Below are 66078 nucleotides of genomic sequence, written 5' to 3' on the forward strand. Positions count from 1 at the left end.
TTTTCTTCAGGCAGCTCAGGCAGGAACTGCTTGTATTTTGAAAATGAAACTGAAACAGTATTTCTTCCCTGCAAGTTCCTCCCATTAACCACATGACTCTGTACACCTCGTCTGCAATTCCAAGAGAACCTCAATAAACAGAAGGTCCATTAACTCTACAAAGTAAGATATTCCTAGCTAAAATCAATTATTATCCTGCATTCTAAGCATCTGCTGCATGTTTACCAGACAAATTGACTCTTGTAACAACACACTGCCTCTTAAAGCAACCCCACCTTAAGCATAAAATAGCACAGTATCATCACAGCTAGCAATTCCAGACCAGTTAAGAGGAAAAAGAATAGCAATGGTGAAATAACGACATATAGTTACAGGTAGACAGAAATTAGCCAGAAGGAGATAAGTCTATTGGTTGCCTTATCCACACAGCAGAATTTTTACAGGTGTAGGTCAACATACCTGTATCTCTATGAGGAACACTGCTCCTGCGGGCTGCACATCTATAGAGAGGCTGGTCACTGAGCTGTGTTAATCTCCCAAAACACGGCATAAAATCACTGTGGCTGTGTTTTGGTTGGGAGCATTCTCTCACATCTGAGTCAGAAGGTTGCGGGTTCAAGTCCCACTCCAGAGTTGAACATCAATCTAAGCTAACACTCCGGTGCAGCACTGAGGCAAGTGCTGCACTGTCAGGGGTGCCGTCCTATGAATGAGAATTGAAACCTTCGTGAGTGGACGTGAAATTATCATGGGCCTATCATTAAAACGCAGCAGGGATTATCTCCCCAGTCTCCTGCGTAATCTTTACCTTGCAATCCAGATCACTGCTTGTGGGATATGAGCCCTGATTTGTTGTCACATTTCCCGTGACATTACAGTGATAACGAGACTTTAAGAAGTCTTTAGTGTGCTGTAAAATGCTTTGTGATGTCCTGAGGTGCTGCTAAGAGGAATGATAGAGATAAAAGGCTTCATTTCTTTGTCTCCTGCTCTCTCCTGATAAAGGGGGTTATCAGGGGCATCAGTCAGTCTGTCGTTCATGCTTAATCTGCATCTGGCTAATGCTACATTTGCCAGAACACTTACGTCATGCTCTCACATAGCAGGATATAGACCTGGGGTTTGCATAGATGGAGGTCTCCACAAGTGGCAGGGGTCATTGACCACATCCGTATTGCCCTCAAGCTGTTTGTGTCGAGCCTGGAGCTCCTCACAAAACACGAGGGCTTTATCTCTATCACCCCGAAACCAATGTGACCACCAGCAATGTACCATGCAGGTCTCTACCCAGTTTTCTGGCAGCTGCCATAAGCCATTTTTATTGCAGCAATCCTTCACTTGCTCAGTCTTTGCCCCTTCCCATGAACCAGCTTGGGGACAATGCCCCACCCACTCAGGAACCCATGTGCAGAAACTGAACTGCGATAAACTCACATTCATGGTTTCACTCGATCTCTATCGAGATCACTGGAGCTCACAAGCAGGAATTTCACTGTCATAGAATCCAAACAGTGCAAAAGGAGGCTATTTGGCCCATCGAGTCTGCACCGACCCTCTGAAAGGGGCACTCTACCTCGGCCAACTCCCCGCCCTATCCCCGTAACCCCGTGCATTGATCATGGTCAACCCATCTAACCTGAATATCTTTGGACACTAAGGGGCAATTTAGCATGGCCAATCCACCTAACCGACACATCTTTGGACACTAAGGGGCAATTTAGCATGGCCAATCCACCTAACTGACACATCTTTGGACACTAAGGGGCAATTTAGCATGGCCAATCCACCTAACCGACACATCTTTGGACACTAAGGGGCAATTTAGCATGGCCAATCCACTTAACCTGCACATCTTTGGACACTAAGGGGATAATTTAGCATGGCCAATCCACTTAACCTGCACATCTTTGGACACTAAGAGGCAATTTAGCACGGCCAACCCACCGAACCTGAACATCTTTGGACACTAAGGGGCAATTTACCATGGCTAATCCACTTAACCGGTACATCGCTTGGACTGTGGGGGGAAACCCATGCAGACATGGGAAGAACGTGCAAACTCCACACAGACCAAGACCTATCTGGTGGCTTCCCCTTGTCGAGTCCAGAAGTTGAATCCCATGTGATAGCGGTTAGCTGTGCACTGCATAACCTTGCTCTGGAGATTATCAAACCTTTACCAAGATGCCAAGAGGAAGGCAAAGATAGAGGAGGTGAGTCAAACCCTTTGGCTTACAGGAATGCTCGGATTGCAACTCACTGAATACTTCAAGCTGATCGTATCCAATACTAGTCTCAATCTTTCTAAACTCCCCCATCGCCCCCGATCACGAAACCTTGTTTGCCCAACTTTAATATGAATATTAAAGGCAAGTTAATTGTGATCTCCTCTGCAATCTCCCAAATGTCACAGAAGTTCTCTAGAACAACACAAAACATTCAGCACTTGCTGCGCTGCAGAAGGTAATTTTTTTCCCTGACATTGATAAAGTCTGCAGACAGCGTTTTGGGATCTGAACCCTGCATGTTTCTTTTTCTGTTGGATTGGTCAGTTAGCAGCCAGAGGGCACACGGGTCATCCAATGATGGAGACAGGCAAGCTCCCGATGGCTGGAGGATCCACTGGAAGCCCTCCACTGAATCATAGAATCATAAACCTACAGCACAGAAGGAGGCCATTCGGCCCATCGCGTCTGCACTGACCACAAGCACACCCAGGCCCTATTCCCAAATCCCATGCATTTACCCCAGCTAGTCCCCTGACACTAAGGGGCAATTTAGCACGGCCAATCCACCTAACCAGCACATCTTTGGACTATAGGAGGAAACCAGAGCACCCGGAGGAAACCCACGCAGACACGGGGAAAATGTGCAAACTCCACACAGACAGTGACCCAAGCTGGGAATCAAAGCCGGGTCCCTGGCGCTGTGAGGCAGCAGTGCTAACCACTGTGCCACCGTGCCGCCACTGTAAGAAAGCTGCAACCTTCTGATAAAGGCCAGGGAGTGAGAGGAGGCTTCAAGACAGAGGCATGCTTTCAGAACTTTAAAAACGTTTAACAGGAATCCATAGAATCCCTACAGTGCAGAAGGAGGCCATTTGGCCATAGAATCTGCACTGACCACAATCCCACCCAGGCCCTATTCCCATAACCCCACATATTTACCCAACTAACCCCCTGACACTAAGGGGCAATTTAGCATGGTCAATCAACCTAACCCACACATCTTTGGACTGTGGGAGGAAACCTGAGGACCCGGAGGAAACCCACGCAGACACGGGGAAAACGGGCAAAGTCCACACAGACAGTGAACCAGCGCAGGACTTACTCAGTTAATGGTAGGGCGTTGGGGAGAGTTACAGAGCAAAGAGATATAGGGGTACATGTTCATAGCTCCTTGAAAGTGGAGTCACAGGTGGACAGAATGGTGAAGAAGGCATTTGGCATGCTTGGTTTCATTGGCCAGAACATTGAATACAGGAGTTGGGACGTCTTGTTGAAGTTGCACAAGACATTGGTAAGGCCACACTTGGAATACTGTGTACAATTCTGGTCACCCCATTGTAGAAAGGATATTATTAAACTAGAAAGAGTGCAGAAAAGATTTACTAGGATGCTACCGGGACTTGATGGTTTGAGTTATAAGGAGAGGCTGGATAGACTGGGACTTTTTTCCCTGGAGCGTAGGAGGCTGAGGGGTGATCTTATAGAGGTCTATAAAATAATGAGGGGCATAGATCAGCTAGATAGTCAATATCTTTTCCCAAGGGTAGGGGAGTCTAAAACTAGAGGGCATAGGTTTAAGGTGAGAGGGGAGACATACAAAAGTGTCCAGAGGGGCAATTTTTTCACACAGAGGGTGGTGAGTGTCTGGATCTAGCTGCCCGAGGTGGTAGTAGAGGCGGGTACAATTTTGTCTTTTGCAAAGCATTTAGACATTTACACGGATAAGATGGGTATAGAGGGATATGGGCCAAATGCGGGCAATTGGGATTAATTTAGAGGTTTAAAAAAAAATGGCGCATGGACAAGTTGGGCCGAAGGACCTGTTTCCATGCTGTAATCCTCTGTGAATCTGTGACCCAATTGAACCTGGGTCCCTGGTGCTGTGAGGCAGCAGTGCTAACCATTGTGCCACCGTGCCACCCCAAAAGAAAACTAGCCTTAGCTGCTGGACTGTTATGGGGGAAGTGGAAGCCTTCGCAGGCTCGAGTCCGCCTGCAGCTCTGGCCATTTATCTGCATCGGCAGTTGGGTGGGATTTAGATTAGTCAGGAACATTTCCCAACGCCACCCCCACTTCCCCCATACCCCCACCTCGCTCCTCCCATTCTGCTGCCACCTCCTTCCACTTACCATGTTTTGGTGATCACTGACCCACTGGAAAAGTCTGGACTAGTAATCCAAAGGCTCTGGGTAATGTTCTGGGGACCCGGGTTCGAATCCCACCACGGCAGATGGTGAAATTTTAATTCAATAAAAAATATCTGGAATTACAAATCTACTGATGACCATGAAACTATTGTCGATTGTCGGAAAAGCCCATCTGGTTCATTAATGTCCTTTAGGGAAGGAAATCTGCCGTCCTTACCTGGTCTGGCCTACATGTGACTCCAGAACCACAACAATGTCGTTGACTCTGAAATGGGCAGCAAATGCATGGCCCAGCCAGTAACCCATCACATCCCATGAACAAATGAAAAAAATACTCCACTGTCCTTCCGATAGATGCAAATGCTGTGACCTCTATTTTCACATTGTAATGTTCTAAAGTAGTTGCCAAATTAGATTCGGGCCTAAAAGGAAATGAGAACAGGTTACAGTGAAATATTTTGAGCGTTACACGGGGTAGATTCAGAAAGAATGTTCCCATTGGTGAAGCAGTCCAGAACTAGGAGTCATTGTTTGATAGGGGGCAAACCTTTTAGGATTGAGGTGAGGAGAAATTTCTTCACCCAAAGAGTGGTGAATGTGTGGAATTCACTACCACAGAAAATGGTTGAGGCAAAAACATTGTCTGATTTCAAGAAGGAATTAGATATAGCTTTACAGCACGGAAATAGGCCCTTCGCCCAACTTTTAGCTCTTGGGGCTAAAGGGATCAAGGGATATGGGAGGAAGGGGGGATCAGGATATTGAATTCAATGATCAGCCATGATCAAAAGGAATGGCAGAGGTGGCTCGATGGGCCTAATGGCCTACTCCTGCTTCTAGTTTCTATGAATGCCACCAAACAGTTATCTAATTATCGTTTGATTGTTTGTCTATATCCACAAGAGACAGAATCATGAACACGAGGTTAAAGATGTAAGACACTCTTTGGATTTTGATGGCATGGGGTGGGGTGGCACGGTGGCACAGTGGTTAGCACTACTGCCTCACAGCGCCAGGGACCTGGGTTCAATCCCCGGCTTGGGTCACTGTCTATGTGGAATTTGCATGTTCTCGCTGTGTCTGCATGGGTTTCCTCCGGGTGCTCCCGTTTCCTCCCACAGTCCAAAGATGTGCGGGTTAGGTTGATTGGCCATGCTAAATTGCTCCTTAGTGTCAGGGGGTTAGTAGGGTAAAAAAGTAGAGTGATGGGGATAGGGTCTGGGTGGGATTGTGGTCAGTGCAGACTCGATGGGCCGAATGGCCTCCTTCTGCACTATAGGGATCCTATGATTCTATGATATTTGAGGAGTATGTGAACACCCAGGAATGCAAAGAGGAAATATCAACTCCTGTTATGCAGCTAGGACACCGGGCCAATTTGTACAGCTTACTGGGTCCACTTTTTTCTGTGGAGCCTCCACTAGTAAGTCCCCAGAGTTGGGAGAGAAAAGTTATTATTGTGGGGCCAGGGACTAGGAGCTGGCTCCCATAAAGAGTAACCTGCGCCCCTGCTGTCTGAGAGCTCTGCACCCCCATCCCCCACTGCCTCCCTCCCAACTGTCCGCCCTCTCCTCCCATCCCACTCGTACCCTGCAATCATACAGCCCATCCCAACCCAAAAGCTTACCTTGCTCCTGACTGGCTCTTCTTTGATTCTAGTTGACGTAATGGCCGGTGAGAACCTGGTGTGCTTCATGGGGCTGCCAGCTTGGGGCCGGGAGCTCAACCCATCTGTTGAAATGAGACCCTGACCCAGACCTGGGTTTGGTACTGCATATCCTGGTCGATCAGCCTGCGTGCTCTGTCAGTAAATGGTTAAAAAATATATACTTCTCAAGGTTGGGAGATCTTTTGAGTGCAGTCCAGCTATTTTAAGATCTGTGACAAAGACAGTCTGTAAATGAGCGCTTGTCTTGCCATTTTGTCTCTGAAAGTATAAGCCCTCTTCCAGAAAAGAGGGATTAACAGCGACTCCTGTTTGTGCCTTCCTGACAGCTGTTGTTACAACCCTTCTCGTGAAGGCCCCTTTCACTGTGACACAGCACTTACATCACAAAGACTCTACCTGCTGTCACCACCACTGTGACTGACCCCAGGGACTCGAAAGAAAACATTCAGAATAGAAATGAAATTGTAAAACTTACCAGCAAGCGATCAGTTTAAGTTTATTTATTAGTGTCACAAGTAGGCTTACAGTAACACCGCAATGAAGTTACTGTGAGAATCCCCTAGTCGCCACATTCCGGCGTTCGAGTACACTGAGGGAGAATTTAGCATGGCCAATGCACCCTGACCAGTACGTCTTTTGGACAGTGGGACGAAACTGGAGCACCTGGAGGAAACCCACGCAGACACGGGGAGAACGTGCAGACTCCACACAGACAGTGACCCAAGCCGGGAATCGAACCTGGGTCCCTGGCGCCATGAAGATCACCAGTCACCTGACCAGTCCAATGGCTTTAGTTTCATGCTTTTTGACATCTTTTGAATTCCTTGATGAAATATTTTTATTATCCACTCCGCCACCTACACCGCCTCCTTCCACCTCCCGAATAGCACTCGGCTCCAGCTTTCCCTCGGCCTAGCTGCTGATGAAACAGTCAGCCAGGCTCTCATTAACTTCACACACCCTGGGCTTGGAGTTTTCCAGCTCTCCCCCGCCCCATTCCCATAACAGGATCTTCCAGTCCCATCAAAGTTGATGGCGATTTACAATCCTCGTCCATGCCACCATTGGGAAACCTGCGGCGAGGGCTGACTTCACCGGGGCCAGGGGATCCAGTCGGCGGGAAGGGTTGGAGAATTCCGCCCTCTAATTCTAACACCCGCTTGCCTGGCCAGCTACCTCCCACCATCCATTAACTTGAGTACAACCAAAGCTCTGATATTTGTCTCCTAACTCATGCCAAGTCCTGTGCCCGTTGGCCTACACTGGCTCTCAAGCCAATACAACGCCCCGAATTTAAAATTCCCATTCTCATTTTCAAAGTCATCTGTGCCTTCCAAAGTTTAAATTTTAGTTATTAGTATCACAAGTAGGCTTACATTAACACTGCAATGAAATTACTGTGAAAATCCCCCAGTCGCCACACTCCGGCGCCTGTTCGGTTACACTGAGGAAGAATTTAGCACGGCCAATGCACCTAACCAGCGCGTCTTTCGGACTGTGGGAGGAAACCGGAGCACCCGGAGGAAACCCACGCAGACACGGGGAGAATATGCAGACTCAGCACAGACAGTGACCCAAGCCGGGAATTGAACCCAGGTCCCTGGCGCTGTGAGGCAGCAGTGCTAACCACTGTGCTACCGTGCCGCCCTTCTCTTCTCTCTGTCTCTGTAACCTCGTCAAAACCTACAAAGTTCCAAAACTGTGTGTTCCTCCAATTCTGACCTCTTTCGACTCCTTGGTTTATTTAACCACATCATTGATTGCGACTGAAGTTCTAGAATTTCCACCCCAAACTTTCCATTGAAGGAAAGGAAATGAATTGTTGGACAGTATGGGATGTACAACTGGAGGACAGTACAATTCAGCTCATTTTAAAAAATTCATCTGTGGGACATGGGCGTCGCTGGCAGGCCAGCATTTATCGCCCATCCCTGGTTGCCCGAGGACAGTTGAGAGACGACCACATTGTTGTGGTTCTGGAGTCACATGTAGGCCAGGCCAGGTAAGAACAGCAGATTTCCTTCTTCAAAGGACACGAGTGAACCAGATGGATTTTTTTCAATAATCATTCGATGGTCATCGGTAGATTCTTAATTCCAGATTTTTTTTATTGAATTCAAATTCCACCATCTGCTGTGGTGGGATTCGAACCCGGGTCCCCAGAATATTCGCTGAGTTTCTGGATTAACAGTCGAGCGATGATACCACTCGGTAATCACCTCCCCAATTTGCCCTACAGGCTGAGATGAATTTCCAAACTTAGATTTCTTTTTAAAGTTCCTCTGTTATAGTCTTTTTCTTGTAAGTGCAGTGATACCATGATTGGACAGTCTTCAAGATAATAACCAGGTTAGAGGAGGACTTTTTCAGCCTAAATACTGGAACCTAGGAACAGGAGTAGGTCTAACCCCTCACTTAGTGTGGCTGATCTATGATGTAACTCCATATACCCACTTTTGCCCCACAATCCTGAGTAACATTGATTAATAGGAATCCATGAATATCAGATTTAAAATAGTCAATTGACCCAGCATCAATTGCCATTTACAATAGGGAATTTCAAACTTCTACTTCCCTTTTTGGTCAGAACTGTTTCCTAACAGGTTTAGTTCTAATCTTTAGGGTGTGTCCCCAGTCCTAGAACCAGCAGGAATGTGCAGAAACCTTCGACATGGTCCGCGGCTGGGATTCGCCAACATTGGCGCGGTGAATGGAGTTTTGGTTGAGCGCCAAATTCTCACTGGCAGTGGGGGAGGGGAGAACGAAATCGGAGAATTCCGCCCATAGGGCAGGATTTTACAACCTTGCCCACCCTGAAACCATAAGACCCCACCTGAGGTCAACAGACCTTCTCACTGTCCGCCCCTCGCCCGCTCCGATTCCCGTGGCGGGCAGGGCGGTCGAATTCAATTGTTTCTCTTTATCCACCACACCAGTTCCCCCGAATATCTTTAAAACTTCGAAATTCTAAAGAACACAACGCAAGTTTGTGATGACCGGAATTCTCCGGCCGTTCATGCCCCGCTGCCAACGAGATCTGAGAATTTGGCACTCAGCCAAATCTCTGTTCACTGCAGTGGGACTGGAGAATCTCAGCCGCGAGCGAGGTCGGATAATCCAGCCTGTCATCTCTTCTTGTAATCTAACCCAGGGAGGTGTCATTCTACCCCGTCCAAGGTTTAACGATCATTCCTAAGAGATACTGTTCAGAACTTAACTCAATATTCCATGTGTGGTCTAAGCAGGGAGATCATGGCTTTTATCCCTTATATCATCGTCCTCTGGAATTAAAGGACAGCATTCTGTTAGACATTTTGATGACTTTTTTGCACCTGCTTAAGTTACATTTTATTTATCTTTGTTTTTGAACATCTGAGAATCAGTGACCACAATGCTTCTAGTTTTTCACCATTTCAAAAATACCTGTTAATATCATTCTTGGATTCCAAGTGAATGATATCACATTTGTCTCCATTGAAATCCATTTGGCATAGTTTTCCAATGTGTTAAAATCTTTTTGTAAGCTTAAGCTTCCATCCATTTTGTTTACAGTGTTAAATTAGTTAAAGTTATTAGTCACAAGTAGACTAACATTCACACTGCAACGAAGTTACTGTGAAAATCCCCTAGTCGCCACACTCCGCTGCCTGTTCGGGTACACTGAGGGAGAATTTAGCACGGTCAATGCACCCTAACCAGCACATCTTTCGGACTGTGGGAGGAAACCGGAGCACCGGAGGAAACCCATGCAGACACGGGGAGAATGTGCAAACTCCACACAGACAGTGACCCGAGGCTGGAAATTGAACCCAGGTCCCTGGCGCTGTGAGGCAGCAGTGCTAACCACTGTGCCACCGTGTCGCCCCATTGAAATCCATTTGGCACAGTTGTCCAATGTGTTAAAATCTCTTTGTAAGCTTAAGCTTCCATCCATTTTGTTTACAGTGTCTGTATCTCTTAAATTGTCCATTGCTGTTGCTGTTGACAAATGGAGGTCGTACTCTGTCGAGGCACATATCAGTGTCACAAATGCTTTTCTGAACATCACTCACTGATGTTCTGTCAGTTTACCCATTGCCCCAGTTTACTGTGGACAAACTTGGGGTGGAATTTAATGCTTGCAGAGATGGGCACATCCATCAGCTCGAGAACCAGCAGAACCCAGTCATTCATGAAGCTGCCCCCTGCCCTGCCCTGCCCTGCCCCGCCCCTTTCCCTTCCCTCTCCTCCCCTCTCCTCCCATCCCTCAACCTGTTTTACTGCCAATCAGGCAATTACCTTGTCAGAGTCAGGTTCCTTAATGTGTTCTGAAAGCTGCCAGGCAATCAAAGAATGGCAACTCTCCAGTAGCTGCAGTGCCACTGGGAGTGGTGGCCACTGCCGGTACTGCAGTAGACCCAGGCTGCCGGGTCATCAATGGGGTTCGGAGTGAAGGGAGGTAAGGTGGTCTCACCAGGACCAGTTGGGGAGGCCCCGGTGAAGGTGTGGAGGAAGGGAATTAGTATGTAGGACAGAGAGGGGTCTTCAGCCGTGAGTGGTCATGCCTCCGATGGGTCTCTCTCCATTTGGCATGGGCTGCCCAAGTCAAATGGTACCCCTCCCACAAGGCAGAAGGCATGCCACCTGGGGTTTAATTGGTAGTTTGTCAACATCGTGACATCCTTGATAGCTGAATACCAGCAGTGGTGGGTTGAGGCCCTTACGCGACCCCTGTTTTTTTCCCATTGACATCAGCCTGACTTAAATCTATAATCTCCATAGCTGTTTCACATTTTTCCCAGTTAAAGACAAGATTGAATTCAATTATATTTTAGTTGCTATTGAATTAATGTTAATTTAACATTCAACCGTTAACTGAATCTGGCTCAATGCTCATTATTAAATTTAATATTGCCTGCGTCCTCATTTATTCTGGGACAAATTGTTGCAGGAAGCTATCCTAAACATCGCGAGTAATTTTTGAATATTCTGTCATGAACTCATCTGCTGGTCTACATAGAGTTTAAAATTTCCATTAAAACTACTTTGCCTTTGCCACACACTTGTCTAATCCCTGCATTAATACATTCTGCCACGTCATGGCTGTTAGCAGGGAGCCTATACACGACTCCCACCACAATCCTAAATCATTTTCTATTTCTTAATTCAGTGACACAGTGGTTAGCACTGCCGCCTCACAATGACAGGGACCCGGGTTCGATTCCAGGCTTGGGTCACTGTCTGTGCGAAGTCTGCACGTTCTCCCCGTGTCTGCGTGGGTTTCTTCGGGTGCTCCGGTTTCCTCCCACAGTCCAAAGATGTGCTGGTGAGATGCATTGGCCATGCTAAATTCTCTCTCAGTGTACCCGAACAGGCGCCGGAGTGTGGCGACATGGGAATTTTCACAGTAACTTCATTGCAGTGTTAATGTAAGCCCACTTGTGACCTCTAATAAATAAACTTTAATTCTACCCATAAAAACCACTTCCTGCTTACCTCTAATTATATCATCTCTTTTAACACAGGAATAATTTCATCCAAATCACATTAACCACTCCTCCCCATGTATGGGGGGATTGTTCCTATAGACCTAATAACTTGGTTAATTCAATTCCTAATCCTGCTTTGCAGATGTGTCTCGGTAATGCCAACCATGTTGAACACTTTAACTTGAATTAGCTGAGCCACACAGACTAGCCTCTCCTTCTGGAAGATCTTACTTTTCTCCCACATTTCCTATTTCTCTCTCCTGACTTCTTTCTCATTTGGTTTGGAGTTTGGAGTTATGAATCACATGACTTTTTCCACCCCTCTTAACCGTATCTTCCCCCCATCCCATCCCACCCCCCCTCCCAACTCCTCCCCAACCCACCACCCCTTCAAAACTGCAGCCCATTTACTAGTTTGAAGTTCCTATCATCCCTCTACTTATCCTTTCCAGTTGGATCCTGGTCTCAGTGTTGATTCAGTTCCTTTCTCTCCCAATACAGGTGCCTGCTTCCCATGAAAGAGAGTCTCTCTCTCTCTCCCACGTCACGCCTCTAGCCATGTGTTCACCTCCCTTAACCTTCTTATCCCCAGGGCAATTTGCATGTGGTTTGGGTAATAATCCAATGATTATGACCCTTAATGTCCTGGTTTTTAATTTAGCTCCTAGCTCCTGGTACTCTCTGAACAGGACGTCTCAGCTACTCTCACATTTGCTGTTAGCCCTCACATGATGGGACCCTATTCCTCCAGCTCTGGCAATCTTTGAACCTGGTTAGAGGTGTCCCGGACCCTGATTCCAGGCAGGTAACATACTATGTTAGACTCTTGATTATGCTTACAAAGGTGTTATCTGTCCCCTATTTGTCGAACCCCTTACAATTAACACATTATACATCCCCTTTTCCACCCTTTGGGTAGCTTGCTTCTTCAATGTGCCACGGTTTATGTCCTGGCTGTCTTTGCTTCAGACTCTGCATCCTTATCCTCATAGATAGCGAGTATAATGTTTTTTTTTATTTGTGGGACATGGGCGTCGCTGGCTGGCCCGCACTTATTGCCCATCCCTAGTTGCGCTTGGAGGGCAGTTGAGAGTCAACCACATTGTTGTGGATCTGGAGTCACATGTAGGTCAGACCAGGTAAGGCCAGCAGATTTCCTTCCCTAAAGGACATTCGTAAACCAGGTGGGTTTTTCCGACAATTGACAAAGGTTATCAGTATTTTTTAAATTCCAGATTTTTAAAATTGAATTCAAATTCCACCATCTGCCGTGGCGGGATTTGAACCCAGGGTCACAGAACATTAGCTGAGTTTCTGGATTGATAGTCTAGCGATAATACCACTAGGCCATTGCCTCCCTCCCGTTGCACAGGATTGTTTCTGTAGATCCTTGGCCTCTACCTTTTCCTGTTTCCCCTTACTCTGTGCTCTATCAGTCACACTAAACCCATTCTGATCTTGCATTTCCAGAGAGGGCGAAACGAAGGCTAATGTCACTAGACCAGTAATCCAGATTAATGCTCTGGAGGCATGGATTCAAATCCCACCACGGCAGCTGGTGGAACTTAAATTCATTTAATAAAACCTGGAATTGAGAGCTAGTCTCAGAAATGCTGACCTTGAAACTATCATCAAATTTTGTATAAACCTAACTGGTTCACTAATGTCCTTTAGGGAAGCAAATTTGCCATCCTTATCTGGCTTGGCCTACAAGTGACTTCAGATCCACAGCAATGGGTCTTAAATGCCTTCTGAAATGGCTGAACAAGCCACTCTGTTCCAGGACAATTAGGGATAGGCAATGAATATTGGCCTTGACAGCGATGGTCATCTCTCATGAAATAATTTATTTAAAAGTCCCTATAAAGTGTGAGAAAGGCCTGAGGCAAACTGTTCAGGTATTCTCTTCAGTGTTGGAGTGGTGTTCGTGAGTCTGAACTTGCAGACAGAGACAATCAGAAACAGGGTATCACAGTGGGAGCTCAATGGACATTTAGAGGGATTGGTATGGAGCGCGGTCAGTTCCTGGGAAAGTTTGGCTAACATTTCTGTTTTGCTCTTGTCTCCCTCTGAATCGCTGCCTCTCATCTTGCCGCTCACAAAGCTTATCTTACTGGAGCCACTGAGAATGCAAAGGTATCTACCAGCGCCATGAACCAGAAGACAATCGACAACATGAGCCCCAGGCCCAGCAAGCACAGGAAATCCGACGATCTGAGGGATTATGGGCCTTTCTATTACGTTGGAGGCACAAATGGAAGTGACCTGTAGGTATAAGAGTAGAGTTTCATTGCACGCCTTGCAACTTGATGCCTCCTTAACTGATAGGTGGTCCGACTATGATATCCTCTTTAATGAATGCGCTGGTTCATGTTATTCCAACTTTCAACACGTTCTTCAAAAGATGTAAGTTAAGAATATTCAATAAACAGCTGGTGGCTGCTGAACATTAACCTGATGCTGTTTTATTCTCACACATTAAGATGTCATGATGGATTGAATGACCTCCTCTGTTTCAAAGTCTATGATTTTGAAGATGTCTTCAGCTCAGGCATCAGGGTCTCTCCTTAATCATTATCAAAGGCACCAATCTCAGTGTCTATCTGTATCTGTTTCTTTCTCTCTACTCTTTCCACTGTTTCTTTCTCACTCCTTTTATTTTTCTATCCCTTTCTCTCTTTCCTTTCTCTCTCTCCATTTCTGTGCCTCTCCCTTTCTCTCTTTCTCTCTCCTACTCTTTCTCTCTCTCCTCTTTCTTTCTCTCTATTTCTGCATCTCTTGCTTTCTCTCTCCCTCTCCTTCTCTTTCTCTCCCTCCTCTTTCTCTCTGGCCCCTTCTGCATATACCACAGAGGTGAAGAAGCATGGCAGGATTGCTGTTGTGCGTTTCTTGACCTGAATATCCGCATCTTCCAGACATAGAATCATAGAACCATAAAATCCCTACAGTGCAAAGGAAGGCCATTCGGCCCATCATGTCCGCACCAACTCACCAACAGAGCATCTTACCCAGGCCCCCCTGCCCTATCCCCATAACCCCACACATTTAATCCCCCTAACCTACACATCTTGGGACACTAAGGGGCAATTTAGTGTGGCCAATCAACCTACCCTGCACATCTTTGGACTGTGGGAGGAAACCCACGCAGACACTGGGATAATATGCGAACTCCATACAGGCAGTCACCCAAGTAATAAAAGCAAATTATTGCGGATGCTGGAATCTGAAACCAAAAGAGAAATCATAGAAACCCTACAGTACAGAAAGAGGCCATTCGACCCATCGAGTCTGCACTGACCACAATCCCACCCAGGCCCTACCCCCATATCCCTACATATTTTACCCACTAACCCTTCTAATCAACGCATCCCAGGACACTAAGGGGCAATTTTAGCATGGCCAATCAACCTAACCCGCACATCTTTGGACTGTGGGAGGAAACCAGAGCACCCGGAGGAAACCCACGCAGACACGAGGAGAATGTGCAAACTCCACAGACAGTGACCCAAGACGAGAATCGAACCCAGGTCCCTGGAGCTGTGAAGCAGCAGTGCTAACCACTGTGCTACCATGCCACCCGCTACAATTGCTGTGTTGGGCAGGACAGGAAAATGCTGGAAAATCTCAGCAAGTCTGGCAGCGTCTGTAAGGAGAGAAAGGAGCTGACGTTTCGAGTCCAGATGACCCCAAAGGGCTTGGATCTCAGACCTGCTGAGATCTTCCAGCATTTTCTCTTTTGGTTTCACTCATTCAAGTGCTCTCTCACTTCAGAACACACTATAAACACTGCTGAAGCTAATAAGGGTCAAAAAAGTCTACCCAAACCAGCTGAATTTAAATTGCACTCGCAATGTACACATCAATTACAATGAAATTTGTGTCTGAATGGCTGGCTGGCTTAGTTTAATTAAGTTTTCACCACAGTAATTAGCTTTTTGTATATCTCAATCAATGTGCAAGAGAAATACTAGTATTTAATTAACCATACTTGTATCTAATTAAACGTATGAGTATTTAATTAACTGTGACTAATACAAAGTAGTGACTGCATTATAACTAGCAGTTGGGTTCTGGGAATAGTATCTCCACAGATCAGATGGTTCAGATCTGATCCAAGGTCTACCTGTAATTGCTTGCGCTTTCTTTTTGTGTTAGGTCTCTCCCAGTCTTTAGGCCTTTTTAATTTAGGGGGGAGGCAGTGGCCTACTGGTATTGTTAGTGGGCTAGTGCTCCAGAGACCCAGACCGGAATCTTCCTGTCCTGCCCAACACGGCAATCGTAGCGGGCGGGACAGAACCATGCGAAAGTCTGTTGACCTCGGGCCGGAATTTCTGGTCTTGGGGCGAGCGTGGCTGGAAAATCCCACCCCCGGTGTCATTACAAAGAGAACAAAGAACAGTACAGCACAAAAACAGGCCCTTCGGTCCTCCAAGCCTGCGCTGATCACGTTTACCTGTCTAAACCAACTACTTATATCCCTCTGTTCCCCATTTGTTCATATGCCTATCAAGATACATCTTAAATGTGACTAATGTAACTGCCTCAACCACCTCACTTGATTTGATTTGATTTATTATTGTCACATGTATTAGCATACAGTGAAAAATATTGTTGCGCTATACAGACAAAGCATACTGTTCATAGAGAGGGAAACGAGAGACCCCAGAATGTAGTGTTACAGTCATAGCTAGGGTGCAGAGAAAGATCAACTTAATGCAAGGGAAGTCCATTCAAAAGTCTGCTGGCAGCAGGGAAGAAGCTGTTCTTGTGTCGGTTGGCATGTGACCTCAGACATTTGTATCTTTTTCCCGACGGAAGAAACTTGGCAGTGCATTCCAGGCCTCCACCACCCTCTGTAAAAAACTTCCCCCGCACATCTCCACTGAACATTTCCTCCCTTATCTTGAACTTGTAATTATCATTTCTGCCCTGGGAAAAAGCTTCCAACTGTTCACCCTATCTATAGCTCTCATAATTTTATGAACTTCTATCAGGTCGCCCCTCAGCCTCCGTCTTTCCAGGGAGAACAATCCCAGTTCATTCAATCTCTCCTCACAGCTAATACCCACCATACCAGGCAACATCCTGGTAAACCTTTTCTGTACTCCCTCCAAAGCCTCCACATCCTTCTGGTCGCGTAGTGACCAGAATTGGACACAGTATTCCAAATGTGGCCTGACCAACATTTTATACAACTGTAACATAAATTGTCAACTTTTATACTCGATATAAAAGTATTCAATGTTCTGGGTTCGAATCCCACCACTGTAGATGGTGAAGTTTGAATTCAAACAATCAGTAATTAAAAGTCTAATGGTCGATTGTTGTACTATGTTCTTTAGGGAAGGAACATAGAACATAGAACATAGAACAGTACAGCACAGAACAGGCCCTTCGGCCCACGATGTTGCGCCGAGCTTTATCTGAAACCAAGATCAAGCTATCCCACTCCCTATCATCCTGGTGCGCTCCATGTGCCTATCCAATAACCGCTTAAATGTTCCTAAAGTGTCTGACTCCACTATCACTGCAGGCAGTCCATTCCACACCCCAACCACTCTCTGCGTAAAGAACCTACCTCTGATATCCTTCCTATATCTCCCACCACGAACCCTATAGTTATGCCCCCTTGTAATAGCTCCATCCACCCGAGGAAATAGTCTTTGAACGTTCACTCTATCTATCCCCTTCATCATTTTATAAACCTCTATTAAGTCTCCCCTTAGCCTCCTCCGCTCCAGAGAGAACAGCCCTAGCTCCCTCAACCTTTCCTCATAAGTCCTACCCTCCAAACCAGGCAGCATCCTGGTAAATCTCCTCTGCACTCTTTCCAGCGCTTCCACATCCTTCTTATAGTGAGGTGACCAGAACTGCACACAATATTCCAAATGTGGTCTCACCAAGGTCCTGTACAGTTGCAGCATAACCCCACGGCTCTTAAACTCCAACCCCCTGTTAATAAAAGCTAACACACTATAGGCCTTCTTCACAGCTCTATCCACTTGAGTGGCAACCTTTAGAGATCTGTGGATATGGACCCCTAGATCTCTCTGTTCCTCCACAGTCTTCAGAACCCTACCTTTGACCCTGTAATCCACATTTAAATTAGTCCTACCAAAATGAATCACCTCACATTTATCAGGGTTAAACTCCATTTGCCATTTTTCAGCCCAGCTTTGCATCCTATCTATGTCTCTTTGCAGCCTACAACTCTGCCATCCTTACCTGGTCTTGCCTATGTGTAACTCCAGACTCTTAAAAGACCTTCGAAGCCCCACAATGCATGAATGAATAAAATAAAAGTTATTTTCATGTCTATTTAATTTGCAAGTATCATTTCAATTCTCCACTCCTACCCACCACTGTGCCCTCAAGTGAAGCTTAATTTATGTCTGTGGCAATTTGTCGTACAATTGGGCACTTTTACAGCCTTCCAAACCCAACTCTGAGTTCACCAGTTTCAGATCATCAGCCCCGCTCTCGTTTCTTTGTGTTTGGATAGCTGCTGATGGTAATCATTCTTCATTTCCCCACCTACACCTCTTTCGACACATTCTTTCATTCTTTTATTGTCCCATTATCATCTTGCACCATCCTGCCTTTTGTCATTTAATCTCACCTGAGTTCACCCTTTCTCGGACCTTTCCCTTTTGCTCCCTTCCTCCTTGCCTCAGCACCTGATTAAATCCTGCTGCATCTTTAACCGTTTCCACTTCAGAAGAAAGGGCATCAAGCTGAAACCTTTGCTCTTGCTGGGTTGTTTCAGAGAGTTCACCACATTGCTGGGAGTCTGGAGTCACATGTACGTACCAGACAAGGAAAGGATGGCAGATTGACAGATTGGTTTTTACGACAATCAGAAGTGGTTTCATAGAATCCCTACAGTGCGGAAGAGACCATTCGGCCCATTGAGTCTGCACCAACTCTCCAGAGCATCCCACCCAGGCCCAATCCCTGTAACCTCACATATTTAACCTGCCAACCGTCCAAACCTACTTTGGATACTAAGAGGCAATTTAACATGGCCAATTCCCCTAACCTACACAGCTTTGGACACTAAGGGGCAATTTTGCATGGCCAATCCCCCTAACCTATGCATCTTTGGAGACTAAGGAGCAATTTAGCGTGGCCAATCCACCTGAACTGCACACCTGAGGACTGTGGGAGGAAACCGGAACACCCGGAGGAAACCCACACAGACACGGGGAGAAGGTGCAAACTCCACATAGACGGTCACCTGAGACCGGAATCGAACCCGGCTACCTGTGCCGTTTCATGGTCATCGTTAGACTTTTTAAATTCAATTCCAGATTTATATTGAATTCAAATTTCATCATCTGTCGAATCTAGATTCACCGGAGCATTGATCTGAGTCTCTCTCCGGATTACTAGTCCAAGTGACAATATCACGTACCCACCAAATGGTACCAGTAATGAGAGACTCCAAGTAAACTGGGGTTGTTCTCCTTAAGTCAGAGAAGATTAAGTAAATGTATTTAAAAGTATAAGGATTATGAAGGAGAAACCATTTTCTCAGGCAAGTGGAACAATAACCAGAGGTTCTAGATCCAAGATAATTGGGGGAGGTGGTGCCGCAGTGACAATCTCACTCATCCAGAAGACCAGGCTCATACTCTGGGTCACCGGTTCAAACCCTACCAAGGCAGCTGGTGGGTTTAAACTGATAAATCTGGAATTGAAAGCTAGTCTAATGTGAACCTTCCAGCAGTTTGTTGGTGCCAATCTGATTCACTAATGTCCTTTAGGGAAAGAAATCTGTTGAGGCCGGCATAGGTCAGCCATGATCGTATTGAATGGCGGAACAGGCTTGAAGGGCCTGGTGGCCGACTCCTGCTTCTATTCCTTGTGTTCTTGTGTCCTTACCTGGTCTGGCCCACATGTGACTCCAGATCCACACAATGTGGTTGACTCAACTGCCCTCTGAAATGGGCGAGCCAACCACTCAGTTCAAGGACATTTGCGGATGAGTAATAAATGCTGGCCTTGCCAATGAGACCCACATCCCATGATAAAATAAAAATGGTGATTTCACGCAAAGTGTTTTTGCGATCTGGAACATGCGACCCGAAAGGGTGGTGTAATCATATTTCATCTGAACTTTCAAAATGCAATTGGATGTCTTTGAAGAGAACTAATTTTCAGGTTATTGGGTGGAATCGAGGGTGGGGCGTAAATTGAATAGGCCTTGCAAAGAGCCAACGCAGGTATGATACACCAAATGGCCTCGCTCCATGCTGTGTAAGACTCAATGACTCTGTGCAGGAAAGATGGTCTGTTTCAGCTCTTTTTCCACATGAAGGAACCCATGAAACCTCACACGAGTTCTTTTTAATGCAGAGTTGTCAGCTATTGCGAGAACAGGGGATGGAAGCGAATCTTTGACAACAACAGAGGCGACTACATATTCAAATGGTCAGAATACAGACTGCTTTCCAACTACCAAAACTTCCGTCCAGGTAAGATGGAGGTTAGAGGGACTAAATGAGTGAGGATAGTCAGCCTCAGTTGGCTGTCATTCCAGCAGCAGCCACTGCCTTCCCAGTGGCACTGCTGTTCTATAGAGCTGCCAGCCTGTGATTGGCCAGCAACTCTCGGTGGGCGGGACTTCAGCACCTGGACTCCCATGATTCTGGTGCAGAGGGGTCAATCTGAAAAGAGGTGACATGGGGCTCTTGTCCAGTCTCCAGCTGGTGGCTGAGACCCTTGTTGCCTCCACAAGCTTCTGCCTTTTATATCTAAAGAATTAGGTGAGCCTGATGTGTTTATCCTCAGTGCTTTTCCCCAACAAGGGGCAGTGGTTAGCACTGCTGCCTCACAACACCAGGGGCCCGGGTTTGAATCCCAGCTTGGGTAACTGTCTGTGTGGAGTCTGCACACTCTCCTCATGTTTGCATAGGTTTCCTCTGGGTGCTTTGGTTTCCTCCCACAGTCCGAAAGACGTGCTGGTTAGGTGCATTGGCCATGCTAAGTGCACCCGAACAGGCGCTGGAATGTGGCAATTATTTGATTTGATTTGATTTATTATTGTCACATGTATTAGTATACAGTGAAAAGTATTGTTTCTTGCGCGCTATACAGGCAAAGCATACCGTTCATAGAGAAGGAAACGATAGAGTGCAGAATGTAGGGTTACAGTCATAGCTAGGGTATAGAGAAAGATCAACTTAATGTGCGATAGGTCCATTCAAAAGTCTGATGGCAGCAGGGGAGAAGCTGTTCTTGAGTCGATTGGTACGTGACCTCAGATTTTTGTATCTTTTTCCCAACAGAAGAAGGTGGAAGAGAGAATGTCCGGGGTGCATGGGGTCCTTAATTACGCTGGCTGCTTTGCCAAGGCAGTGGGAAGTGTAGACAGAGTCATTGGATGGGAGGCTGGTTTGTGTGACGGACTGGGCTTCGTTCACGATCCTTTGTAGTTTCTTGCGGTCTTGGGCAGAGCAGGAGCCATACCAAGCTGTGATACAACCAGAAAGAATGCTTTCTATGGTGCATCTATAAAAGTTGGTGAGAGTCGTAGCTGACATGCCAAATGTCCTTAGTCTTCTGAGAAAGTAGAGGTGTTGGTGGGCTTTCTTAACTATAGTGTCGGGATGGGGGGGACCAGGACAGGTTGTTGGTGATCTGGACACCTAAAAACTTGTAGCTCTTGACCATTTCTACTTCATCCCCATTGATGTAGACCGGGGCATGTAGACTAGGGGATTCTCACAGTAACTTCATTGCAGTGTTAATGTAAGCCTACTTTTGACACTAATAAATAAACGTTAAAACTTTAGAATTTCTCCACAAGGGGGCAGTGTTGTGGGTGAGACTTGCCATTCCCACTGAAATCAAGCAGGGTTGCCCAGCTGCATTTACAATGACACAACAAAGAGAAACAGAACGTAGATATTGAGGCTCCGAATTGCTGAGCCTGTCTACCCAGTCAAACTGTCTGTGGCTTGGCTAGGCGACAAGCGACTTAGGTGAGGCAAAGCTGAAGAAAAAGACGTCAGGAGCAAATGCTCATCCTGGCACCGGCGAACATTAGAATCATAGAATCCCTACAGTGCAGAAGGAGGCCATTCAGCCCATCGAGCCTGCATTGACAACAATCCCACCCAGGCCTTATTCCTGTAACCCCACGCATTCACTCTGCGAATCCCCCTGACTCTAAGGGGCAATTTAGCATGGCCAATCAACCTAACGCGCACATCTTTGGACCAAGGGTGGGATTTTCTGGCTGCGCTCGCCTCAAAACCAGAAAAACCCGCCCGAGATCAACGGACCTTTGCACGGTCTGCCTCTTGCCCGCTGCAATTTCTGTGACAGGTGAGATGGAAAAATTCCCCCCCCCAGTGTCAGACTGGGAATCCCAACCTGCTCAACATAAAAGTTAAATAATTTGAATCTAACAGCAACTTTTCAGGCAGTCTTTTTGTTCCCTCCACTCACCCTCCTCAATAGCTGGTTGTTTTTATTCCCCACCTCTCGAAGGTACAGCGGGACAATTTCCTAAGTTAAAGATGTAATTCTTGTCCCTCACATCATTAGGTATCTCTACCAGTCTTTATAAATTCATCGGGTGGGATTCTTTGACCATTCATGCCAGTGGGATTCTCCAGTCCCACTGCAGTGGACAGAGATTTGGCTGAGTGCCAAATCGGCCAGAGAATTGCGGCCATAGAGTATTACAGCACAGAAAGGGGCCCTTCAGCCCCTCTTATCTACACCGGCCATCATCTTTATAGTCATCAATCTTACCCTGTTTGGATCTTCCTTAAAGAGTAATATCCATCATGGTGTAAGTTATTCACAGTTTATTGAAAAATAAGACTGATTAATACCTGACCTGTTCTTTGTCTGTACCCCGTTTACCATTTATCTTCTTGAGTATCAGACTGTGAAAGTTCGAAGAACTTTTTAAAAATTCACTTGTGGGTTGTGGGCATTGATGGCTGACACTTATTGCCCATTTATTGCCCATCCCTTGAACCGAGTGGCTTGTTAGGCCATTTCAGAGAGCCTGGGTGGCATTCTCTGGCTGCGCCCACCCCAAAACCAGAGAATCCTGCCTGAGGTCAACAGACCTTTGCCTTGGTCCGTTCCTCATCCGCTATGATTCCCGTGAGGGGCAGGACGTGAGAATTCCCCCCATTTAATTAAGAGTCAACCACATTGGAGTCATGTGTGTGTAGGCCAGACCAGGTAAGAATGGCAGATTTCCATCCCTATAAAGGACAGATTGATTTTTACAACAATCGACAATGGTTTCATGGTCATCCGTAGACTTATAATTCCAGATTTTTAATGAATTCAGATTTCACTATCTGTAGTTGTGGGATTCGAACCCGAATTTCCAGAGCGTTACCCTGGGTAAAAAGAGAAAATGCTGGAAACACTCAGCGGGTTGGGCAGCACCTATGGAGAGGGAAATAGAGTGAATGTTTCGGATCCATATGACCCTTCTTCAGAGCTGGGTGTCTGGTTTACCAATCCAGTGCCATCACCTCCTAACAACTGCTGACTGACTGATGTAAAGTTCAGATTCGGGCAGCAAGGAAATATAAGAAAACCATTTTAAAATACGGTGTTGCTAAAATCTCCGACAACTATCTCAGCAAATTCTGGGCCAATGTATCTTGTTGATTGATGTCCATTTAACATTTGTGCCTTTGGTTTGTGTCATTCCGACAGGTAGGCAGATATTAAACCAGATACCAAACAACAGGATCCTAACCTCAAAGGCTGGCCTCTGCAGTTCCCTCAAGGAGTACGAGCGGATAGCAATTAAGTATTCAAAAGGCGTGTGTTCACAGTAAGTCTTCTGGCCAATAGCTCTGTGGCCTGGACAGTGTCCCCAAGAGTTGAGTAATAGACCTCCTGGAACGATTCAGCGATTTAACCAACTAATTAGATAATTGAGATTTATGCACTGCGGTTCAGTGAATCTAAAATAACATCCTCTTCATTGTCTCTGCAGATTAGTTTCGAATTCACCCACTTCAAATGCAGGTCATGTCCTTTGTTAACTTTTAAGCTTGCATATGTGGTGATGTTTCGAGCAGTTAAACTCTAGTTTGCATATTTGTGATGACAAATGTCATTCGGGGAGATAGTGCCCACAATGTCATTGGACTAGTTATCCAGCAGCTGAGGCTAAGGCTGTAGGAACTGGGATCAAATCCCACCATGGCAGCTGGTGGAATTTTAAAGAACTAATATTAAATCTGTAATTAAAAGCATCTTTTGATAACCGTACTCATGAAATCATTGTCAATTGTCATTTCCAATAATCTGTTTCGCTGCTGCTCTTTAGGGGAAGAAATCTGCCATTCTTTATCCACTGTGACCTACTTGTGACTCCAGACCCACAGCAATGTGGTTGAACCTTAACTGATCTCTGAGATGGCTTAGCAAGCTACTCAGTTGCATCAAACCATTAGAAAGTCTATATAAAAAGCAATTATAACGACCTAGGCACCAAAAATGTCAATGCTAAACCCAGCCCTATTGACCCTGCAAAGTCCTACTTGCTAGCACTTGGGGACTTGTGCCAAAATTGGGAGAGTTGTCCCACAGACTGGTCAAGCAGCAGTCTGATATAATCACACTCAACAAATGTCCCCGACCCTAAGAGAGAAAACACTGGAAAATCTCAGCAGGTCTGGCAGCATCTGTAAGGAGAGAAAAGAGCTGGTGTTTCGAGTCCAGATGACCCTTTGGCAAAGCTTTTCCTTTTCTCTCCTCACAGATGCTGCCAGACCTGCTGAGATTTTCCAGCATTTTCTCTTTTGATTTCAGATTCCAGCATCCGCAGTAATTTGCTCTTATCCAATGTCCCTGACCCTGATAGTACATGAGTGCTGACAATATCACTGGGTATGTCTTGTCAGCAGGATGGATCCAGCAGAGGTGGAAACAGTTGTATGGAGTCAGGAGGGAGTTGCCCTGAGTCTCCTCAGCATTGTCTCTGGACCACATGATGTGTCATGGCACCAAGTCAAACATGGGCAAGGAAATTGCCTTCTGATTGCCGTGTGCCTCACTACCCCCCCCCCACCACCACCTCTGCTGATGAATTAGTGTTTTTCCATGTTGAACAACAATTGGAAGGATCACTGCAGGTGGCAAGGACACAGAATGAAATCTGTGTTGGCGAACTCCAATGTCCATCGGTTCAACAGCATTACTACTGTCCGAGCTGGCTAAGACTTCAATGGCTGGGCAGAGTCTGTCACAGGTGGTGAGGGGACCAAAAAGAGGGAGAAACCTATTTGATCTCCTCCGCACCAATCTTCCTGTCACAAATGCATCTGTCCTTGATAATATTGGTAGGAGTGACCACTGCACAGTCCTTGTGGAGATGAAGTCCTGTATTCACATTATGAAAAGCCTCCATTGTCTTGTGTGGCACTACGACTGTGCTGAATAGGATAGATTTCAAAGAGATCTAACTCATGAGGCACCCATGAGGCACTGTGGACCACCAGCACCAGCAGAATTGTGTTCAGTCACGATCTGTAACCCCATGGCCCAGCGTATCCCCCACTTTATCATTACCACCAAGTCAGGGGATCAACCCTGCTTCAATGAAGAGTACAGGAGGCCATGCCCGGAGCAGCACCAAGCATGGCTAATACTGAGGTGTCAATCTGGTGAAGCTACAACACAGGGCTGCTTGTGTGCCAAACAGAGTAAGCAGCAAATGACAGACAGAGCTAATCAATCCCACAACCAATGGATTAGATCAAAGCTCTGCTCTCTTGCCACATCCAGTCATGAATGGTGATGGACAATTAATTGGAGGAGAAGACTCTGCATGGTGGCACAGTGGTTAGCGCTGCTGCCTCACACCGCCAGGGACCAAGGTTCAATTCCGGCCTTGGGTCACTGTCTGTGTAGAGTTTGCACGTTCTCCCCGTGTCTGCGTGGGTTTCCTCCGGGTGCTCTGGTTTCCTCCCACAGTCTGAAAGACATGCTGATTAAGGTGCATTGACCCAAACAGGCACCGGAGTGTGGCGACTAGGGGAATTTCACAGTAACTTCATTGCAGTGTTAATGTAAGCCTTACTTATGACTAATAAATAAACTTTAACTTTTTTAACTTTAACTAGCCTTGCTCTACCCAAGCTGTTTTAGCATAGCTACAACACTGTCATCTTACCCTGGTATGTGGAAGATTGCCCAGATATGTCCTGTCCACAAAGAGTAGGACGAATCCAACCCGGCCAATCACCACCCCATCAGTCTACTCTCCATCATCAGTAAACTGATGAAAAGGGCTGTTGACTGTACTATTAAACATTACTTACTCAGCAATAACCTGCTCACTGACGCTCAGTTCAGATTCTGCCAGGATCTATCCTGACCTCATTTCAGTCTTGGCCAAAGATTGGATAAAAGAGCTGAACTCCAGAGGTGAGGTGAGAGTGGACTGTATCAGAACATCACCGCTTGCAAGTTCCCCTCCATGCCCCGCACATCCTGACTCGGAAATATATCGCCACTTCTTCATTGTTGCTCGGTCAATATGCTGCAACAGTGGGTGTACCTGCACCATACAGACTGCAGTGCTTCAAGAAGGCAGCTCACCACCACCTTCTCAGGGGATGGGCAATAAATGCTGGCCGAGCCAGTGACACTCACGTCCTGTGGGTGAACAGAAAGCACATGTTGGTGTCCTTGACATCATCTCACTCCAGCATTTATCAAGAGCTGGCAAAACATCGCTCCAGCGTCAAGTCACCATCTTGGGTGTGTCTTATTGGTGCAGTTGGCTGCTGTATGTGCCAAATCTGAAGCCTCAGTGAATCTATTCAAAAATCCTGGTGCACTGGAAGGAATTTCGTGTTTCTGATATCAAGCCTAATTTGTAGCTAATGCTTTGTGACCAGGGATTAGCTCTTTTTTCATTAAGTTATCTCAATACAACTGCCCTGTGAGTTTGAATGTATTTTTAATGGTTGCACGTCTGCACTCTGTGACTTTCTCTTTTTCTCATGTTATGTAGTAAGTCCATAAGACTGGATGATTTTTTCCCTGAGTCGTATCGCATTGATTTGCCAACAGATCGCCAAGCCTTTTTTGATACCTTCAGAGGTAAAGTCTTTCTTCCTCCCAATTTTACAAAGTTGTTTTCTCCTCTTCCCCATGTTTGGAGTTGCAGGCAGGAACTAATGTTTCACCGCACTGTACATGGTATATTCAAACCACTTGTCTTACCTCTATCACAAGGTATGAAATGATATAATTTATACAGTATTCTATTGCTTTCCCTTTCAACTGTGATCAACGTATGTCGAAACATAGAAACTAGAAGCAGGAGTAGACCATTCGGCCCTTTCAGCCTGCTCTGCCATTCATCTTGATCATGGCTGATCGTCAAATTCAATATCCTGATCCCCCTTTTCCCCCCATATCCCTTGAACCCTTTAGCCCCAAGAGCAATATCTAAATTTCTTCTTGAAATCACACAACATTTTGGCCTCAACTACATTGTGTGGTAGTGAATTCCACACATTCACGAAGAAATTTCTCCTCACCTCCGTTCTAAAAGGTTTACCCTTTATCCTCAAACTATCACTATAACACATGTATATATTCGTAATATATATGTACTAAGAACAAAGAACGGTACAGCACAGGAACAGGCCCTTCGGCCCACCAAGTCTGTGCCGACACAGGTGCCTCTCTAATCTAATATTTTCTAGCCTCTACATGGTCCATATCCCTCTATTCCCTGGCTATTCATGTATCTATCCAGATGCCTCTTGAACGTTGTTATAGAATCTGCTTCCACCACCTCCTCCGGCAGCGCGTTCCAGGCATTCACCACCTGCTGTGTGAAAAACTTGCCCCTTACATCTCTTTTAAACTTTCCCCCTCTCACTCTCAACCTATGCCCCCAACTAATTGACCCTGGAAAAAGACTCTGACTATCCACTCTATCCAAGCCTGTCATAATCTTGTAAACCTCTATCAGGTCCCCCCTCATCCTCCGACGCTCCAATGAAAACAATTCAAGTTTGTTCAACCTTTCTTCATAGTCCATATCCTCCAAACCAGGCAACATCCTGGTAAATCTCTTCTGCACCCTTTCCAATGCATCAACATCCTTCCACTAGTGTGGTGACCAGAATTGTACACAATACTCCAAATGTAGCCTAACCAAAGTCTTATACAGGTGCAACATGATTTTCAATTCCTATACTGAGCGCCCCAACTGATGAAGGCCAGCATATCATACACCTTCTTAACCACCTTGTCCACCTGAATTGCCACCTTCAGGGAACTGTGGATCTGCATGCCCAGATCCCTCTGTATGCTAATATTTCTAAAGGCTCTACCATTTACTGTATACTTTCCTTCTGCAGTAGGCCTTCCAAATCGCATCACCCCACATTTGTCCAGGTTAAATTCCATCTGCCATCTTTCGGCCCAGGTCTCCAGCCGATTTATGTCCTGCTGCATCCTCTGACAATCCCCCTCACTATCCTACAATTTTTGTATCATCTGCAAATTTCTTAATCAGACCACCTACATTTTCCTCTAAAACATTTATATATATTACAAACAACAGAGGCCCCAGCACTGATCCTTGTGGAACACCGCTTGTCACAGACCTCCAGTTAGGAAAGTACCCTTCCACTGCTACTCTCTACTTTCTATGCCCAAGCCAATTTTGCATCCATCTTACCAGCTCACCATGGATCCCAGATGACTTCACCTTCTGCATCAGCCTGCCATGAGGAACCATATCGAAGGCTTTACTAAAGTCCATGTATACAACATCCACTGCCCTGCCCTGGTCAATGTTTCTTGTCAGTTCCTCAAAGAACTCAATCAAGTTTGTGAGACATGACCTCCCCTTCACAAAACCATGCTGCCCATCATTAATAAGCCTATTCTCTTCCAGATGTGAGTACATCCTGTCCCAAGAATCTTCTCCAATAATTTCCCCACCACTGATGTAAGGCTCACAGGCCTGAAATTTCCCAAGTTGTCTCAACTGCCCTTCTTCAACAGGGGAACAATGTTAGCTACTCTTCAATCCCCTGAAACCTCGTCCGTGGCTAAAAAGGATACAAAGATTTTGGCCAAGGCCTCAGCAATTTCTTCCCTCGCCTCTCTCGGTATTCTGGGATAGACCTTATCTGCCCCTGGGGACTTGTCCGCCTTAATGTTTTTCAAAACCTCCAATACCTCCTCCCTTTATATCTCAACATGCCCTATAATGTGAACATCCTCCTTTCTACACATGTATGTGTGTATTTGTGTGTGTGCAAGATATATATATGTAAATGTGCATATATGCGTATACACACACACATATACAATATAATGCCAAAATATGCCATTAGTTAATGTATTACGAGGAAGCTCTTAAAATGTGGAATCTGTATCGATAGAGCTGAGAAACACTGAGGGGCAAAAAAATGTTAGGGGTGGTGTATAGACCCCCAAACTGTAGTGTTGATTGTGGGAATGACATTAAACAGGAAATTAGAGACGCATGTGATAAATGAACATTTGTATTTATGTATGATTTTAATCTGCATATAGATTGGGCTAATCAACAGGCCATCCTAGATTGGATATTGTCTAATGAGAAATGAATAATTGGCAATTTAGTCGTGTGAGAGCCCTTGGGGACGAGCGGCCATAATATGATAGAATTTTTCATCGAGATGGAGAGTAACATAGTTGATTCTGAGACGAGGTTCCTGAATCTTAATAAAGGAAACTACGATGGTATGAGATGGAGTTGGCTATGATGGATTGGGAAATGTTACTTAAAGGGATGACAGTGGATAGGTTAATGGCAAACATTCAAACAGCACATGGGTAAACTGCAACATTTATTTATTCCTGTCTCGTGCAGAAGTAAAATGGAAAAGGTAACCAAACCATGGCTGACAAGGGAAATTAGATATCGTATTAGATCCAGAGAAGAGGCCTACAAATTGGCCAGAATTAACAACAGACCTGAGGATTGGGAGCAGTTTAGAATTCTGCAAAGTAGGATCAAGGGATTGATTAAGAAAGGGAAAATAGAGTATGAGAAATGGATGCAAGGAACATAAAAAAACTGACTGTCAAAGTTTATATAGGTATGTGAAGATAAAAAGATCGGTGAAGTCAAATGTAGGTCCCTTACAGTCAGAAACAGGGAAATTTATAACGGGGAACAAAGAAATGGCTGACCAAGTAAATTTTCTATCAGTTACAGCACCCTCACACCTCCCCCCCCCCCCCCCCCCCCACCCTGACAGTAGAAGTCTTGTCCGATTTTCCTTGTCTTCAGTTTTGATGAAGCATCATCCAGATTCAAAACGTTGGTTTGATTCTCTCTCTACAGTTGCTGTCAGACCTGCTGAGATTTTCCGGCATTTTCTATCTGTGTTTCAGATTCCAGCATCCACAGTATTTTGCTTTTAACTAAATACACACTTTGGTTCTGTCTTCACAAAGAAGGACACAGATAACATCAGAAATGTTGGGGAACTCGGGGTTTAGTGAGAGGGAGGAACTGAAAGAAATCAGTATTAGTAGAGAAATGGTGTTGGGGAAATTGAAGGCTGATAAATCCCTAAGGCCTGATAATCTATATCGCAGAGTACTTAAGGAAGTGGCCCTAAAAATAATGGATGTATTGGTGGTCATCTTCCAAGATTCTACAGACTCTGGAACAGTTCCTACAGATTGGAGGTAGCGAATGTAACCCCACTATTTAAAAAGGGAGGTAGAGCGAAAATGGGAATTATAGACCAGCCAAGTTGATGTTGGTAGTGGGGAAAATTCTGGCGTGCATTATCAAAGATTTTATAGCAGAGCATTTAGTAAACAGTGGTAGAATCAGAGAGAATCAGCATGGATTTATAAAAGTAAAGTATAAAGTTTATTTATTAGTCACAAGTAAGGCTCACATTAACATTGCAATGAAGTTACTGTGAAATTCCCCTAGCTGCCACACTCCGGTGCCTGTTCGGGTCAATGTACGTAACCATCACATCTTTCAGACTGTGGGAGGAAACCGGAGCACCCGGAGGAAACCTACGCAGACACGGGGAGAACGTGCAAACTCCACACAGACAGTGATCCAAGCCGGGAATCGAACCCAATTCCCAGGCGCTGTGAGGCAGCAGTGCTAACCGCTGTGAGGCAGCAGTGCTAACCACTGTGCCGCCCACGTTTACGAAAGGGAAACCATGCTTGACCAACCTGCTGGATTTCTTCAAGGATGTAATTAGTAGAGTTGAATGGTCGAATGGTTGAGGACTCTGGGTCTGTACTCGTTGGAGTTCAGAGGGATGAAGGGGGATCTTATTGACTATAGGATACTGTGAGGCCTGGATAGAGTGGATGTGGAGAGGATGTTTCCACTAGTAGGAAAAACTAGAACCAGAGGGCACAACCTCAGGCTAAAGGGACAATCCTTTAAAACAGAGATGAGGAGGAATTTCTTCAGCCAGAGAGTGGAACTCTTTGCCACAGAAGACTGTGGAGGCCAGGTCATTGAGTGTCTTTAAGACAGAGCTAGATAGGTTCTTGATTAATAAGAGGATCAGGGGTTATGGGGAAGAGGCAGGAGAATGGGGATGAGAAAAATATCAGCCATGATTGAATGGTGGAGCAGACTCGATGGGCCGAGTGGCCTAATTCTGCTCCTATGTCTTATGGTCTTATGGTCTTACAATAGAGTTGATGAGGGGGAGCCAGTGGATGGGATTTATTTGGACTTATGGACTTCTTTCGACAAAGTCCCGCATAAGATATTAGTGTGTAAAATTCAAACCCATGGGATTAGGGGTAGTGTAGAGATGGATAGAAAACTTTGACAGACAGGAAATTAGGGGTCGTGCAGAGATGGACTAGAAAACTTTGACAGACAGGAAACAGAGAATAGGAATAAATGGGACTTTCCACAAATGGTAGGCAATGACTAGTGGAGGACTGCTGGGATCAGTGCCAGAACTCCAGCTATTCACAATATATATTGATTATTTAGTTGCGGGAACTAAATGTATTATCTCCAAATTTGCAGGTAACACAAAGCTGGGTGGGGGAGTGAGTTATGAGGAGGATGCAGAGATGCTTCAGTGTGATTTGGACAAGCTGAGTGAGTGGGCAAATGAATGGCGAATGCAGTATAATGTGGATAAATGTAAGATTATCCACTTTGGCAGCAAAAACCAGACGACAGATTATTATCTGAATGGCTATAGATTGAGAGAGGAGAATGTGCAACGAGACCTGGGTGTCCTCGTACACCGGTCGCTGAAGTTAAGCATATAGGTGTAGCAGGTGGTAAAAAAGACAAATTGTCTGTTGGCCTTCATAGCGAGAGGATTCGAGTACAGGAGCAGGGATGTCTTGTTTCAATTATAAAGGGCCTTGGTGAGGCCATACCTGGAATATTGTGTGCGGTTCTGGTCTCCTTATCTGAGGAAGGATGTTTTTTCTAAAAGAGGGAGGGAGTGAAGGTTTACCAGACTGATTCCTGGGATGGCAGGGCAGACATATGAGGAGAGATTGAGTCGATTAGGATTATATTCACTGGAGTTTAGAAGAATGAGGGGGGATCTCATAGAAACCAATAAAATTCTAACAGGACTAGACAGGATAGATGCAGGAATGATGTTCCTGATGGTGGGGGATGTGCAGAACTGGGGGTGATTGTTGACTGTGACTGTCTCTCTTGTCAATTGATAGACACATCACTGTTATTCTTGAATCAAATCACTTCTTTATTAAACAATATATAAAATGCCAATGCTTATCAGTGCTACAAGAGGGTACCCTGTTTAAAACACACACAATATTTTTCCTTCCTTTGATACCAAATACAAATTCCTCAGATTTAGGTTTAAACAAACAATACTTAGCGAATGATTTCTAGTGAAGTTGTGGAGATGTCACCGTCTAATAATCGCACTGGCTTCCCATCCATCACGATCACTATTCCTTATTTCCCATGTGATGGGTGATTGTTTACAACCATTTGTTCATTTCACACCTCTGGCACTTAAAACTTTGGCCTCCCGCTGTCTTGTATCCTGTGACAAATTTCCTTGATTCCTCACAGTGTAATCTGCAATCTCACAACACCAGGTTAAAGTCCAACAAGTTCATTTGGGTATCACGAGCTTTCGGAGCGCTGCTCCTTCATCAGGTGAGTGGCCACTCACCTGATGAAGGAGCAGCGCTCAGAAAGCGCGCGATACCAAATACACCTGTTGGACTTTAACCTGGTGTTGTGAGACTTCTTACTGTATCCATCCTAGTCCAACGCCAGCATCTCCACATCATGTCGTCTGTAACTTAGCCAATTTTCCAGCAACATTTAGCCTAGGGCCAATTAATTGTCTACGTTTACACGATAAACCTTCTGGACTGAGATGAGGAGAAATTTCTTCATCCAGAGAGTGGTGAGCCGGTGAAATTTGCCACTGCAGAAAGCAGTTGAGGCCAAAGCATTGTATGTTTTCAAGAAGGAGTTAGAAGGGCGGCATGGTGGTACAGTGGTTAGCACTGCTGTCTCACAATGCCAGGGAGCCGGGTTCAATTCCAGCTTCGGGTGACTGTGTGGAGTTTGCATGTTCTCCCCGTGTCTGTGTGTTTCCTCTGTGTGCTCCGATTTCCTCCCACAGTCCAAAGATGTGCAAGTTAGATGGATTGGCCTTGCTAAATTGTCCCTTAGTGTCCCAAGATGTGTAGGTTAGGAGGATTGGTGTGGTAAATATGTGGAGTTACGGGGACAGGGCCTGGGTAAGATGCTCTGTTGGTGGGTCGGTGCAGGCTTGACGGGCCAAATGGCCTCCTTCAGCACTATAGGGATTCGCACTCAGGGCGAAGGGGATCAAAGGATATGAAGGGAAAGTGAGATCAGAATATTGAATTGCATGATCAGCAATGATCATAATGAATGGCGGAGTAGGCTCGAAGGGCTGAATGGCCTCCTCCTGCACCCATTTTCTATGTTTCTATGCTTTTATTCCTTTGCTCTCAGTCACATCATTCGTAACAATGATTATTCTGAATGGTTCCTCAAGATAGTTTGAGAAACTGGAGGATGTGTCTTTGTTTCATTTGTTGATGCAATGGTGTTTGGACGGTGCATCTATAATCACCAACATTTCTGGACTAAGCTATTTATCTGTACATTAGCTATGAACGTGAATGTCACAGACTAATAGAATATCAAGTGTTTGATAAACTGTTCCACCCTGATAGGAGTTCTGACAGGAGACCACATACCTGGAACGTTAACTTTGCTTCTCTCTCCGCCGATGTTGTCTGGCCAGCTGAGTATCTGCAGCATTTTCTGTTTTGGTTTCAGATTTGCAATTTTGCTTTTCCAAATCTACTTTAGTTTAACATCAGATTGTATGCACTTTTCACACTGGGTCACTGTGCAGCAACCTGAAGTAGCAACTATAAGAGAGAGTTGGATTTCTGTAACACCTTGCACAACCACAGAATGTCCCAAAGTGCCTTACAGCCAATGAAAAGCTTTGGAAATGTAGCCACTGTTGTACTGTAGGAAATACAGGAGCCAATTTGTGCACAGCAAGCTCCCACAAACAGCAATGTGATCATGAGCAGATAATCTGTTATTGTGATGTTCATCATAGAAATCATAGAAACCCTACAGTACAGAAAGAGGCCATTCGGCCCATCGAGTCTGCACCGACCACAATCCCACCCAGACCCTACCCCCATATCCCTACATATTTTACCCACTAATCCCTCTAATCTACACATCCCAGGACACTAAGGGGCAATTTTTAGCATGGCCAATCAACCTAACCCACACATCTTTGGACACGTTGTTCAGGGCTAAATATTGACCAGGACAACTTTTAAAAGACATTTGGATTGGTACATGGATGGGAAAGGTTTAGAGGGATGTGGGTCAAACGCAGGCAAATGGGACTCATTCAGTTTAGGAAACCTGGCCAGCATGGACGAGTTGGGCCGAAGGGCCTGTTTCTGTGCTATATATCTCTATGACTCCATTGCTGTAATTCTACCGCCCCACCCGCTATGTAATCGGAATTGGCGAAGGGCGGGCAATGGAAATGTCCATTGACCCTGGGCGGGATTTTCCTGTCTTGGGTCGAGCGAGGCCAAACAATCCCGCCCCATGACTCTATAACTCCCATATCTGCCTGCACTGGGGAGAACTCCCTGCTCTTCTTCAAAGTAGTGTCATGATTTCTTACATGTCCCCCTCATCTCACCTGAAAGATGGCACTGTGAGTCGTTCCAATCCCGTCTCCCCAATCCACACCCAGGCACAAGCTTCTTGCTAAAGCCAGAAGCACTGAGGCCTGCCTCGTGTTGCCCAGAGAACTCAGCACAGACTGCTCACCACGTCTGATCTTCATGGCTTGAGACAATTTTGGAAAAAGAGTCCTTAAATTTGAATTCAGGCGTTGCTTGCCTTTCCCACAATTAGGAGAGGAAAGTGCTGAGAATTAAGCAAAAATTGTCCCTTTTGTTGAGAGTCCTTCATCTATCCTCGGTCTCCCTGGGGAATAAACTGTTTCGATGGTTATGTCTTTAATGATGTCGGAGCAGGAAAATGACTCTTGTCTCCCGCTTCCTCCAACCCCAGTCTCCAATCATTTTCCGGAATCCACCTTCCGTGCATCATTACCAAACTTGAATGAATTAAATTGGAGGCTAAAATGTCTGACCTTACCACACCGCCACCGCTGCCCCCCCTCCCCACCCGCCTACTCCCCTTTCCTCCCTGCCTACCTCCCTTCCCCACTGCCGTCCCCAGCCCCCTGTCTCCTCCCCACCTCCCTCTGCCTCCTCATAACTTTCTGCAATGTGGCGATGCCGGCATTGGACACAGTAAGAAGTCTCACAACACCAGGTTAAAGTCCAACAGTTTTATGTGGAATCAGGAGCTTTCGGAGCACTGCTCCTGGACTCCACTCGCCTGATAAAGGAGCAGCGTTCCGAAAGCTCGTGATTCCAAATAAACCTTTAACCTGGTGTCGTGAGATTTCTTACCTAGCTTTCTGTAGCAAGTGTTGACCCAAGCTGGCAGTTATCCATTCCCCAGAATGATCACGGAGAAACAGTGCTTCCTTTACGTATCTCTCCTTTCTGTTTTCCATTCTTTGACGCAGATGGGCAAATCTGGATTTGTAAACCTGCCAATTTACAAGAGGGTCGAGGAATCTTTCTCTTGAAGTCTCGGGAAGACCTAGCAGTGTTCCGTGCCAAGGTGCAAAGCGTGGAAGACAACCCAGTGATCAAACCATCTCAATACAATTCCATCATTCACAGAGTGGTGCAAAGGTGAATGAGCACAATCAAAGTTTTTTTAAAAATGGGGTCACAAATGGCTCCACCTATAATGTGTTACAACTCAAAATCATGAGGGGCATAGATAAGGTGAATAGCGATGGTCTTTTCTTCAGGATAGGGGGAATCCAAAACTAGAGGGTTTACAATGAGAGGGGAAAGATTTAAAAGGGACCTGAGGGCCAATGTTTTCACACAGAGGATGCTGCGTATATGGAATGAGCTGCCAGAGGAGGTGGTAGAGGCAGGTACAATTGCAACATTTAAGATATATTTGGACAGGTACATGGACGGGAAAGATTTAGAGGGATGTGGACCAAATGCAGGCAAATGGGACTAGTTCAGTTTCAGAAACCTGGCCAGAATGGACGAGCTGGGCCGAAGGGCCTGTTTCCATGCTATATATCTCTATGACTCCATCGCCGGAATTCTACCGCCCTGCCCGGAGTGGGCAAGGGGCAATGGAAATGTCCACTGACCTTGGGCGGGATTTTCCTGTCTTGGGTTGAGCGAGGCCATAAAATCCCGCCCCATGACTCTAACTCCTACATCTGCCTGCATGCATGTCAACTTTTCATTGCAAATTTCCAGATTCAGATTTATGATGCAGATGCCCTTTGTAAACATGTCCATCTGTAACTATATCTTCTCCTTCCTTGTGAAAACATTGGGTGATAATTCTGGCTTGTGGGTTTAATAATGTCCTTAGATTCCAAAATGGCATCCATGGCACTTTCCACACTGATGGGGTGAAATATATCGGGCGCCATATTGGTGTCGGTGCTAGCACACGCACAATGAACTACCACTGAAAAAAGTGCAGAACAGGTTTGTGATTTGACAGCAACAGTGCCGTTTTGGAGACCAATACCCCAGCCTATGCCCTCTCTTAAGCTTGCACAGTTCAACATGCTTTCAGTGCTATGTAAAGGGATGACCAACTACTTAGTGGTTAGCTGCTGGTTGATTTCTTCTGGCTGTACCTTTGATTTTACAAGCATTTGGTGCTTCGTATAGTTGTTCCAAGTTTTGAAAAGTTGAAAGGGAGCGGTGTGGCTGCTCACTCCCAGTCATTCCCCTCGAGATGCGGCATAACTTGGAGAATGATGAGAGGCCACACAGAGTAGGATAAGCTGCTTGAAGAGGAGGAGAAGGGCTCCCAGCAGGAGGTCCCCAACATGTTCAGGGAGTAATTCTCTGAGCCGAACCTCTATGAAGATCCGTGTGAGACATGTCTACACTTCAGTAAGGATGTCCTCACCGAAAGCCTCCAGCTTTTGCAGCCACAACTGCAACCTCAGAGCAGGATGAGGACTATATTGCCAGAGAAGGTGACTGTGCCCATGAAGGCTCCTACCAGGCGGAAACTGGTGATATTTGCAACATCTCATAGTTTGCCGTCCACTGTCGCGTCTGGGACATCAGTGAGGCTCCAGTCAGAGGGAGTTGGCTGCGTTTCATTTTCTCTTGCCAGAGGCAAGCGAGTGGAGTGAACAAGTATCTCCACTGGGAATGCAAGCCTCCCCATGTTGCATTGACACATTTACTGCACGTACGTGGGTGCCCCAGTGTCAACTCTTCCCTATCCTGGAGCCGAAAGGGATTGAACTCTCTCAATGCCCAGCTTTGGCGTGTGGTTATAGGCAGCAATTGATGAAGGTCAGCACCGGCTAACCTGACAGTGGTCATTGTGGTGGACCTCAGTTGTGCCTTTGTCCTATATGGACCGCCGTTGTGTGTGCTTGTCATACCTGGACACATCCCCTTCCAGTTTGGGTCCTCCCCTCAGCACCTAGTATAAAGGTGGCTGTCTCCTCCCCCTTGTTCAGTCCAGGTTGGTTATATGTTGGCATCTGCTCCTGATTCTGTTGTGAATAAAAGCCTACACTTATATTGGCATATCGGTAGTCTTTCGCCTTATTGATAGCGCATCAGTCATGATGCCTTCATTCTGCAGCTGTCACCATCCTAGCTTTATTTGAGCCTTGATGTCCAATCAAAGGGTGGTTATTGGATGACGAGAGCTATCTCCTGATGACATGGATGATCAGTCAGGTGTGCGAACTACGCACAACACACGCAGTGAAAGTCATGCTGCAACTCGAAACGTGATGGGGCAGAGAATTGAAAAGTTGAAAGGAAGCGGTGTGGCTGTTCAAAACAGTCACTCCCAGACATTCCCCTTGAGATGCTGCATAACTTGGAGAATGATCAGAGGCCACACAGAGTAGGAATAGCACAGTCCGGCACAGTCTTCGGCAGAGCGGGTGTTACGATTCTGGGTGGTCTGCTGTATGCAGCTCACCACGACGGGACAGACCAGGACACCAGCTGTAAGGGCAGGAGCAGGAGAAAGAGGAGGAGGAGGAAAGAGGAGACAAATGTACAGTCGCTCTCTTCCTGGGCTGACCGTGGAGAACTCAGCTGAGTGCAATAATCGCAATGCCAATTCTCCGTTCACCAACAGCCCCGCACCTTCCTTTGCTCTGTCCCTGACCATTATTCCCTGCTTGGCCTCAATGAAAACCAAACCAAATCTACAAATGAAACCATATCCTATTGCATGCAAAAGCCAACCCTTGTCCATTCTCTTAGTTCTTGTCTATTGAGTATTCTTGCCTTCATGCTCCAAGGCAGTGCCCTTCCAGTGGCTGCTGACTCTCCGTGGAGGAGGTTGCCGAGGACTGTGCCATCTCAACATTGCAGGCAGCATTCTGGGCAAGGAGACTGGTGGAATGGCCATGCTGGCAGGAGACGCGATGCCTCCTGAGAGAAGATGTCTGATCTGTGCTCCATGGAGCCACTCAGCCCCACTGGGGTGAAGCACCAGCGATCCTAGTGATCTGTGAGACTGCTGTGACTCCCTGGCCGGAGTTTTACCACCCTGCCCGCCACGGGAATCGGAGCGGGCGAGGGGCGGACCATGGAAAGGTCCGTTGACCTCGGGATGGATTTTACGGTTTCGGGACAAGCGAGGCCATAAAATACCACCCCCTTTGGTCTCCACTCACCTGATGAAGGGGCAGCGCTCCGAAAGCTCGTGCTACCAAATAAACCTGTTGGACTTTAACCTGGTGTTGTGAGACTTCTTACTGTGCCCACCCCAGTCCAACGCCGGCATCTCCGCATCGTACATCATTGAAAGGGGGGAGAGGATGGACAAAGTGGAATATCTGGGATAGGGTAGGTGGCAGGAGAGATTAGATGACAAAGATGTCATGAAACAAAAGGCAAAGGGAGAGGTAACGGTGCAGTAAAGAAATAACGCACTTGCCCAGAGTGAGTGTGAGTGATGGAATAATGAACAGTTCTGTCTGAAAGCAAAACAATGCAAAACAGGATTCAGACTGATATGTGGCGAAAATACAGAATCAACATGGAGGATAGAGTTTGTGATCTGAAGTTGTCGAATTCAATGTTGCGACTAATCAGAAGAGGAGGGACTGTCCCTCCAGCTTGTGTTGGCCTTCACTGGAACACTGCAGCAGGCCGGGGACAGAAATGTCAGTGTGGGAGCAAGGCGGAGAATTGAAATGGCAAGCGACTGGAAACTCAGGGTCATGCTTGCGGACTGAGCGGGGGGGGGTGTTCCACAAAGTGACCACCCAGCCTGTGTTTGGTCCTCCCAAGGCAGAGGAGATTGCATTGTGAACAGCAGATACAGCATATTATACATAAAGAAGTACAAGTTTCCTAGATGCATCAAACATTTGATTGTGCACAGCCTTATTGATAGAGATTGTTGGTAGGTGAGTGATGGGGTTGTTGTGATTTGAGTGGTGGTTGAGGTAACTGGTATAGTTGGTAGGTTATGGCTTTTGAAGATGCATTCATTGATCTTAATCACTTGTGTGAGGCCATTGGAAAATCATTCAACACTGCATCCTCAGGACCTGACTCCTGGCGCTGACCTCCATGGCTATCTGTTCCCTCTGCGATCTGACTGTGTCGAGTGGGGGGGTCCTCCTTCCCTCCTGGTGATGCAAGGCGATCTGTCTACCTTTCCATCTCCTCCACCAAGATCTCCAGTGCAGTTTCTGAAAACCTTACAACCCACGTTTTCTCGCATTCTACTCCTCACTCATTCTTGGGTCAGATTCTCATAGAATCCCTACAGTTCAGAAGGAGGCTATTCAGCCCATTGAGTCTTCACTGGCTCTCTGAAAGAGCATCTTAGCAGGCTCATCCCTCACCCTACCCCATAATTCATGCATTTACCCCATTAATCCCCCTAACCTATACATCTTATCATAGAATCATAGAATCCTGCAGTGCAGAACAAGGCCATTTGGCCCATCAAATCTACATCAACACAAATCCCACCCAGGCCCTATCTCCATAACCCCATACATTTACCCGACCCTAGCTAGTTCCCTGACACTAAGGGGAAATTTAGCATGGCCAATCCACCTAACCCGCAGATCTTTGGACTGTGGGAGGAAACCAGTCTTACAGCATCTGTAGGAGAAAATAGAGCTGATTTTTCATAGAAGGAGACCATTCGGCCCATCTCGTCTGCACTGACCACAATCCCACCCAGGCCCTATTCCCGTAACCCCACATACTTACCCCGCTAATCCCCCCGACACTAGGTCAATTTAGCATGGCCAATCAATTTAACTCGCACATCTTTGGACCGTGAGAGGAAACCGGAACACCTGGAGGAAACCCACGCAGACACGGGGAGAACGTGCAGATTCCACACAGACAGCCACCCAAGGCTGAAATTGAACTCGGGTCCCTGGAGCTGTGAGGCAGCAGTGCTAACCACTGTGCCACCATGCCGCCCTTCAAAAAAAACATTTCTCTGCAACTACAATCCCCAGCATCCGGTCCAGCCACAATTCACCTCCATTTTAAGAGGTGCAGGCTTGCTTCAAGTGGTGCTCGCCACTCACAATGTTGGGCCCCTGCTGACGCAGCCAGCTGATGGTGAGCACCGGGTTGGGTGCAGAGATCACGAGGCTGCTTACAGTGCAATCAATAGGTGGGGGTTAATCGCGATACCTGTACCTCATTTTTGGGACTAATCCAATATCCTCCGTACCACAAACACTTATGAGTGAGCATATTCATCGTGGAATTGTGAAGACAAGTTCTGAGTCTTTAAGTTTACAATGGGAATTGAATTATGTCTACATGCCCTGATCCAATCGCCTGCCCTCTGACCCTTCTTCACCTGAAGGCTACACTTGTTCCTGTTCCCCCTCCCCCCTGACATTTGAAGTCCCACAAGGAAATCAACTGGAATGGGATAAATTCTCCCGTTGGATTCAAAGATCTTGCACCAATATAGCATCTTTCAATAACCTCAGAGGGCAGCAGGGAGCAGCACGGTGGCACAGTGGTTAGCACTGCTGCCTCACAGTGCCAGGGACCCAGGTTTGATTCCTGGCTCTGGTCACTGTCTGTTTGGAGTCTGCACGTTCTCCCCGTATCTGCGTGGGTTTCCTCCGGGTGCTCCGGTTTCCTCCCACAGTCCGAAAGACGTGCTGGTTAGATGGATTGGCCATGCTAAATTGCCCCTCAGTGTACCCGAACAGGCGCCGGAGTGTGGCGACTAGGGGAATTTCACAGTAACTTCATTGCAGTGTTAATGTAAATCTACTTGTGACTAATAAATAAACTTTACTTTAAAATCTCAAAGTGCTTTACAGCCAATCAGTTCATTGAAGTGCTGTTCACTGCTGAGATGTAGGAAACAAGGCAGCCAATTTTCACACAGCCAGATGCCCCAGACAGCAATGAGATCATGACCAAGCAATCTGCTTTAATGACTGTGGTTTAGTTAGCGCCGTGCTCGGTTATATTTTTTGCGAACTTACAGCATTGTCAGTCCCTGGTTCAGGGTAAAGAGAGCAAAAATGATATTATTCAAAGAGTATTTCAGAGTTAAATCTTTCCCCCCATACTGTTCTTTGTGGGAGCCATACAGATTTCCTGTGGCGAGTGATCGGAATCTCACGTTAATATGGAAGAGTCAGAAGAGGAAGTATCTGGTCAGTGATGCTCCAGCTGCCTCGGGTATAGGGGGAAAGCTTGATGACCCAAGCTGATCTTTCCCTCAGCACCGATGTGTCCCTCAAGCCGCGGCTCATTTGGTGGTGCTGTTGCTTCTGAGTCACAAAGTTCTGGATTCAATTCGCAGGATGTGGAGTTGCCGGTGTTGGACTGGGGTAAGCACAGTAAGAAGTCTCGCAACACCAGGTTAAAGTCCAACAGGTTTATTTGGAGTCTCAAGCTCTTTCATCAGGTAAGTGAAGACTGATGAACTCACCTGATGAAGGAGCTTGAGATTCCAAATAAACCTGTTGGACTTTAACCTGGTGTTGTGAGACTTCTTACTGTTCAATTCCCAGTCCAGGGATTGATGAATCAAGACTGACACTCCAGTGTGGTACTGAGGGAGTGCTGCACTGTTGGAGATGCTGTCTCTGTCTCTCGGGTGAGATGTTAACCTGAAGCCCCAGCAAACAACTTGGTTGGATGTACAAGGTCCCATGGCATTATTGTGAAGAAGAGCAGGGGAGTTAACCCCTGACCAGTACTTATCCCTCAATCAACACCACAAAATCCAGATGATCTGGTCATTATCAAATTGTTGTTTGTGGGAGCTTGCTGTGTACAAATTGGCTGTCGTGTTTCCTACACTAAAACTCCAAAAGTATATAATTGGCTCAATTTGAGATGTCAGTAATCGTGAAAAGGACTGTATAAGTGCAAGTTGTTTTTCTTTTTACATGCTTACATCGTGAGTACTGGCCAGCACGGTGGCAAAGTGGTTAGCACTGCTGCCTCACAGCTCCAGGGACCTGGGTTCGATTCTGGCCTTGAGTCACTGTGCGGAGTTTGCACATTCTCCCCGTGTCTGCATGGGTTTCCTCCGGGTGCTCCAGTTTCCTCCCACAGTCCAAAGATGTGTGGGTTAGGTTGTTTGGCCATGCTAAATTGACCCCAGTGTCAGGGCGTTAGCAGGATAAATATGCGGGGTTAAGGGAATAGGGCCTGGGTGGGATTGTGGTCATTGCAGACTCGATGAGCTGAATGACCTCCTTCTGCACTTGTAGGGATTCTATGATTCTTTGGTCAAACCAACTAACTGCACGCCACCTCACCTACTGACTGACATGGTTCTCGGTATTAACCCTGGAAACACAGTCACAGTCAGTTTGAGTAAGGCATCACATAAGTGGAAGGTAGAATGGTGACAGCTTTAATAGGACCGCCCCTCCTCCGACCCTAACCCCTAACCTCAACCCCAATACTGCCTTTGTAGATTGACTTGTGTTACTTGGCTCCATGGTGACGCAGGAGGACAGCACTTTGCACCTGTGCCGCCCCCAAAAAAATCAGGATCTTTCAAAGAGGTCTTAAATAGAGGAGGCACAGTGGTTCGCACTGCTACCTCACAGCGCCAGGGACCCGGGTTCGATTCCAGCCTTGGGTCACTGTCTGTGCGGAGTCTGCACATTCTCCCCGTGTCTGCGTGGGTTTCCTCTGGGTGCTCCGGTTTCCTCCCAAAGTCCGAAACAAGCGCTGGTTAGGGTGCGTTGGCTGTGCTAAATTCTCCCTCAGTGTATCCGAACAGGCGCCAGAGTGTGGCGACTAGGGGATTTTCACAGTAACTTCATTGCAGTGTTAATGTAAGCCTTACTTGTGACACTAATAAATAAACTTTAGCTTTTAAAAATTAAATTCATTTCCGATTCGAAGCACTGAGAATTAAACATCCGTCTGCAGAATTGCACGAACAAACACTTGCCTTTTATCCCAACAGCTATGTTGTCAGGCCCTTACTCTTGGACGGGAGAAAGTTTGATGTCCGTTCCTATTTCTTGATCGCCTGCACCGCGCCTTTTATGGCCTTCTTTCACCATGGTTACGCCAGATCAACCTGCAACATATATGATCCATGCTCTGATGATCTGACAAGTCACCTGACCAACCAGGTATGTTGACTATGAGGAGAATGGTGTTGGCCTCTTCCCCCTCCTCCTCCTTCCCTGGAACAAAAAGAAAATCTTTGTTGTCGCACCATATTGTTTATAATAAAAAGGTACCTGAAAAGGCAGAATTTCATTTTGTTCTTATTTTTGGCCGAAAAAGGATGATCTGAGATTGTGGCCTGACTGTCAGAATTCAGGTATCTGAATAGTATCAGGGCTGGAAGAGTTAAATTATGAGGATAGGCTTCACAACCTTGATTTGTAGACCCCTAAACTTAGGAGGTTATATGAAGGGTGGTCTATTTGCTAAACAAAGAGACATTGGGGGGAATTTTCCCATCCCACCCACTTGGGGGGTGGGTGGGTACGCGGACCATGCAAAGGTCCGTTGACCTCGGACGGGATTTTCCGGTTTTGGGATGAGGGGGACCAGAAAATCTCATCCATTCTGTCAAAGCTTTTCATTTTGCCCTCATCAAGACATAGGCAATAATGGAGCAACGATTTATACTGCATTGGAAAACATTGTCATAGCGAATGCACCAGAGAGCGATTGTCCCCACGCTTCTGTTTATTCAAATAAAGGTGCAACATCTTAACCAATCAGAGCCGATTGCCAACCAATCAGCACCCCTTTTTTCATGCAGTATGAATTATTTTTCCCTTTGAAATTTGGCATCCGCTCTGATGAGTACAAGACAAAAAACTTTGACAGCATGTCTCTTCCTTCAGAATTATTCAAAGTCTGGACTACCAGTGATCAACGAGTGACATTTAAAATGATTAAGGTTGTTCAGTGCCACAAAAACAGAAAACGCTGGAAAATCTCAGCAGGTCTGACAGCATCTATGGAGAGAGCAACAGAGCCAACACTTCGAGTCTGGATGACTCTTCATCAGTTCAATGTGGTGGATAGAGACAAACTGTTCCCTCTTAAAATGAGTGCTGGGATATCTAGGAGTGAAATCAGGAAGCACTTTGTACACAGCTGGACCTCTCCCCAAAAGGCTGTTGATCTGAGCCGAAGGATATTTTCAAGACAATTTAAGTGTGATATATAAATGCAATTGGTTGTTGTTACGTAAAGGGTGAGAACAATTGCAAAATGATGGATTCATAGATTAGAGACGGGTCTTTTGTTAAGTTACGTTACCAGTGCCATGAGGCTATTGGCACCATTCCTGTGCCATTATCTCATTGCTAACACTGATTTTCTCCAAGTAAAAATTGTCCCCATACATTGAGCAAAGTTTGTAGACTTAAATGCAATCTTTTGTCTTGGACACAACATGAAAGGATCTAACATTAAATCTGTTCTTTAAAATCTCCTCCACGATCATCCTCAACATCGGTGCCCCACAAGGCTGTGTTCTCAGCCCCCTACTCTCCTCCTTATACACCTTTGACTGTGCCCCCAATTCGAGTTTGCTGATGACGCCACCGTAGTGGGTCAGATCTCAAACAATGACGAGACAGAGTACAGGAATGAGATAGAGAATCTGGTGAACTGGTGCGGTAACATTAATCTCTCCCTCAATGCCAACAAAATGAAGGAGATAGTCATCGACTTCAGGAAACATAAAGGAGAACGTGCCCCTGTCTACATCAACGGGGACGAAGTACAAATGGTCAAAAGCTTAAGGTTTTTAGGTATCCAGATGAGCAACAAGTTGTCCTGGTCCCCCCATGCCGACACTATAGTTAAGAAAGCCCACCAACGCCTCTATTTTCTCTGAAGACTAAGGAAATTTAGCATGTCAGCTATGATTCTCACCAACTTTTACAGGTACACCATAGAAAGCATTCTTTCTGGTTGTACCACAGCTTGGTATGGCTCCTGCTCTGCCCAAGACCATAAGAAACTACAAAACGTCGTGAATGTAGCCCAATCCATCACGCAAACCAGCCTCACCTCCATTGAGGTCTACACTTCCCGCTGCCTAGGCAAAGCAGCCAGCATAATTAGGGACCCCACACGCCCCGGACATTCTCTCTTCCACCTTCTTCCGTCAGGAAAAAGGTCACGTACCAATCAACTCAAGAACAGCTTCTTCCCTGCTGCCATCAGACTTTTGAATGGACCGACCTTGCATTGAGTTGATCTTTCTCCGCACCTTAGCTATGACTGTAACACTACATTCTGCACTCTCTCCTTTCCTTCTCTATGAATGGTATGCTTTGTATAGCACGCAAGAAACAATACTTTTCACTGTATACTAATACATGTAACAATAATAAATCAAATCAAAATCAAAACTAATCAACTCTGTCCAGCCAAATACTTTGGAAGCCCGCTTCCTGACCACTGTTGCTGTGGTATTTGAGGTCAAGGTGGTGGAACTAACTGGTTTATTATTTCATTGGTGGCCATACACACTGCAAAGCAACACTCTGAGGACTGAGCCATCACCATTTTCCCTGTAGGTTTTTACCTTGGCTTCAATGTGAACAGATTCACTCAATCATAGTATCAGCATCGGTACATAGGCCTACTAAATTGAAAGGGTATGTGTTGCCGTAGTAATAATTTGAGAACTAATGTGGGCCTGCCTTGGGTACCTACAAGAGGAGTGAGTGCAGAAACGCGATGCTAGAGGTCCACCAGCAAGCTCTGCCCAGTAGGTCGGCCAAGCAAAGGATTGGGCCACCATTACCAAAGACATAATCCAATCACTGGGCCAGAATGAGACCAGAGTGGACAATCTATCAGCCCAGTGAACTTTATTTCAGTTTATTTATTAGTCACAAGTAAGGCTTACATTAACACTGCAATGAAGTTACTGTGAAATTCCCCTAGTCGCCACAGTCCGGCGCCTGTTCGGGTCAATGCACCTAACCAGCACGTCTTTCAGACTGTGGGAGGAAACCGGAGCACCTGGAGGAAACCCACGCAGACAGGGGGGAGAACGTGCAAACTCCACACAGACAGTGACCCAAGCCGGGAATCGAACCCAGGTTCCTGGCGCTGTGAAGCAGCAGTGCTAGCCACTGTGCTGCCGTGCCGCCCAACTGCAGGCCAGATTAATTCCATGGCACAAATTAGACTGAGTGTAGGCCGTTGTGCTGCTAAACTGGTTTGCTTTGCATGCATTCGATGGGCAATTCTGGGTAGGACTATCCCTTCACCCTTGGTACCACGTCTCCCGATGCCAGGTTCCATGTTCAAGGCGGGCAGAGGTTTTGTGCATCCCAGGCCCCTGTGCAGATTGGGCACTGCTGGGACACCGAGTGTTGACCCTCCATTTTTCTGCTTCCGTTGTGAGGTCTGCCAACTTCGTTTATGCTCCACATCTACTGGAATTCCTGCGAATATTTTGGGGTCTTTATATTTAAAGCGCCTCTTACATGTGCACTAGTCTCAGAAGCGGTCTACTAGCAAGCTCTGCCCAGCTCTGGTCACCATTACTAAAGGCACAATCCAACCACTGGGCCAGAATGAGACCAGAGTGGACTCCCTATCTATCAGCCCAGTGAACTTTATTTTAAAGTTTATTTATTTATTAGTCACAAGTAAGGCTTACATTAACACTGCAATGAAGTTACTGTGAAATTCCCCTAGTCGCCACAGTCCGGCGCCTGTTCGGGTCAGCGCGCCTCACCTCCCCTCTTATAGGACAGAGTTTTATTTCATTAATTGCAACTTTGCGCTTTCTTATGTACAGTTCATGCAGAGGAAGAACCCCCTGTACCATGGAATGAAGGAGGAAACAATCTGGTCGATGGAACAATTGAATACCTATATTAATAGGAGGTACATGAAAGAAAGGCATCTCCCAAAGGACTGGGTCTTCACTGTTTTTGCAGTAAGTTTAGCTTTCACATAGGTTTTACTAATGGGTCTCAGTCCTGTCCCTATCAGAGGGGTTAGCTACTTAGGCTTACTGATTAGAGGTGGCATTTGTCGCCATTGTAACAAGTTGAAAACCAAGGGTGGGATTTCCTGGCCCTTCCTGCCAGTGGGATCTTCCTATCCGCCAATAGGCAATACCCATACCCACTCCACAGCAGATTGCCTAGTGTGGGATGGGCAAGCCATACAGATGCCATAGACCTCAATAGGACCGGAAGATTGCATCGGTGGCCAATGGCAAGCCACCTCCTCCTCTGGCAAACACTTGGTAAATAACGACAATGACAAAAGAGGACGTTTTGCAAATTGACATTAGTGAAATGTCCGCACAGATGAATATTAAAAAAGGCCATTCATCCCTTCAAGGCTGTTCCGTAATGGAACAAAACCAAAGGATCCTGCAATAGAACCATAGAATCGCTGCAGTGCAGAAAGAGACCATCCAGCCCATCAACTCTGTACCGGCTCCCCGAGAAAGGATCCTACCCAGGCCCACCCCTCTGCCCTATCCCCATGTGTTTATCATGGCTAAATACCCTAACCTGCACATCTTGGGACACTAAGGGACAAATTAACATGGCCAATCCACCTCTGCACATATTTGGACTGTGGGAGGAAACCGGAGCATCCTGAGGAAACCTACACAGATATGGGGAGAATTGTGCCTTCTCCACACATGATGTGGAGTTGCATGCATTGAACTGGGGTAGGCACAGTAAGAAGTCTCACAACACCAGGTTAAAGTACAACAGGTTTATTTGGAGGCACGAGCTTTCGGAGCACCGTTCCGAAAACACTCATCGCTCACCTGATGAAGGAGAGGCACTCCGAAAGCTCGTGCTACCAAATAGACCTGTTGGACTTTAACCTGGTGTTGTGAGATTATTTACAGTGCAAACTCCACACAGACAGTGACCCAAGGCTGGAACTGAACCCAGGTCCCTGGCGCTGTGAGGCAGCAGTGCTAACTGTGCCGCCCTAACTTAACCCTAATGTTACAAAGTCCTAGGCCGGAACCTTCCAGCTGTTCACACTGGTAGGGATCTGGTCATGCCGATGTACCCCCGCTACCGGTTTCCTGGCAGGATGGGGTGGAGTCAATGGGAATCCCACCACCGGTCAACGGCGCACTGTCTCCCACCGTGAGAAACACTCTGTGGGGAGGCCAGAGAATCCTGCCCTGAATTTACCAGCAAAGCCTTCAACAACCTGTATTTGTACAGCAAGTTTAACATACACCCCAATGGTCTATTTCTGATTGGCAGTCAGTGACTAGTGGGGTTCCGCAGGGATCTGTGCTAGGGGCCCAACTGTTCACATTATATATTAATGATTTGGAAGAGGGAACTGAATGTATTATCTCCAAATTTGCAGATGATACAAAGTTGGGTGGGAGGGTGAGCTGTGAGGAGGATGCAGAGATGCTTCAGCGTGATTTGGACAGGCTGAGTATGTGGGCATCTGCATAGCAGACGCAGTATAATGTGGATAAATGTGAGGTTATCCACTTTGGTAACAAATAATAGGAAGACAGATTATTACTTGAATGGGTATAAATTGAGAGACGTGGATACTCAGTGAGACCTTGGTGTCCTCGTACATCAGTCAGTGAAAGTAAGCGCGCAGGTACAGCAGGCAGTAAAGAAGGCAAATGGTAGGTTAGCCTTCATAGCGAGAGGATTAGAGTATAGGAATGGGGATGTTTTATTACAATTATACAGGGTGTTGGTGAGGCCACACTTGGAGTACTGTGTGCAGTTTTGGTGTCTTTATCTGAGGAAGGATGTCCTTGCTATAGAGGGAGTGCAGTGAATGTTTACCAGGCTGATTCCTCGGATGGCAAGTCTGTCATTTGAGGAGAGACTAAGTTGGTTAGGATTATATTCACTGGAGTTTAGAAGAGTGAGAGGGGATCTCATAGAAACTTATAAAATTCTATCAGGGTTAGACAGGATAGATTCAGAAAGAATGTTCCCGATGGGGAGGGGGGAGGGATGAGTCCAGAACTAGGGGTCATAGTTTGAGGATAAGGGGTAAACCTTTTAGAACTGAGATGAGGAGAAATTTCTTCACCCAGAGGGTGGTGAATGTGCGGAATTCACTACCACAGAATGTAGTTGAGGCCAAAACATTGTGTGATTTCAAGAAGGAATTAGATACAGCTCTTGGGGCTAAAGGGATCCAGGAATATAGGGAGAAGGCAGGATCAGGATATTGACTTTGAAGATCAGCCATGATCAAAAAGAATGGTGGAGCAGGCTCGAAGGGCCAAATGGCCTACCTCTGCTTCTAGTTTCTATGCCTTTACAGGAGCAACATCGAACAAAATCTGATACCAACCCACATAAGGAGATATATTGGCAAATGACCCAAAAAACTTGGTCATAAAGGTATCTTTTATTGAATGCAGGATGGAGAGATAGAAGCAGGAAAAATAAGGAAAGGAATTCCAGAGTCCAGGCAGGTGAAGGGACAGTGTTGGTAGAATAATTCAAATCCAGGGATGCTAAGTGACCAGACCTGGAACACGACAGACATTTCTGAGTTGTAGGGCTGGAGGAGATTCCAGCAATAGAGAAAGGGAAGGCCAGGTAGTGATTTGAAACCAAGTATGGGAATTTTAAAATTGAGTCTTTGCTTAGCTGGGAATGAATGTCGGTCAGTGAGCACAGGGGCAGTAGGTGAATGGAACTTGTTGAGGCAGGGCTTGGTTAGCCGGGCTTTGGATGATCTCAGGTTTACCATGTGTAGATAGCTAGGTGTGCAGAGAAATCGGCAAGTCCAGAGGTAGGATAGGCCTGGATGAGGATTTCAGCAGCTGATGAGCAATGCCAAGGGTGGAGCAGGAAAGTCCTATGGAGGTGGGAATAGGTGGTCCTGGTGATGACATGAATATACGGACAGAACTTCACTTCTGGGTCAGATTGGCAGAAGGGGCTTAAGGCTCCGAAAGCTTGTGTGGCTTTTGCTACCAAATAAACCTGTTGGACTTTAACCTGGTGTTGTTAAACTTCTTACCAAATTTTCAAACAGTAAATTTATAACATTAGTTCAGCCTAAGACTGTTTCCGGGGAGAAGGCTGGAATCAGAGGATGGGATACAGATTAAGTAGATCAGTGGCCAACAGATTTTTTTAACCTTGTTTGCAGTATAAAGGGTTAACGAGTCGGATATGCTCATGTATGATGTAGATGGTAATGTACCACTGACACCAGGTCAGTCATGGTGTTAGACTCCCGATGGAGAGGTTGGAGTCATACCTCGGAGCCAAGAGCCTACACTGTAACCTTTTTAGATGCAGTACCGATAAACAGGTGTTCAGCAGATACCAGAGTATGTCTACATTCTGTCTCAGAATATCCCGCTCCTGGAGTCTGAGGTGAAGCACACAGGTCACAAAAATTGCTGACATTATTTTTGTTCATTCATTCTTTAAATCAACATTCTTCTATTTCATAGAAGTTTTTATTTTCAGTTTGGTTTCTCTCACTGATTGTGCATCTTTCCGTGGTTTACACAGCAGACATTTAATCAACTCCCAGACCTTGGCTGGAATTTTCCTGTCCTGCCCGCCACGGGAATTGGAGCGGGCAAGGGGTGAACCATTGACCTTGGGTGGGATTTTACGCTCTCCCGAAATCGTAAAATCTCTTGTCTCATCTTGTCTCTTCCTTCCACCTCTTTCGAAGTCGGAGAATCATACCGTGAAGAAGGAGGTCATTCAGCCCATTGCGCTTGTGCTTGTATTGGATCTTTGTAAGAATCATAGAAGCCCCACTGTACAGAAGGAGGCCATTCATCCACTCGAGTCTGTATCGACCACAATCATTCCCACAACCCCATCCATTTACCCTGCTAATCCCCTAGCACTAAGGGCCAATTTAGCATGGCCAATCAACCTAACCCGCACATTTTTGGACTGTGGGAGGAAACCAGAACACCCGGAGGAAACCCATTCAGATATTGGGAGAATGGGCAAACTCCACACAGGCAGTGACCCGAGGCTGGAATTGAACTTGGGACCCTGGCACTGTGAGGCAGCAGCGCTAACCACTGTGCCACCGTGCCACCCCAAAAGAGCTGCCCAATTAATCTCACCTTTTCCCGATAGCCCTGCAATAACCCAACTAAGTTTCGGATTAACTATGAAGTGATCAGGTTCACATCCTACCCAATAGAACTTGACATCAGCTTCCGATATCAACATTCAGTAACAAACATCTCACTTATTCCAATCCCATTTATTTCAGAATTAATCGTGACATGAAGAATACTTTTTCTCGTTAAGCCGCTGTGCTCATCCAGGCCAGGGATGCTTGTGCTGGGAAATCGGAGAACATGCTGGGCATCCTACATATGCCCCAGTAAGGCATTTAACTTACAGTAAACTAATCTGCCCAAGGTTATTTGCACCCAGCAGCAGTAATCTCGCTGTGTACATAAAAAAAGCAAGAGATATTAATTATATATTAATTGGCTTTCTAGAGGAAAATATAGCAACAGAGAATGTTTGCAAAATGACAAAGGATAGAACTGGGGTCAATCTTTACATAGTTTAATATTTATTTGCAGAGTTGCACATTACAAGCATACACTTCCTAACCCAGCGATCATAATTTTAGTCTGGATGAGAGGTCACGTGACACCAGGTTATAGTCCAACAGGTTTATTTGAAATTATAGCTTTTGGAGTGCTGCTCCTTCACCCAGTGAACGGCAGCACTTTGAAAGCTTGTGATTTCAAATAAACCTGTTGGACTATAACCTGGTGTTGTCTGACCTCTCGTCTTGTCCACCCCCGCCCAATGCCAGTATCTCCACATCTTAGTCTGGATGGATACACATAGGTCCCCAGTTAACACCTACTACCGATGTACAATTAACAGGTTCCCTCCTCTAACTATGAATACATATCAGAGTCAATGGGTGGGATTATATGGCCTCGCTCATCCCGAAATCGTAAAATCCTGCCCGAGGTCAACGGACCTTCCCGTGGTCCGCCCCTTGCCCACTCTGATTCCCGTGGCAGGTGGGACGGTAAAATTGCGGCCGATATGTCCAACTAAATGGACATTCAGTCCAAACCGATATGGCCGGGTTCAATTCCTAACTCGGGTCACTGTCTGTGTGGAGTTTGAACATTCTCCCCGTTTCTGTGTGGGTTTCCTCCGGGTGCTCCGGTTTCCTCCCACAATCCAAAAGTGTGTGGATCAGGTGGATTGGCCATGCTAAATTGCCCTTTAGTGTCAGGGGAATTGCAAGATAAATACATGGGGATATGGGGATAGGGCCTGGGTGAGATTGTTGTCGATGCAGATTTGATGGGCCGAATGGCCTCCTCCTGCACTGCAGGATTCTATGATTCTATGACCCTATAAAATTTCAAAACAAGCAAAATCAGAAACCTCCAGTTTCTGTGCATGAGATGCCCCCTCCTCTGGACCCTCGAACAATTTTGTCTCACATGCATTTCTTTGAGTTAAACAATGGAGAGAAGCAGTTGGAATGTTCCATTAATAATTACACGCTGGAGGACACCCAGCAACTCAGGCAGCATCTGTGGAGGAAAAGAAACAGGAGTCAACGTTTTGGGGAGATTACCTTTTATCAGAACTGGCACACTGATTAATGAACCTGATCGAGGACTTTAATGTTTCCTTGCAGAAGAGAATGCAAGAGATCATGACAATATGCTTCAATACTGCCAAGGGCAAACTGGATTCTAAGCTGGGCTACTTCGACCTCATAGGCTGTGACTTCATTGTGGATCAAAATTTCAAGGTGATTGTAGTTTTTGTTCTTTCCTGTTGTAGATGTTTAATTATTAGTATATATGGATATGAATGCAGGAAGATTAGTTAACTTGGGGGCTCACAAAATACCTATCAAAAGTACTTCATAAAGTGACTTGCCTAATGATAGTGGGCGGCATGGTGGCACAGTGGGTAACACTGCTGCCTCAGGTACACAAGTTCAATTCTGGCCTTGGGACACTGTCTGTGTGGAGTTTGCACATTCTCCCCGTGTCTGCGTGCGTGTTCTCCGGTTTCCTCCCACGGTCCAAAAAATGTGCGTGTTAGGTTGATTGGCCATGATAAATTGACCCTTACTGTCCAAAGATGTGTAGGTTTGGGGGATTAACAGGGTAAATATGTGGGGTTATGAGGTAAGCCTGGGTGTGTAACGGTGCAGACTCAATGGGCTGAATGGCCTCCTTCTGCACTGTAGGGATTCTAAGATGATGATTCTATGATAGAGACATGAATATTATAGTGATGTAATAGGCATTACCAAGTATTTATTCCACAGTGTGTTAAGGAGAAGAGAAATCCTGGGGCTAAATCCTTTGAATGACAAATTGTAAATAATGTTCTGGCTCTCCTTGGGTCAGTGGCTGAGTTTAAACCTAACTCCAGAGACTTCAGTATCACAATCTAAGCTGGCGTCTTGGTTCTGCACTGAGGGAGCTCTGCACTGTTGAAGGTGCCATCTCTTGTCTCAGATGTTAAACAGAAGCCTCTCAGGTGGATGTGAAAGGTGATACGGCGTTCGATTCAAAGAAAAGCAAGAAAGCTCTCCACAGTGCTTCGATCAACATTTATCCATCAATCAACACCTAAAAACATAGGGGGCGGGGTTCTCTAGCCTCCCCGTGGCATCATTCTCGCAGCAGGAGGCAGCACGCCATTGCCCGGCAGTGGAATTTTCTGTTTCCACTGCTGTCAATGAGATTTCCCATTGACCCCACCTCACATCACCAGCCCGAACAGCCGGAGAGTTCCAGCCAGGATTTTGCAAAACCTGTCTCATAATAAAACATAATGACACCTAGCCATGTAAGGACATATTAGGGCAGATAGAAAGGGTTGAGAGCTTCAAGTTTTTAGGTGACCAGATCACCAACAACCTGTCCTGGTACCCTCATGCCGACACTATAGTTAAGAAAGCCCAGCAACGCCTCTACTTTCTCAGAAGACTGAGGAAATTTGGCATGTCAGCTACGACTCTCACCAACTTTTACAGATGCACCATAGAAAGCATTCTTTCTGGTTGTATCACAGTTAGGTATGGCTCCTGCTCTGCCCAAGACCGCAAGGAACTACAAAAGGACGTGAATGTAGCCCAATCCATCACGCAAACCAGCCTCCCATCCATTGACTCTGTCTTCACTTCCCGCTGCCTCGGCAAAGCAGCCAGAATAATTAAGGACCCCACACACCCCGGACATTCCCTCTTCCACCTTCTTTCTTCGGGAAAAAGATACAAAAGTCTGAGGTCACGTACCAACCGACGCAAGATCAGCTTCTTTCCTGCTGCTGTCAGAGTTTTGAATGGACTTACCTTGCATTAAGTTGATCTTTCTCTACACCCTAGCTATGACAGTAACACTATATTCTTCACTCTCACGTTTCCTTCTCTATGAATGGTATGCTTTGTCTGTATAGCGCGCAAGAAACAATACTTTTCACTGTATGGTAATACATGTGACAATAATAAATCAAATCAAATCAAAAGGCAATTGGCCAAAGAGGTAGGTTTTAAGGAGTGTCTTCAAGGAAGAATGCAAGGTAACAAGCTGGAGAGGTTTAGGGAGGGAATTGTAGAGCTAAGGGCCTGGGCAGTAACCCAGTTTGACCCACTGAGTGATGTGACTAATTCAGTTCTCAATTCAGGTCAATGAGGGCTCAAGGCTCCACACTCACAGACCCGCAAATTAGATAGAGCCTTCCCAAATTAATTTCACAAAGTGTCACTGCAGCCAGAAAGCAGAGAAAAGTTTAAAGTTTATTTATTAGTGTCACAAGTAGGCTTACATTAACACTGCAATGAAGTTACTGTGAAAATCCCCTAGTCGCCACACTCCGGCACCTGTTTGGGTACACTGAGGGAGAATTTAGCATGGCCAATGCACCCTAACCAGCACGTCTTTCGGACTGTGGGAGGGGACCGGAGGAAACCCACGCAGACACGGGGAGAACGTGCAGACTCCACACAGACAGTGACCAAGTCGCGAATCGAACCCAGATACCTGGTGCTGTGAGGCACCAGTGCTAACCACTGCGCCGCCATGCAGCCCACACAGTGAAAACTTTGATTCCAATGCTGGATTTCAAGCCAAGCTCTTGAAGTCTAGTAATAGCACCAAGGGGACGGCAACAGTGCCATCTGAAGCATTTTGATCAGGATGGACGGTGGACTCTTGGATTAACATTTGTGTGTTTGATCTGTTTGCAGGTCTGGCTATTGGAGATGAACGCCAACCCCTCTTTACATAGGCACTGTTCAGTTCTCAAAGCCCTCATCCCTCAATTAGTGTATGAAGCTCTTGGTAAGATGGTCGTTTCACTCTGGTAGTTAGAGAAGAAGAATTACAGACAAAGCTGATAGCTTTCCAGCGGCGAAATGCATATTTCATGAATGAACAAACTGGAGTGCATTCAACAATTTTCTCTCTCTCTCTCTGTTCTTAGATGTGGTAATTGAGATATTCAGAAAATGTAGTAAAGGGGCATACATCTTACCACTTCAATCAGTGAAAGAATTTGTCCTAATATACAGCGATTGTCGGCAGGATCAGGTCCCGAGGCCAATTCGAGTTGGAAGGACATCTTCACCAATTGTTAAGCAGCCTGCCCAACTCTGTCCACGTACTTTGAGACGCCCGGTGAGAAAGCCCTTGAGAAAACCATCAGCAATTAGATCACTAACAGATCACGTGGCTGTGGAAATAAAACCCCTTCAGAAAGCTGTTTCGATGCTAACCCATGGCCAGCTCCCAGTCATCGCCCAGATACAGAGCTTGTACTGCGCAGAGTCTAAAGCTAAAACCAACCCCTTCTCAAGATGCAACCCTGCCTCTTTGGATGGATGGACCCAATTGCAAGCCAACCAATTGCAAGATTCCAAACCGCTGATGATGACTACGGCGTTCATGTCTGGACTCAACAAGCGGTTTGCTGCAATTCCTCAAAAGGGCAAGAGCTTGGAAAGTAGTCTCGTCTCCAAGTGACGCACCACAAGCATAACTTGCAACGACCCGCCTGGAATGAAGTGAAGGGAACGTTACGGCAGAGTGATCTCCAGCCAGCTACCTTTCCGTCAGGGAAGCAAGTCAATCCAACTGAGGCAAGTGGAGAGCCAAGCTGGCAGATTCCATGGTTGACTGGAAGATGAAGAAATTGTTCATCTCAGTGATCGTTACGCAGTCGCGAATGGACAAAGAGAAAGATTTGATTGCATTCTGTCTGTTCGTTCATTTTGTCAAATTAAAATCTGTCCCCAGTCATATAGTCTTCTGCTCATTCTCATATCACCACAAAACTACTTTTTTTAATATCAATGGCAATGAAGCTCAGTCGCAAAGAAAATCTGAATTATTACACACGATTTTAGCATTCTCAGTTTATTTATTAAAAGGTACATAATTTTCTAGAATAACTAACACTGTTACATTATGCAGTCAGTGGTGTCGATGGGCACAGAAAATTGCAAAGGTACATTGATAGATGGAGTGAGTGGCCAAAACTGTGGCAGATGGAGTTCAGTATGGAGTAGTGTTATTATCCACTTTGGGTCCTAGGAACCACACAGGAGCAGAGATATTTAAGGACTCAAGCATAGAATTCACTGAAAGCTAGTGGGCTTTTGGCTAATGTCTCCAGGAATATTGGGTGTTCCCTTAAAGAGACTCGAATACAAAGGGGGCAAGTTATGTCTATAAAGTCCTGGTTAAATTGATTATTCATTCACTGGGTGTGGGTGTCGCTGGCAAGATCAGCATTTATTGCTTACACCCAATTGCTCTTCAGAATCTGTAAACTGTCTTCTTAACAACCGAAAGGTTTTCTAAGCTGTTTCAGAGGACAGTTAACAGTCAACGACATTGCAGTGGGTTTGGATTCACATCTGGGCCAGACCAGGTGAGGTTGGCAGATTGGTAAGTTTGCGGACGACACGAAGGTTGGTGGATTTACGGATAGTGACGAGGACCGTCAGAGGATACAGCAGGATATAGATTGGTTGGAGACTTGGGCGGAAAGATGGCAGATGGAGTTTAATCCGGACAAATGCAAGGTAATGCATTATGGAAGTTCTAATAAAGACAGGAAATATACAGTAACTGGCAGACCCCTTAAGAGTATTGGTAGGCAGAGTGTACAGGTACACAGGTCACAAAGTGGCAACGCAGGTGGAGAAGTTAGTCAAGAAGGCATACGGTATGCTTGCCTTCATCGGCCAGGGCATTGAGTTTAAAAATTGGCAAGTCATGTTGCAGCTTTATAGAACCTTAGTTAGGCCGCACTTGGAATATAGTGTTCAATTCTGGTCGCCACACTACCAGAAGGATGTGGAGGCTTTGGCGAGGGTACAAAAAAGATTTACCAAGATGTTGCCTGGTATGGAGGGCATTGGCTATGAGAAGAGGTTGGAGAAACTTGGTTTGTTCTCACTGGAACGACGGAGGTTGAGGGGACGATCTGAAAGAAGTCTACAAGATTATGAGGGGCATGGACAGACTGGATAGTCAGAAGCTTTTTCCCAGAGTGGAAGAGTCAATTACTGGGGGACACAGGTTTAAGGTGCGAGGGACAAGGTTTAAAGGAGATGTACGAGGCAAGTTTTTTTACACAGAGGGCGGTGGGTGCCTGGAACTCGCTGCCGGGGGAGGTAGTGGAAGCAGATACGATGGTGGCTTTTAAGGGGCGTCTGGACAAATACATGAATAGGATGAGAATAGAGGGATATGGTCCCCGGAAGGGTAGGGGGTTTTAGTTCAGTCGGGCAGCATGGTCGGTGCAGGCTTGGAGGGCCAAAGGGCCTGTTCCTGTGCTGTAATTTTCTTTATTCTTTGTTCTTTGTATTTCCTTCCTTAAAGGACATTCACAAACCAGATGGGGTTTTATGGGAATCAAATAGTTTCACAGATACCATTATTGACACTTGCTTTCTAGTCTGGATGTGTTAACTGGATTCAAATTCACCAGCTGTTGTGGTGGGATCTGAATTCAGGTCTCTGCAATGTTACAGGCCTCTGAATTATTGGCCCAGTAACATAGCGCTACTGTACCCCTGGAGTACTGCGCACAGTTATGATCTAGTTAGGGACTTTTTATTTGAAGTAGACAATGGGCCCTATTTTACCATTGTGTTGCGCCTGTTTTCAGGCGCGAAAACGTGGTAAAGTCGGGTGTGAGGCCATTAATGCGATCCGCGCAGATGGCCACTTTACCGAAACCCGGGAATGGTGGCGATCCGCTTCACGCCCAAAATGGGCGCAATGGCGATTTAAATGCATTTGTATGTATTTCAATTGAATTAATGAACTGCCCGCCCAACTTTATCAGCATTTTCCCCTTTACCGCCGTGTTTGCCGATTCGGAATTGCGCCGAAATGTACCTGCTGAATAAAAGTCCGAATCGGGTGCTCCAGCTGCTGAAGAGGCGAGTTCGGTGCTTCCAACGGCTCTCTGACTCAGATCGGCAGTGGGGGAGGAGAAGGGAGGCGGGTCAGATCATTCTCTGGTTGGGGGGGTAGGGGGGAGGGGACTGAGGCCAGATCGTTGTCTGGTTGCGGCAGGGGGGATGAGGAAGAGGAGGCGGGTCAGATGTATCTCTGGTGGTGGGGGGACGGGGAGGGTCAATCATTGCCTGGTGGTGGGGGGAGGGCTGATCATTGTCTGGTGGGGTGGGGTGGGGGGGGAGGAGGTGGGTCAGATGTTCCTCTGGGGGGGTGGAAGTGAGGCCAGATCATTCCCTGGGGAGGGGGGGGGTTTGGGGGAGTGAGGCCAGACCATTCTCTGGGAAGGGGGGTGGGAGTGAGGCCAGATCGTTCTCTGGGGGGGCGGGGAGGGGGGAGGTGGGTAAGATGTATCTCTGGTGGGGTGGGGAGAGGCCCAATCGCTCACTGGTTGGGGGGGGGGGGGGCAGATGGATCTCTGGTGGTGGGGGGGGGGGGGGCAGATGGATCTCTAGTGGGGGGGACAGATAGATCTCTGGTAGGGGGGCAGGGAGGGTCCACTGCCACTCTGCGGCCGATCGGTGGGGGGGGCAGAGGGGTCCGCTGCCACTCTGCGGGTGATCGGTGGGGGGGGGAAGGGGGCAGGTGATCGCAATCAGTCTGGGTAGCAGGGGGGATGGGTGGAGAAGGGGGACAGTGATGTCTGTGGGGGCCATCGCTCCCGCTTTTCGCTCCCGGGTTGCTTTCTCTGCTTTCTGCGGCCCGGGAGCGATCTGACATGGGCGCTTTTTCAATTTTTTTCCAACATGCGCAGTTCAGAGCTCTGATAGTTTCGGGTGCGCTAAGCCCCGCCCACAGCGCGATTCAGTCCCACGATTTCTTTTCAGACTGAGTGCGTATGGGGATGCCTGAGAGCAGATTTCCAAGTCAGATCTGAATTGTGCCCAGATTCAGCACTTAGAATGAAAATGGTAAAATCAGGCCCAATGTTTGAAACCCCAGTTACCCACCAGGAGAATAAAGTCACAAGATTCTATGATTTTAAACAAACCAAATAAACTTTACAAAGTCAGAAAAGCAAAACACTCTACCTTACCTATTTTATACTCTACAATTCAGAAATATGAATTCACCTGCAAACACACCACACTGCACATTAAATGGCAGATGCAATCAAGACAGATGCCATAGATTTCTCAGCAGCCCACCCAGATATCAGTGACCACTGTGAGTCACAACATCTTTTTAAAACTCTTGTCTCCCTAAGAGGGATTTCGACTCGTCACTTTTGGAGATCTAGCCTTTTAAATTGCCTCAAAATCTGCTTCGACTTGAACTGCCTCATCGACTGTTCATCTCCCAATGGTTCAATCTCTTCTCCTGAGACTGTGTTCCAGGGGATTCACAAATCTGCAATCTCACTCCTAATTACTGGCACATTCCTAACCCTTTTAAAGACTGTTAGCTTCACTAAGCTAGAACTGTCCTTTGGTTTCTCCAAACTTTATCTCCCAGCTGTACTGAGCAATAAATGGCTGCCAAGGCTTCTTCTGAGTCCTAATCCTCTGCAGCATGGGACCATCAACCTTCCACCACCTTCTCAGCTCCCCTGGACTCCTCTTAGCCCTTACCGCCTAGAGTTTGCCAACAGCAGCACATTTTCAGGAGCCTGTTGCCCTACTGCAGAACACTCTCCCAGCAACACACAGACCAATTGATACCAGAGCACCTCCTTAAGCTCCACCCATCTCCATGATGATGCAACCTTTCATGGCACACTACATGCTTTTAAACTAATTTAAATCTCGCCCCCAAAAACATCTCTGGACTTCTCTTTGTTGCAAGTAGTGAAGACATCAGATCTCCAGTTGTCCAGCTCAGTAAGTCCATCATCTGCTTATGGTTCTTACCTTTCTAACTCTTCACCCCTTAACTCAACATGACCCCAACCTTTTAAGCCCATTAGATACCAAGCTGTATTTGTCCTATTTTCTACAGGTGAACTTTAGTTCTCCCTGGAACCAAGCAATACCTCTAGAATATTAACATAAACCATGAACTAGATAGTCATCGCAATACCACACCACAGGAAGGATGTTTTGAAGGCATTGGCACTATAAATTCACCAGAATGATGCTGGGGCCAAAAGGTTAAATAAATTAAGCTGCACGGATTAGACTTGTATTTCCTTGCGTATTGAAGATTGAGGGGGTCATATATTTGAGGTGTTTAAGATCATTAAATTAGTTAATAGGATAGATAGAAAGACATTTTCAAGAAGTTAGCTCAATGCAAATAACACCTATTTGGGGAACCTTTAACTCTTTGACTCAAACAGCAATATTGTAATCAATTTATCAGCTTTCCATTTTAAAGGGTAGTCCAACCCCTCCAACAAAATAAAAGCAGTGGTTGATGGGTTTAGACCTGAGCTCAAGGCATTGAATTTGAAGATTCATTAAAACAGTTGAAATAAGGGCGGCACGAAGACACAGTGGTTAGCACTGCTGCCTCAGAGTACCAGGGACCCGGGTTTGATTCCTGGCTTGGGTCACTGTCTGTGCGGAGTCTGCACGTTTTCCCTGTGTCTGCGTGGGTTTCCTCCAGGTGCTCCGGTTTCCTCCCACATTCCAAAAGACGTGCTGGTTAGGTGCATTGACCCAAACAGGTGCCGGAGTGTGGTGCCTGGGGGAATTTCATACTAACTTAATTGCAGTGTTAATGTAAGCCTTACTTGTGACTAATAAATGAACTTTACAATTGGAGCAGTGACCTTGTGAATCACCAAACCTTTATGGGTTACGGGTAGTTTTCAGTTCAAACTTCTGACAATGGACTTATTGGTAACAATTCATTTAACTTCCTTTCCCTACCCTTCACTTCTGCAATCACTTGTTTCTTCTCCTTACTGTTACATTTTTAAACCAATTTTCCGTTCATGCTCACTTCTCGTAAAATTGAAAGGTTTGATTAAATTCCATTGCTCTCATCTTCTCCCCATTCCAACATAAAAAGGACAGACTGGCATTTATTAAGGGCTGTGTTTGCTGCCAACACGATGCTTGCACATTTCAAGTGGGTTACTCTATGATGTCATTCGAAGTGACAGAGTAGGCAACAGACAGGACTAAAAATGGCACTGCTCAAATCATCACAGCTCTGTTTTAGGTCGTGGAGTCCTTCTAACTCAACCCCCTCTGCTCCAGGGAAAACAAAACCAGTCTATTCAGTCTCTCCTCGTAGCTGAAACTTTCCACCCCAGGCAACAACCTGGAGAATCCCCTCTGCACCTTCTCTGGTGCAACCACACCCTTCCAATACTGTGACAACCAGAACTGCTCCCAGTATTCCATCTACGGCCTTAACCAATATTTTATAAAATTGTACAAACTAGCTTCTTAAAGTGTCCTTAATGGCCCCATAAAGTTAACACAACAGTTTAAAATCCACTGCACGGAAAGAATATTCAATCCTAACCATATGAATATGTATTCAACCAATTATTTAAAATCGTGGCATCACATTTTTAACCCCCAGTGGGACAGGTAGACTATTTGGAGAAACGTCCCAGATTGTAACCTGTTTGATTAAGTGTGTTACTTTTTCTGCCTATGATCTCTCTCCAGTTTCAACGTGCATGTGCAGTAGTCATAGAGTCACAGAGCACAGAAACAGGCCCTTCGGCCCACCATGTCTATGCCCACCACCAAATACCAATCCATGCTAATCCCATTTACCAGCATCTGGTCCATAGCCTATTATGCCTTGGTGATTTAAACGCTCATCCAGATGTTTCTTAAATATTGTGAGAATACCTGCCTCCTCCACCCTCTCGAGCAGCGAGTCCCATATTTCCACTACCCTCTGGGTGAAAGTCTTTCCGCTGATCTCATCCAAACCACTTACTCCTCACCTTAAACCTATGTCCTCTGGTTTTAGACACCTCTGCCATGGGAAAAAAAGATTCTTACGATCGACCCTATCTGTGCCTCTCAGTGTTTTGTATACCTCTATCAGATAACCCCTCAGCCTCCTCTGCACCAGGGAAAACAAACACAGCCTATCTCCTCATAGCTGAAACCTTCCACCTCAGGCAACATCCTCGTGAATTCCCCTCTGCACTCGCTCAATCGTGTCCTTCCAATAGTGTGGCGATCAGAACTGCACACAATATTCCATCTGTGGCCCAACCAATGTTTTATAAAGTTATACCAACTAGTTTCTATGAGTTTCATTGTGACTCTGAGGAGAACCGTGCAAGGGTGTACTGACATCACTGTATATGTCCTTGGTGGCATAATTCTTTCTTTGATATAATGCCACAGGATCTTTTATGTCCAACTGAGAGGGGAGACAGGGTCTCAGTTTAAAGTTAAAGTAAAGTTTAAAGTTTATTTATTAGTCACAAGTAAGGCTTACATTAACACTGCAATGAAGTTACTGTGAAATTCCCCTAGTCGCCACAGTCCTGTTTGGGTCAATGCACCCTAACCAGCACGTCTTTCAGAATGTGGGAGGAAACCGGAGCACCCGGAGAAAACCCACGCAGACATGGGGAGAACGTGCGAACTCCACACAGACAGTGACCCAAGCCGGGAATCGAACCCGGGTCCCTGGCGCTGTGAAGCAGCGGTGCTAACCACTGTGCCACCCTGCCGCCCCTTAATGTTTAACATCCAGGCTGGAATTTTCTGGCCATTCATGCTGGCTGCATTCTCCGGTGCCATTGCAGTGAACCGATATTTGGCTGAGCGTCAAATTCTCCGTCCTTGCTTGCAGGGCGGCGGGGGTGTGAATGGGTAGAAAATTCCAGCCCTGATTTGAAATACACCAGCTCCAACAGTGCAGCACTCCTTCAGTAAGGCACTGGAGTTAACCTAGACCTTTTTTCTCTCCCCGATCCCAATTCTCTGGAGTAAGGTTTGAACCCACAACCTCCTGACTTCAAGGTGAGAGTAGCGATCGACCGAGCCTCAGCCACATTCACAAGAGGAAATGAGAAAATCGAGAGTCAATGGGTTAATGCCCAATTTTCAAATGACTGAAACGATGTAAAGATTGAAAGTTTCTGCTATCTATTAAGGATACTTTCACATTTTGACTCTTGTTTCTCACACGAGTGGAGTGAAAGCAACATTTGATAAAATGTCAAAAGAATACAAAGGTAGAGTCATAGAGGTTTACAGCATGGAAACAGGCCCTTCGGCCCAACATGTCCATGCCGCCCTTTTTTTTTAACCCCTAAGCTAGTCCCAATTGCCCGCATTTGGCCCATATCCCTCTACACCCATCTTACCCATGTAACTGTCTGAACGCTTTTTAAAAGACAAAACTGTACCCGTCTCTACTACTACCTCTGGCAGCCTGTTCCACACACTCACCACCCTCTGTGTGAAAAAATTGTCCCTCTGGACCCTTTTGTATCTCTCCCCTCTTACCTTAAACCTATGCCCTCTAGTTTTAGACTCCCTTACCTTTGGGAAAAGATATTGATTGCTTTATGCGCCAGGGTTTCAGAGTGATGACATTTCCTCAAAACACTTGGAAATTGCAAAAGGGTTGAGAAATTTGAAATGTAATTTCAAAGTTCCCTCACCAGAGTAGGTAAATACTTTATTCCTCTTTGGGATAGTTGCATCAATTGATGGGAACCATCCCCCCAGTCCCCCCTCCCACCACTGCCCCCCACATCTATTGGCACATCCAATAAACTGCTGACGTCAACCAGTCATCAACAGGGCTGACGTCAGGGCCTTTGCTAACTTCCTGGAAAGGGTCACGACCTCAACCAATGACTGTCCTTAGAGTTAATCTCGAGAGTGTCGCAATCCTCTTCCGACAAGCAAAGGAAGAAGGAAACTTTGCATTTATATAACGCCTTTCACAATAACAGAACATCTTAAGGTGCTTTCGAGCTAATGGAATACTTCTGAATTGTAGGCAAATCAGCGGTCAATTTGCAAACTGCAAGATCCCACCAACAACATTGTGATGACGAACAGGCAATTTGTTCATTTTGAGGGTATGGGTTGAAGGATAAACATTGACTGGATGGAGGAATCACCTGTGATCTTCTTCAAGTGGTGCCACGGGATTTGACACCACCCTGTCTTGCTCACTCCAGAATTCTTGCTGAAGTGTTGACAGTTATGGATGACCCTCTAAGATACATCTTGTAGAATAAACCTTGCTTGTTTTTTGTTCCAAAACAACCTCTGAGTCAGAAGGTCATGGGTTCGAGGTGCTATCTCCAGCGAATGGCGATGGCTTATTGGTCTCGTGGGATGATTCTCACTTTGGGAGTTGTAATCCACGAATGAACTCGATTTCATTCGAGTTCAAATCCCAAATGAACTCTTTGTTTAGGGGCGGCACGGTGGCACCATGGTTAGCACTGCTGCCTCACAGTGCCAGGGACCCAGGTTCAATTCCAGCCTCGGGTGACTGTGTGGAGTTTGCACATTCTCCCCGTGTCTGCGTGGGTTTCCTCCGGGTTCTCCGGTTTCCTCCCACAGTCCAAAGAAGTGCGGGTTAGGTTGATTGGCCATGCTAAATTGACACTTAGTGTCAGGGGGATTAGAGGGTAAATACATGGGGTTATGGGGGATAGGGCCTGTGTGGGCTCGTGTCGGTGCAGACTCAATGGGCCAAATGGCCTTCTCCTGCATTGTAGGGATTCTATGATGCTATGAACGTGATCCAGGCTGAGACTCCAGTGTGGCTCTGAGGGCGACTGCACTGTGGAATTGAGGCATTAAACCCAGACCCTATTTGTCCACTCTGGTGGGTGGAACAGATGCCAAGGAATTGTGTCAAAGAGCATTGGGTTCTTCCTGATGTCTGAGGTTATTGTTATCCCTGCACTAAATCAGATGATCTTGTCCTTAACTCATTGCAGTTTATGGAACTGTGCTATGAGCAATTTGGATGCTTTGTATATATCACATATATTAAAACAGTGACTACACTTCAGAAGTATTTAATT

The 66078-nt window shown here is 46.1% G+C and overlaps 1 protein-coding gene across 1 annotated transcript; it reads left to right on the forward strand.

Annotated features, from left to right (window-relative positions):
• The first annotated feature begins 13663 nt into the window (after positions 1-13663).
• LOC144510241 (protein polyglycylase TTLL10-like) lies at positions 13664-56645 on the forward strand. The gene is made up of 10 exons (XM_078239734.1): positions 13664-13779; positions 19871-19989; positions 23210-23330; positions 26526-26614; positions 35662-35833; positions 43617-43788; positions 47448-47588; positions 53300-53416; positions 55871-55964; positions 56107-56645. Exons 1-10 carry the CDS (start codon positions 13664-13666, stop codon positions 56643-56645), a joined length of 1680 nt encoding a protein of 559 aa, XP_078095860.1.
• Positions 56646-66078: the final 9433 nt, after the last annotated feature.

The sequence above is a fragment of the Mustelus asterias genome, chromosome 22 (assembly GCF_964213995.1).
Source record: "Mustelus asterias chromosome 22, sMusAst1.hap1.1, whole genome shotgun sequence".
Lineage (NCBI taxonomy): Eukaryota > Metazoa > Chordata > Chondrichthyes > Carcharhiniformes > Triakidae > Mustelus > Mustelus asterias.

Excerpts from the sequence above, each read along its gene's own strand:
- LOC144510241 (XM_078239734.1), top strand. The coding sequence starts at position 13,664 with ATGAACCAGAAGACAATCGACAACATGAGCCCCAGGCCCAGCAAGCAC. Across the intron at positions 19,990-23,209 it reads CTACCAAAACTTCCGTCCAG|GTAGGCAGATATTAAACCAG; the intron begins GTAAGATGGAGG and ends TCATTCCGACAG. Across the intron at positions 43,789-47,447 it reads CAAGTCACCTGACCAACCAG|TTCATGCAGAGGAAGAACCC; the intron begins GTATGTTGACTA and ends TCTTATGTACAG.